This window comes from Castanea sativa, chromosome 11 (assembly GCF_040712315.1).
Source record: "Castanea sativa cultivar Marrone di Chiusa Pesio chromosome 11, ASM4071231v1".
In the NCBI taxonomy this organism is placed as follows: Eukaryota; Viridiplantae; Streptophyta; class Magnoliopsida; order Fagales; family Fagaceae; genus Castanea; species Castanea sativa.
In genome coordinates this window covers 5,912,163-5,984,251 of record NC_134023.1, presented here as the reverse complement: position 1 = coordinate 5,984,251, position 72,089 = coordinate 5,912,163, and the positions used below count along the sequence as shown (strand labels likewise).

Genomic DNA, 72,089 nt, shown 5'->3' with positions numbered 1-72,089 from the left:
AAATACTCTTCTTTTTAATACTTTCTACACGTGTTGCCCCAACTCCTCCCTTAGCCTAGATATTTCTTTTCTTAGTGCCTTTGAACAGTAACTAGAAGTTTCCCTTCCACTGTTCAAGTGTCACCTCCCCATTAATGCGGCCAGGGTGGTAGGTGCAGGGTCTTTAATGTGGAGGTAGCAGCCTTTATCTTTGACATTTCTTCAACACCGGTGCTTCTGGGGCATTCTAGGGTTTCCCCCTTTTAACCATTGGCCTTAACTGTGCCATCCCCTAACCTTTACTATGAAATCCCGAGTTCTTTGGTGCTCACCCGAGGGTAAGTTCACCCTCGGCTGGGTCCTCGGATTCTCGGCGCATGGGCCGACCCATAGTATTAACAACTTCTAAACCCAGGGTCAGGTCGGCCCTCCTTAACACGGCCCAAAAGGCCCATGTTCCCATCAGGATCTTTTTACCCCCCACAAGTTCTACTATGGATTTAGGAATTGGTTTATGTGGGAAAACAAATCATGCCATAGTAACACATGTTTATGAATTCTTTCCAACAACTTGTGAGAAGCCAATAACAAATATGGAAAAGACTTCCGGTTTGAATTCATTCAAACTTAGCTTGATTTGCCCCCATCTAAAACAAACTTTCGAACAAAGAATGCCTAAAATAACTAAAATGAGTAGTGCCATAGACAACATAAGCTATATATTGATAACTATCTTAAGCATTGCAAAGCTAATCAGTGCTTTGAATTTCAAAAACTTAGCAGTCTCAATTTTCCAAAGAGGGAAAGAAAAACTAATCAATCTAATGCCTCCGATAGGTGATTTGGCTAGTTGTTTATTTTTTTTCATTTTAAATTACTGTTGTGTTAGTTCTTGCTTGAATTAGATTGATTAGTTTTTTTTTTTTTTTTTTTTTTTTGTAAAGAAAAAAATCAGGCTAAAATATGCAAATCAAAGCCAATTCAAACACAAATACACCAAATGGACAAAAGACAAATATGAATTATGACATAAATAGAAGGGAAATCAAGCTATCCTAACCTGTAAGTTTCTTCTAGCAACTCTTCTTGAACAATTCAACATTTTTTTTTTCAGAACAATTCAAAAAAATTTAGATCCATGGATTACTATGTAAACCAAATAATCCCTCAATATGTGGTAACACTGTGTTTAACAAAGTCTTCACTCTAAACTTCAGATTTGGCTATTAAAATCAGTCTGTAAAGAAAAAACCAGGCTAAAACATGCAAGTTAGAGCCAATTCAAACACAAATACACTAAATGGACAAAATCTAATATGAAGCATGAGATAATAGAAGGGAAATCAAACTATCCTAACCTATCAATTTGTTCTAGCAACTCTTCTTGGAGATTACTCACGTGTTGTAATTGGCAAAGAACTCAACAAATCAGAATTAAGCTTTCAGATTTGACTATTAAAATCATGGGTGATACTCCCAATGTTGTCAAAACAGAAGACAAAGATGGTAAATTAGGTTTACAAATTAGGTATAAAAGATTAAATTATATGAAATAAAATTATTGGTAAATTAACTTAACGAAATAGAATAGACTGAAAATAACATAAGAGAAGGTAGATTTGGAATACAATTTGTCGTCATTTAAAAAGTAAAGACATTTTGGTTTTGAACTCCAATAGAATAACCTATTAATAATTTAACGAAATTGATTCCTGGAAGTCATTTTGATTTTACTACAAAAGAGACCAAAATATTAATCATAAAGCAATAAATTTGATCTATGTTTGCCAAGGTCTTAAAGGATATTACTTATAAAGCAATAACATTTGATCTATGTTTGCTAAAGTCTTAAAGGTCCTTATAGACACTCTATGCTAAAGGAATGAAAGAATTACCTTCTCTATAGGGCATTTGAAGCACTCAGAAGGTTCATTATCTTGTGAACCATCAAAAGACTTTTCAACAATAACATCAACTAAATTACATCATTTGATGTCAACTACAGAGTCATCAACACAATCAAGACTGTTTTTAGAACCTATATGAAGCAGCGAAATCAATATTAGCATCCAACTTCTTCTTCTTTTTTTGAAAAGTAATATCAACACCCAACTTTGAGGCATAAATGTGAATAAATTAATATGAAAAAAAGTAAAACATTTTTACATTATAACAATTTCTGTAAATTTACATTAGTCATAGTTTGGAACCTGATTTGGAATATATTAGCAAGAGGATTATAGTATCTTATGAATAAGGACTATCCTAACCATAAATATATAATCCCATCTGATGGAAGATTTGAAGCATTCTCATGCATTCGGTTGAGATTGGTGAAAGTTTAGTTGCATTTCAGTTTTCTTAATATCAATCAAAACACGGTGAGATTGGTCAAAGTTTTGCTTGAGGGAACTTGTATTTCAAAATTTGAAAATCAATCCATTTATGAAAGATCTTAAGCATTCTCACAAAATAATAACAATAAGGAAAATCATGTTTTTTTTGTTTAAAAAAAAATCCATAAATAGTTTGCATGATTCTAAAAGAAACAAATTTCTTCAATAATCAATTAATGCTCCATACTTAATAATATGGTAGTACCTGAATTGTAAGGAAGGTCTCAAGACCATCAACATTGCACAGAGGAGGCAGGGATCATTTATTTACTCCTACAAGACCATGCTCCTCATTTCCATTCCACCTCCATGTATTATGAGTTCTAAAATAAAACAAAAGATCGGTATTTTTTTCAAACAAATTGTGTATAAAAAATTAAGTTGTTCTATTAGCAGAATTAAAAAAATAATAATAAAAATATATATAAAAAAAAGATGTTAGCAATGAAAGATAAAGTAACTTACATAAAGTAACTAATTTGAAAATGGCAACAGATGGCTATCTTCAACAATCACAATCCTAATTCTTGGAAAGATCCAAATGAAACACCCCCCAAAAAAGAAATCAAAACCATCTAAATTTCAAACATTTCTTCAAATGTAACCACCACCAATGTAAAAATAGAGAAATATAAGAGAAAAGAGGTGTTACCTTCAAAAAAATAATTCATTACCACAATTGTTGCCAATATTATAATCTTAAACAAACCAAGACAAAAACCTTACGATTAAAAAATTTTGTTCTATTAGGACTCATAGCAAACTCATAGACAACTATAATCAAACACATTGTAGGCAAACTATTAAATGACTAAACAACATCAAGATGTAATATATACAAATAACAAATAAAACTGAAAATTAGCTCCACAAATTGAACCATATTTGATTACGAAAGAGAGAAGTAGATGTTCAGGACCAAAGTAATTGCAAAAGTATTTTAAAAACATAGCCAAGTTTGGGACAAAGACTTTCGAATACCTTGGTGTCATTGTTATTGTTGCTACTGTTGATGCTTGGATAGGTTATGGCGACAGCTCATGACCCATTGTAGTATCTAGACTCATATTAATCACAAACACAAACAAAAATATAATTTAAAAAACCAAACAGATGAACCACAATACTATGGGAAGTCAAACTCCCAAACTTTGATGGGGAATTTTACCAACGCAATGAAGGATTGCAATGTAAAACCAACAATCTCAAACTTTGTAATTCAAGAATAATATCAATACAAAGTAATTGAATTTCAATTTCATATTCACATTTTGTATAATAATTAAACAAATTATTAAATTTCAGAAAAGCAACTAAATAAAAGTACAGAATAAAAAGAAAGGCCTTACCCTTTGGTGCTCCTTCTTTCTGTAGTAGTACGTGCCTCCCCTCTCTTTAAGCCTCCATAATCCTCTTCTTTTATAGTGAAGAAACCCTAATTTCTTGTCTACCATTGACAAAGAGAGAAAGAGCTGTCAAGGATTTTAGAAAGAATCCACCTCATCTCTGTAGAGAAAGGAATTGATAGATATAAATCCAAAATACATGAAATCAAAAAATAGGAATTACCAGAAAATATTAAATAAAAATAGTCACAACTCTAAAGCATTCATCTTTGATCTTGAGAGATGCCTTTCAAATTTCATAGCATTCATTGAAAAAGAGGGGAGCTGTGTATTTCTAATTTGCGTTTGATTATTGTAGAATGGGAGGTGAACCTATACATAGGTGTGTCTGATATTTAAAGAAGAGCAGAAGGTTTTATTCAGCCAAAAAAAAAAAAAGGAGCACAACATTTAAATGTAAAATGCAGAATTCTAGAAGGGGAGCAAAATTGGACTTCAATTTTAGATTTGAATTGAACAATTAGAAAAATAATTATAACGTGGTCTCCACATAAATCTAGATACATGGAACAAAATTAGAACTATCTAATTTGGAATTCTAATTTGAATTTCTCTCAACTTCACCTATTATTATATATATATAGATATAGATATATAGATTGCATTTAAGTTTTCAAAAGTTTTTTAGAAATTTTACTCCTAAAAAAGATCTTAATTTTCAAAAGCTTGTAGGGAATATGTGTGTGAAAAAATAATTTATCTATTCTAAGGAAAATAGTACCCAATGAAGCATTAGTCACGTTTACACTATCCTAATATTAATTGGCCTAGAATATATTTGTTGTAAATTCAACACATGCTCTAGCAACATATTAATATTAGATTGGATATAATACCGTTTATTATAACCTAATTTTTTTTTTTTATAGAGTTTCACAAATTATGGCACCCGCTTCTAATAATTACGTTCTTTATCATCAGACCAAGACACCAATTGGTTTTTTGGTGTAGGTTGGAATTGTACCTCAGATTTATTATTCAACCATCAGAGATTTCACCAATTGAATTAACTGAAACCCACAATTATAACCTAATTAAGGATTAGTCACATCTTTACTACACCCAAAATGACTAATCAAACAATAATTAAGACACTAAAGGCCTTGTAGCTGAATTCGCACCTCCTTATGCAGAAAGTGCTTGGGGGTTTAGGGAGGAGAAAATTCAAGCTGTAGGGTTAGCAGCATATTGTAATTATCTCTAAAAAAACAATAATTAAGATTTTTTCTAATTGTTTATATAACCAAACTTGAGCTAACATACTGTGTAATTCAATAACATATTCAATCTAGTTGGGATTATCACATTTTCTTTATATACCTTTATTGTATAATTGTCAATAGTATGCGTTGTTTGCTTTTACTTGAGTTCCAAATTATATAAGAAGTGGCTTGTCTAATGAACTCTGAAGGTTGATGTAGTGCAACATTTGGGGAATTGGTTTGGAACTAGTACTCATAAGCATTGTACCTATTGAGATGCAGACATATGTTAAACACTTGTTATATGTCCACGTCTCAACGAGTTCAGTGCATAGAAGTACTAAACCCAATCCTTGCCCAGCATTGTCTAAAGTTAAGAATCCCAATATGATGAAAATAGTTACTTTTTTTTGTGTAGAATATCTCTGTATTTTATATTCATAGGTTCCTTTATTTATTTTTTTTTTTTTTAAAGATTCATATGCTTAATTTGTCATCTAATTATTGAGATAACTAGGGGCGGGGGGGGGGGGGGGGGGGTGCCAAAAGCTGATAAATCAAGTTGATAGGATATCCTAGCCTTTGAATTCGGCTTTAAGCTTGAAACAATTTTTAATTTGTTTTACGTTTTTTGAGATAATTAATTTGTTTTAATTAAATCTACACATTTGATTGCATTTAAGGGTAAAGTCCAAATTAGTGAAGGAATAGAATTAGGAAATCTTAGTAATAAATATCTTCGCCGTGAGAATCTTGTTTTGCGATAGGAAATATCATTCATTATGCCATTCAAAAATTTTTAATTCAAATGTGAAAATTTTTTCTTTTTTATTTTTTTCATATGTAATTGGACATTAACCCAAAGACGAGGTATCGACTCTAGACCGCCAGCAGACCAAATAGTCTCAATCAAATCAATTTTACCATATTTTCAATCACTTTAACACCTCACTTGGTTCACTTGGTTACTAATCTCGATGAAAAGATTCCCTATTCAACTATAGCAAAATTTGTATTTTGCTGCAGTGAGTGACGATCTTAAAGCAGAATAAAAAAACTTAAAAGGAGGGAAGATTATGAAATAAGAGAATATGAGTAGTACGTGCATGCTACAAATGATTTATTATAAGACATTGGGTTGTTGTTTGGGAAATGAAATGGTTTTGAGATGATAACAGAATGGTATATGATGGATCTGTTGGGTATGACGAGTGCCTTGATGATTTTTGGTGTAGGTTGCTCCCCTTATTTTATATTGGAGATTAGTTTGATTAGGTTGGAAATGGCTAAGATTCCAATACTGAGTAGTCAATATCTTGTCTTTGCAAAAGGTAAAGGGAGTGCACCATCTTCAAGGTTCGCTATACCTCTTTCACATCTTTGGGAGCAAAGTTTGGCAAAGTGATTTTAATTTAGCCATAAGGAAGAAGGGGTTAACCTTCCCATTACAGGGTGGCCCAATATAATTTGAGGTTTAAAGTGAAAATTTTATGAGGGATTTTTTATATGTAAACATTAATTAAATTAAATTATTTAATATAAATTAAATTAAGACTAATTTGATGTATTATATACAGAAATTGATGAATAATATTAACTAAACTAAGATTAATTTCATAAAGAGTATTAAATATCATAGTTGAAGTATAAATTTTAAGAAAAGAACTAATTTTTTTTTTAAAGAAACTTACTTTAACTTAGATACATGATTATGTATAGTTAACTAAAGTTATAACCTAAATTCTTTTATAAAATAAATAAAAAAAAGTTGTAACCTAAATTTTAATTTTATATCTTCCTTTAAGAGGAAGAGATAGATAGATATTATTTAATATGTAACTTTGTAGGTGATTAGCTTACAAAAATTAAAGTCTCAAACTATTAGGGAAGATCAGTCATCATTGATGATATAACACATTTGCAACATTTTTTTTTTTTTTACATTTTAAGGTTTCAATTGGGTTAAATTTCTATTGGTCTCTTACAAAATGTTAGTTATGAAAAAGAAAAATACTACAAAATATTCACAATATAATGTGATAATGATTGTAATTGATAAACTTCAACAACCTAATTGATAAGTGTTTGAATTGCTTTTTTAAGTAATTAGTGACATATCAGTTTGCAAATTTATAGTAAAATTTATGGTATCTTTGGTGTCACTCATTTTAAAATAAAGTGCTCAATCATTTAAAAATTTGTATATTTTTATAAAAATTTTATAAGGGAGAAAGATAACTCTATTATGCTGCGACACGTTTACACCAAACCCTTAATATTCTGCAGCTTAGTTACTCATAAATTTGAGTGATGTATGGTTAGTTGAGGTGTAATGAGAGTTTTTAATGCAAGACTTGATGAAAAGGTTTTATATATATAGCTTTGGAATTGGGACATCCATAGGGCCCAAATTTGAATAGGATTAGCTTATAATTCGTTGTTAAACCAAGGGTTAGCTTATGATTTGTTTTTGCTTAGGTAAAAAATAGAAACTGATTAAGTCATGGTTAAGGAAATATGCTGACTAAACTCAATTAGCTGAGCTTTCTATGCTAAATCATCACCTAGGGCAGCTGCTAAATGTGACTAAGCTCGTGATAAGTAAATAAATGAAGTAGCATGCATTTGTGGGCTAAACATGGGTTCAACCACGGATTTAGCAACATAGAGAAGAGTAGACATGGTTCCATTTACGTGAAAATGGTCAACACGTAACTTCTTCATGGATCCTCAAATTTTGCAAGTAGCCTAATTATACTAATCAAAATCCATGAAAAAGCCAAAATATGGATAACATTACCCTCCAAACTACACTCCCTTAAATCCCCACTAAGATTGCATGAACTTGCGCCACGTAGAGAAGAACATATATGTGCAATAGTCCCAGAAATAATTGGGCTTCACTTGCACTAAGCTTGTAGAATTTTTTGTCAAAATGGTCATCAACAAATATATTTAGAGATATGGATCCAGACATAAATCCTATTCCATAACTCTCTATTTTTTTTCACTACTCATTGGGTTATTCTACAACTAATAGAATTTATTTAGTAGGGCAAATTTGGTTTTTCAATTATGGGTTAATTTTAATTTAATCCTTAAACATTAATTATATTAATCTAAGTCCTAAAATTTAGACAATAATTCAATTTTAGTTTACCCAAAACAAATATCATATTTTATTAAATTTTTTCGTGGATTGTACAGATTACAAACTAATTTATTTATGAACCTTGAATACTATAAGAATACCATAAATTTTGTGATTTAATATTGCATGTTTATTGGGAAAAAAAAAAAAAAAAGGATGAAAAATTTTGTGGCTATATTTTAAATGACTTGTCGGTAACGTGTAGTGAATAGTGATGCAATTTGTGGCTATATTTCTTATATAGTTTTTTTTTTTTTATGGTTCTGATTTGTGGGCATATTTCTTCTAATCTCTTGTCGGCAATAGTTAGCAGAACAGTTTTTTCGGTGGAGCTTTGGGCTTTTAAAGTTGAGTTACAGAACCTATATTAAGTTCGTGGGCTTGCAAAGTAAAAGAAACAGAAAAAAGAATTCAAATTTCAATCCATTTTCACAATTATATGATGTGAAGTGAATGTGATTGATTATAAGTAAAAATAATAATAAAATAAAATAAAAAAGGACAGGTTTATAAGAAGTGACAAGTAATTCTTACATTAAAAAAAAGTGACATGTAATTAGTCACAATTTGTCAAATAAAATAAATGCAAAAATGGGTGTAAAATTAGTTGTAATCCTAGAATTACTCAAAGAAACATACATATTTTAGTGGAGTTGAAACAATTCTTATCTAGACACAAACTCACCTATACACTTCTTTCTTTTCTTTTTTCTTTTTTATGAACACTTACCTATACACTTTGACACAAATACTTAGGGTTATTACATAAGGAGCTTCAATAATTGAATGAAATTATATGCATTTTTTAATAAGCCTAACAAAATGACCACAACCCAATTGCCCAACCTAACCCAATTACTACGAGGTTCTATTGGGTTGGTTTAATTTTTAGAGTTATCATAGGTTGGGTTGGATTGAAGATTCATCAATCCAATGAAGTTGGATTGAATTAAAAAAAATAATAATTATAAATCAGAAAAAAAGGGGAAAAACACTAATCTAACCCAACTCAACTCATGCACATCCCTAATGCAAAGTTTGGCACCCTACCTAAAAGCAATTTTTTCAAGGAAAAGGCTATAATAGAAACTCCAACTTAACTATATCTCTAAATTCTTCTCCAATAATTATTTATGAGTCTTGTGGTTTAATGGTATTATTTCATTATTTTCATATTGAAATCTAGTTTCGAATTCACTTCCCTATTTCCTTGCTAATGAATAAAAATCTCACCAATAATAATAATAATAATAATAATAATAATAATAATAATAATAGTAGAAGAAGGTGGGAAATTTATTTAAATTCTCCCCCATAGAATAGAAGAGGTTCCACCAAACAACATGACTCATAACTGTGTGCATTACTTATTTGCCAAATGATTTTCAATTGAATGATTTCATCAATGCTTGCTTAATGGGATGCCTGAAAATACTACTTTATAATAGGTTGTACTGGCTCTTGACCATCAATCTTGTCTAGACCCCATTACATTGGAGCCATATCTTGGTGAGAGTCACATCAATTTGGAACCACAATTTCACATCACAAACTAACTTTGGGGCTAGTCTTTGTTATCACTTTCTTGCACCGTTTTGGTCTTAAATAGGACATCAAATCATTGAAGAAGTATGTTTCTTATCTTAAGCTAGTGTGGCCAGTGGTTCAACCGCACATCTATTGCATGAATTTTGGTGGAAGTTTCAACCACAATAGAGAAAATTCAGGAAGATTATTACACTGTTTAAAACTAAGTAATTCCTCATAACATGGTCTAGGTGAGAATTTGTTTGTGCATGTACAACTTTACAAGTTTTTAGTTATAAATTCAGTCCAATTATTTTCTTCTCTTTTTCTTCTAGTACAGACTAGGCCACCTGCAATGTCTCATTGCTTGTTGGCCGACTATGGGACTGAGAATGACTTGTGTGACAAACACATGGAACCAATAAAGAATTTGTACACAGATTGGTTGAGGTAACCGGCCAAAGATTTTGTCTTTAAGGCCGGCTGTTTTTACAGTTAAGACTTTCTAATCTTTTCATGTATAAAATAATGAATGTGAGAACAAATTGCAATTCTTTTTACCCACCTTCATGTAATTCTATATGATTCTTCAATAGTTTGATAATGCAGCACCAAAACATAGGACAAATGACCGCCTACTTTCCAAAAAGATGTATGAATCACAATCTTCTTGTTTTTAAGTCACAAAATTATAATCCTTTTTGGTGCATTACATTTGAAAGTTTGAGTAGTAATGTTAATTATGAATAAGAATACTGTCAATTTTTTTAAGATTTTCTCTCCTCTCTCCGTGTGTGTGATAAAATACTTAGTATTCTCAACAAAAAAAAAATTATGAACAAGAATGTATGACATTTGCCATACCTAATTAAAGCAACTATTGAAGATAGTCACAAGTATTATGGTCTTATTCCAAGAACTGTGACAATATTTACACCCTCTAAATTTGAAGTTACTTTTAAACCGATCCATTGATTATGAAAACTTAAAATTTACACCCTCAAGTTCTACAATAATGTCAATGTGTCCCTTCCAAAAATTTGTCATTAACTGACCTGAAAGCTACTTTGTTTTGAACAATAAATATGATGAACGGTTTTTTTTTTTAAATGACGTGTTGACATCATTATAATGGTCCATGATGTAAATTGAATGTTTTAAAAGTTGAAGAATAGGTTTAGAAACGACTTCAAACTCAAAAGGTTTAAAATAACATTTAATTATATAAAATGATATTGACCTTGGCTCAACTAGCACATTTAGAGTCCGTTTGGATAGAACTTATTTTGCTGAAACTGAAAACTGAAAACACTGTAACAAAATAATTTTTAAATGTGTGAATAGTACCGTGGGACCTATTTTTAATGAAAAAGTTGTTGAAAAGTAAAATTTGTAGGACCCATGAACAGTGCATTTGTGCACTGTTCATGACTGAAAAGTCAAACCTTGCGGCTGGGTTTTAAAAAAAAAAGAGGAAGCAAAACGCAGACGTGGACGTGTAAACTTGGATCCAAACGCCCTCTTAGTTCACCGAAAGTCAATGTCTTTTCATGGTGAACAATGTGCCGCGGTAAACATCACAACTAACCCTTCCCAATTCTTCCTTCACAAATTATGTTGCGGGCCACTTCTGTCTATGGCCCTTTCACTTCTAAACAAACTACCTAACCCTTTGCCATTAATTTATCAAGCAACATTGCCAATTCAAGAGCAAGATTTCAATATGAAATTCATGTGATTTGTCTTCAAATGGAGCTACTTCTAGATCACTATTAATATGAAAATTTTAGGAAAAAATTCAATAACTAGGTGCAATTTTCAAAAATAAATAATACATTGTCAATGATTTACTAGGTTTTTTTTTTTTTTTTTTTGACAAACGAAAGTGTCCAGACTTCTTTAAGTATCTGACTATTCCCTCGGATGTATGCAGTCTACTATCCCACACATACCAGGTTATTACTGGGAGGAATCCCATAGGAGTAGCCCCAAGATACTAGCAAGAGGTTTCAAATCCAGGATCTCATGAACATCATGAGGTTTTAGAAACCACTAAGCCAATCCTTGGAGTTTGATTTACTAGTTAATGATGCAAAAAATCAAGATAAAAGTTAAACAATAGAGTTTCAAATGCACCTTCTTTCTGTCCTTAATGAACTCTTCAATAAAATCTGTTTGCTTTTATAGTAATACATATGTCCCCCCCTGGAAACAAGGAGAATATTCTTACTCAATATACTAAATAAATGTATTAGCCAAAAATAAATATAAAATAGTGGATCTAAACACTATATAGTAAACACTTTTGTATTGTGACCAAGGCTCATAAGAGTTAAGTCTGAAACTCTTAGCCATATTTCATTCCTCCCCCCAAACAATGGCAGCCTTGAATGGTTGGTCGTCCTTCCCCTTGCATGAGAATCTCGACCATGATCTGGCCATTCGAAGGTTTTGTCCGGCACGAGTTGAGCAAGAACACGGAGAGTGTGAGTGGGAGGATGAACTACTGAATGAGCTTGAACTTTGTTCTCCCTCTAATACCACTACCATACCCTGTTTGCCAGCTCCAGAAGTAGATGAATTTGTTGATAGTTGTATTAACATGGATCATTATGATAAAGAATGTAGTAACTTGCAACACGATTTTGATCTGTTCCAAGAAGAGATGGAAACATTTTCTTTGGTGAATGATGTGTATGGTGATGCTTCAATGATGATAGAAGGAGATGGATTGGAAATGAGTGGCTCATTTGAGGATTTTGGAGTACCTGATCCTGAAATGGTGCCTAGTGTGCAAGAAGAGGTGAGCCATGGTGATTTGAACCAAGGGCTTCACTTGGTGCACTTGTTGTTGGCTTGTGCTGAGGCTGTTGGGTGCAGGGATACTCAACTTGCAGACTCAATACTCAACCAAATATGGGTTTCAGCAAGTCCTTGGGGTGATTCACTGCAAAGAGTCTCCTACTGCTTTGCAACAGGATTGAAGTCTAGGCTATCACTTCTCCACAATGTCAATGCAAACGGGACATTCACAAATGGTGCTAAGGAGAAGCCTTTGATCACAAGGGAGGAGAAATCAGAAGCCTTCCAACTCCTTTATCAAACAACTCCATACATTGCTTTTGGCTTTATGGCTGCTAATGAAGCTATATGTCAAGCAGCAAAAGGGAAGGATTCCTTGCACGTCATGGATATAGGAATGGAGAATACCCTTCAATGGCCTTCTTTAATTAGAACCCTTGCATCAAGGCCTGAGGGTCCTCCAAATCTCAGAATCACTGGATTAATCAGTGAGCACTATCTCTCAGAACTTGAGGTAAGCATGAAAATTCTTGTGGATGACGCTAGCACACTAGGACTAACACTAGAATTCAACATGATATCGGGGCCAGTGACACCATCAGTTCTAACCAAAGAGAACCTAAACTTGAGAGAAGGGGAAACACTATTTGTCAATAGCATCATGCACTTGCACGAGTTTGTTAAAGAGAGTAGAGGGTCTCTTAAAGCAATCCTACAAGCAATCAAGAAATTACGCCCGACTGTGCTTACAGTTGTAGAGCAAGATGCAAACCATAACGGACCCTTTTTTCTTGGGAGATTCCTTGAGTCTCTACACTATTATTCTGCAATTTTCGACTCCCTCGAGGCCAGCCTCCCACGAAATAGTGCACAGAGGATGAAGATAGAGTTTCTCTTTGCAGAGGAAATTCGCAACATTGTTGCTTTTGAAGGCACAAATAGGGTTGAAAGGCACGAAAGGATAGATCAATGGCGGAGACAATTAGGCCGAGCTGGGTTTCAGGTAATGGGAATGAAGTGCATGAGTCAAGCTAAGATGTTAATATCAGTTTATGGCTGTGATGACTATACCCTGTCTAGTGAGAAAGGTTGCCTTCTCCTTGGATGGAAAGGGAGGCCTATAATATTTGCATCTGCATGGCAAGTGCACAATGTTTTGTCCACCTAGTTTCCTGGAAAACATTGCATCTAATCTGGCTAGGCCATTAGTTAATTAGGAAATAATATGGTTAAGCATCTTGTGATCGAAGGTCTCCATATTCCTAATGATTGTTGGAAATTTAATAGTCCAAGATTCTTTAATAGAAAATGCTTTTCCTTAGGCTCCATATTTTTTCATTTTATACAACCAACAGTGTGTACATTGCCATGCAATATATTAAATAATTCATGCGTGAAAAGTAATTGATTTTTTTTTTTTTTTTGGGTATTAAACATTTAAATTTAAGTAGGCATAACAGTGCAAAAACACATCATTCATACGCTCATATATTGAGACCAATTGAAGCAAAGCTGAGCTTAATTTACAGGTTCCTTTTTGCAAATTATTAGGTTCACACTTCAAAGAGCAACGTTGATACTACTGATGATCATTCTTAACCCTTCAGCTTTGGATCATCAACAGAAAGTGAAACATAATCCCAAGACTAACAAAAAATGGGGGCACACTTTTTTCTTTTTTGATGAGAATGGGGCACACTTTGATGTATATGACTGCAACTTGTTTCACAATTGTCACAGTATTTGCAGGATGTAGTTTAGTTTCTTTTGACAACATTAGTCCAATTGTGCGGCCCTGCTATGAGCTATTGTACACTTCTGAAATTAATAGGTCCTAGTGATTTTGAAACCAAAAAGCTGATGGTAGGGAACATGATTGAATGCCATTATGTTAGCTCAAGAAAATTAATAGGTAAACATCTAATTAGTTATCTTGATCTAGATGTGACCTTTCATCATCCGCATAACAGCTGAGATGAATATTCAACAAGCCTAATCTCTTCAGTCAAACTCCCATAGTTCTTTTTTATTATTATTTTTTTTTTATGGGTTTTACTAGTGGCCCTAGGCCATTTAATAAACCATTTTAGAAAACTTTTAATGGAAATCATATTCTCACCCACCATCCCATGATGATGAGATAAGAAAGTGCTAGTTGACCTCATCCTCCATCAAACATTCTTGATAAAATCATTCTGTATCTCAGTTAGGTACCTCAAAAGCTAACCTTGACCAACCAAACTGTAGTGACCAGGGAGAAGGTGCTAGCTTACATCCCAAAGGACTAGTCAAGTTAGAATTAGGACTTACAATCACTTATATACCCAAGATTTTTTTTTTCACATGCTAAACACCTAATGTGATTTTCAATAAACAATCACGCAACACACTTATACAATGCAATCCAATCAAATCCACACAATTTGGGATATAACACAATGACACAAACACTGCTTTCCAGAAAATACAGAGACATTAACAACTAGTTGAGAAATGCCTGTCCAGCAACAGCAGAGAGAGATGGAAACTTTGCAATTCCATTAATGAACTGTAACATCTATTAAAAAAAAATTGTGAATTTTGTGGAAAACGAAAATGATTATAAGGGATTTCCTTGAAAAGAGAGGCTATTTTCCATATTGAGAAAAAAAAATATGGGAGCCAATTATTCCTGTGACTAATGTAATATACAATCTCTCTAGTGTGTAAAATTAAATTAATAAATTTATCGTATAATAGCTCACAGTGGAAATGGCATAAGAAGCCATTGAACCATTACTTAGATGACTTTTGACCGTGTGATTTGGCTTGGCTAGCTGCTGCAGACATGACGCGTAAACGACTAGTAATTTCTGTGAAGGATGGCCTGGTTGCAGGATTAGGGGCCCAACACTGCTCCATTAGCATTCTCCATTGAGGATCACAGTAACTTGGAATGGTTGGCCTCAACGTGTTACTCACAATACCTCCTACATGTACAGAATTTTCAAAATAAATTTAGCCTTGCAGTTTGGAATGACTTTGGGGGTAAGAGAGATGGGATAAATGATCTGTATGCATTGACAAGTGACAGCAAAGTTGATACTTGATGAACAAAATGTAAAGAAAAGGTGGATTACCATTTACGGTGGCTTACATACAACGATAAATTATATTAGTTAATAGAGGTAAAGGTTATCTGCTAATAATATGAACCATTGCTGTAGAAGTCCTAATCTGCATTATTTTTTTATTGGTTTGTTACACGTGTACCCCAGGGTCTTAAATCACAAACTCAATCTTGCTCTTACAAGGGAAACCTTTGAGCTCATTGGCTCCTAATCTGCATCTCAAATCCCATAGTTCTCAATAGAACACCACATACTTTAAGTTTTAACCCAGTGTATTTCTAGGATCCTCATCAACATAACCATAATAAATAATAGCGTAAGCCTAGAGTTACCATAGTTCAATATTACCTTGGTGAACCACATTCATGATCACATTAAAAAAAATGCATCTTTTTCTTCTGTTATCTGAACTTTTGAACGGCCAGTATTCTAGGCATAACTAAAATGCTCCTCCCCCATTCGTTGATGCAAGGAATCTGTCAGTTCTTAACATTGATGGAGGAGTAAGATCATTTAACCAACTGAAGGCACCCCCACCCAATGGAAACCATTGAATCTGAGCACAGAGATGAAACTTGAAAAATCCATCGGCATAGAAAACCAATCATGTCCAAGTAACTCACAAGGAAACTGAACAATAAAATCCCCTCCCGTGTACCATGGTGCCTCTCAGATATAAACAACTCCCACCAATTATTCCCATGATTTTCCCCCCTCTATTTTCTATGGGACCTTAAACTCCAAAGAGAGCCCAAATGAATCCAAGCTCTTGTGAAATTTACAATTTCTAGAGAAGTCCTCATTAGCTTCCTCTTCCTTACACAGCATTGACATTCCCATGTTCCACATCACTATAACACTCCTTACCAAGCCCAATGCTCACAAATGCACCCAATCCACAAATGGGCTTCCCATAAAGTTCTAACAATCCTCTTATTGATAAGCTCCATTTTAGTTTCCTGTATGCATACTATGTCAGACCTCCATTCATGCAACATATTCTTAAGTCTTGACCAGTGCTCTCTTCCTTTCATCTAAAATCCCCTAACATTCCAGGATAAAGTTCTAACTTCTAAGCTTAAATTGCGACCAGTCATCAGGCCACTCCCACTGCTACTTTAATTCCCCTTGCCAGGGCCTCTCCTACCATCATAATTTATGGAACAAGGTAACCCCTTTAACTTCCTACTACCCTTTTTTGATTAAACAGCCCACCATGCACTGGTGCAAGTGCAGCTTATGGCTAAATGGTTGTTATGGGAAATAAAATAACAAGTGCACTTATCAAGTTTTGCTATATGGGCTGCATTGTAAATTAAAACAAACAATAATCAATTTCAGTGTCTAAATCCATTAATTTATTTTGGCTTGATGGAACAATCATTAACTCTAGGATGCAAACAGACCAAACTGAGCCAAACTTCCAACTACTTGAGCTTTAAACCATTCAAATAGCAGATTCTGCCCAAGCATGACTCAAGCCTACACTAATTGCAGCTCAGCTAAGTGGGTGCTCAATGAGCTTAAAAGCAGTTCGTGAGCCATTCCAACCTTGACAGAGTACCACATGAGGGCGCTCATCTTCTAACAAAAAAAATTTAACTAAAGTACAGAGTTCCATATAAGGGTCTTTATCTGTGGAAATATAACTTCTGAATAAAATCGAATATCCTACCCCCCAGGGAGAAATCAATCCAACCAGCATGGGGGGACTTAGGAGTGTTCGCGGTGCAGTTCAGTGTGGTTTTGGGTCGTTTTAAGCACTGCACTTTGCAGTGCGGTTTGGCCAAAACCATAACCGCATCACACATTAATTTTGTAGTCACATGTGCGGTATGGTGCTATGTATAAGGTGCAATTTGGTCGGTTTTGGGATGGTATATTTTTCAAGATGTCATGACAAATTTCTAATTTACTATTAATAATAATGACAATATGACAGTATGTTTCTAATAATAAAAAAAATGACACTAAGTTTTTTTTTTTTTTAAATAAAACCATGAACTAAAAGTACCACAAATATATAGTTTAAACAAAAAAAAAATTATATTAAACTATTGGACTTTTGATTTTGTGAGAGTGAGAGTGTGAGATGGAGAAGTGAGTAAGGTTTTGAACTTTTGATTTTATATTTAACCAAATCGAAATCGTTTTTAACATGAAACTGGAATGCACTAACACTGAGTTGGTCACTTGCTTCATATAATATTAAAATTTTAATATATATTTAATATAAAATAAATAAATATATGTGGGTGCGGTGCAGTTTTGTGCCGTTTTCTTATCATAAAACCGCACTCCGCAACACACAATGTAGTGAGGTGTGGTTACTTCATTTTGTGGGTAGTTTTAGTCAGTTTGGGTGCCGTTGTGTGATTTGAGCAGTTTGGTGAACACCCCTAGGGGGACTGAGATCCAAAGAGAAGTGATTACCATATACCTACCCTTCAGTTTCCACTCAGTGGTCTATCCAAAGAGGCAGACCTCCACTCTCATATTTTGAATGCAATAAAATAGTCTTCTAAAGCTTACATTGCCATTGACATCATATTCATGATGAATGCAATCAATGGACAAAATGGCACCCACTTAGAAATAGTTAAGCTTTACATAGTCTTTATAACTATTTTTCCTCATTTGAGAATTGGAGTCATTTGCAGACCCTTATCAACCAGGGTAGGAGCCCCATGACACAAACCCAGGTTTGTCAGCTTCCTCATTGACTTTTTTTTTTTTTTTTTTTTTTCTGAGAGAAAGCTTGCTCATTTACTTAATGAGGCCTCAAACAGGTCTACTTGTTTGCAGAGCTCTAGTTGACTCAAGCAGAACCTTACAACTGACGTTTCTCTGTGTGGACAAACTGTCGTGGAATGGTGCCAATTTCTTATTGCCATTTTAGCATGCAGACTAACATGACCAAAAAGGTAGAGGTAGGAGCCCCATAACACAAACCCAGGTTTGTCAGCTTCCTCATTTACTTTTTTTTTTTTTTTTTTTGAGAGATAGCTTGCTCATTTACTTAATGAGGCCTCAAACAGGTCTACTTGTTTGCAGAGCTCTAGTTGACTCAAGCAGAACCTTATAACTGACATTTCTCTGTGTGGACAAACTGTTGTGGAATGGTGCCAATTTCTTATTGCTGTTTTAGCATGCAGACTAACATGACCAAAAAGGTGGAGGTGCAACAAAAAAAAGGTAAAGAACAAAAAAGTTAAGCTATACCTATGATTGCACCATAGTGCATGTTGGCATATGGCTCCTCGCCAGTGAGAATCTCCCATAAGACGATACCAAAGGAGAACACATCAACCTGTAATTCAACAAAATTAGAGAGCATTGCAAGGCACAAAAGTTGAAGAGGTAGAGATCAGGAAAAAGAAATAAAGAAGATAAAACCATAAACCAAGTTATGCTTCTTTTTTTAAGGAAAAGATGTACATATTAAAAACTCCTCAAAGTTATCTACTGTAAATGAAAGGATTTTGGTTTTGAGTTTCTCAATAAACTAGAAGAAGCAAAACATAGAGATTCAAAACATTTTTTTCTCCAGATAATAATGAAGAATGCTTCTGAAGTACCAAGAGAAAATCAGTAAGAGATTTCCATCACATCAGATACAGACTTCTGTAAATCTAAATGGGATAAACATTAGTGCAATTGTAAAAAAATTTCAGTTAAATTCTCTCATGCCATCGTAGAAATACCATCATTTGTATCTTACCTTCTCGGATACCTTATTGCTGCTGCCATTCAACAGCTCAGGGGCCATCCATGGTAAGGTTCCCCGTACACCACCAGAAACCAGCGTATTTCGCTTGATTTTTGACAGGCCAAAGTCACCAACCTGGGTAACAATACATTTCATAGAAACATTCACAGTTAGTATTAAGTCCATACTGGGATGAACTGTACCCTGAAATGTGTAAAGCCATAATTCTTACCTTGCAAATTGGTCGTAAAGGATCTTTCAAGTTCACTAGCAAGTTGTCACATTTTAAGTCAAAATGCACAATATTCTTTGAGTGTAAATATTCCATTCCAAATGCTGCATCCATAGCAATTATTAGCCGCTTGCGACGATCAAGATACCTGCAAGATAGATCATGTTAAAGAGGATGCAGGAAATTAATAAAGTAACTGCTTCAATTTGAAACAGCAAACATGAGAAGACGAACAAATGCCTAGCTTTTTTAACAAATGAAAAAACTCTAGATTCGTTTAGAGTAATCACCATTGCAAAAATTTAACCTACATTTCTCTTTGTCCTGTTTAGTGACAATACATGTAGAAATTTTAACACACAATTCATAATTGGGACATGACCCAGAAGATACCAAACTGAAATTCAGGAATTATACAAGTGGATGCATTACCTATCCTTGCGAAGTAAAACATGCCTAAGAGAACCATCAACCATGAACTCTGCCACAGTTGCTAATGTCCCCCCTGGTCCATCTTGCACTACACCATAGAATGCCACCACATTTGGATGGTGAAGCTTTGAGAGAATGTCAGCTTCTCGCCAAAACTCTGCAGTCTGAAAATAATGGTAAGAATTATCTAATATGTCACTATAGCAATACAGAGTGCTGGTTTTAATCTTATGATTTGCTTTATGATATATGCAAGGTTCATTACGATACAGAGAGAGAATAATTGACTAATACATCACAAAATTATGAACGTGAACATGTTCCACATATTAAACAAAAGTTACCAGTCTCTCTTGCTCTGATGATCGGCCCATGAAGCAACTCTTCTTTATTCTCTTAATAGCAACATCTGATCCTCTCCATTTGCCGTGATACACAGTCCCAAAGGTACCAGAACCCAGTTCCCTCAGCTCTTCAAGATCTTCGTTCTTTATGATCTATATGCATATCCAGAATAAATAATCAAACAGTAGTGGAAGGACAAATCAATGTTGCAAAAAACAGAGGTTGAGCAATCTCAAACTAAGAAAACCACAATATAAGGCAACTTTGCAGGCCAATGCATGTTAAGTTCTTTGCATATTTCTAGAAAAAGGAAAAAAGCACTAATGACTGGGAAGGCAAATGCTATTACAAATTTGAAAAAATTAAATCCAGTAAGGAAATCCAAATCTCAGCATCCATAAATTATAATTTATAAGTATGATCAATTAATTTTCTTTAATGACAAACATATCACTATATCAGTAGTTTCGGTACCAAATAGTACTAAACATGCCTATATTTTCTGATTAAAAAACTATGGCTCTCTTTGGTTGGAATTATGGAAAAGTGAAAGGATGGAAGACAACAAAAAAGTAGGATAGAAAACATTAGTTTTCCACCATGTATGTTTGGTTGGGAGGATGGAACAAAATATATATATAAATTTCCTTTGTTTGGTTGAGAAGAAAAATGAGAGATGGAAAATATAGTTTGTGTGAATTTACTAAAAAGGGGCTGGAATAGGAAAAAAATGATGGTGGGTAGGAGAAAAAAAACAAAGGCAGTGGAAGGGCAGTTAAGTCATTTTGATTTAACTACCCATTTTCACCCAAGTTTTCTCCCCAATTTGGGGGAAAACAATTTGGAGGGCCCGAGTGGAGAACGCCTAGGAACCACCATTTCTCCCCTTATTTAGTTATTTTCCCTTGTTAAACAAACAATGGAAATCTGAGCACCCACCCTCCCTTTTCTCACCTGGACCAAACAGAGCCTTAGAGAAGTCAGCTATCCGTAGGTTTTACTAGCTAGAGGCTAGTCCAAAGGGCTCTTCTTTAGAAAGGTTCCCTACGTTATCAAAATCAGAAACAAAAAAAAAAACCCAAACAAACACCAATGTGAAGGCCAGTCTTTAATTTTGTTTACAGAACTTTGTAGTACAGATTCATACATATTCCAAGATGGGGTAAAAACTAGCTTTTCTAAGAACATGAACATCTTCATTCCGCTTAACATTTTACAACACCCCATTAAATAGGTTTTTTTGGAGAGGGGAAGACTACAAAGGTTGGTTGTCCCAAAGAATAGAATTGTATACTGCCCAGGATATCCATTATTTGGTCTTGCATGCACCAACAAACCAAATACCAAAAAAAATTGGGGGCTAATTCCTCCCCAAGAGCAATTAATTAAGTTGAATTACCACTTCCAGCAGAACATTCATTTTTTCTTGGTTTCTCCAAACGATGCTTATTAAAAGATGAAACTCACAAAGAGAGAGATGTGATCTACCCTCTATTACTCTCATGTACACTAATTTTTCCTCCCTTTTTTTTTCTTTCTAGGGCAATTTTACCCTAAACCCTACCTTGACACCATCCAACCTACCCAGGTGGAGGAAATACCATTTGAGCTAGAGCTTATTAGCACAATATAAACAACTATTTAAAGTTGACGAAAAAAAAAAAAAACCTTCAATGGTAATCTTATTCGTCTTGCCATCATGAGAGAACCCAAAAAATTAAGTGCAATCAAGTTCTCTAGTTCAATCAGAAAAGAAGGATATTTGGCACATAGAGACAATAGTCCATTTTCTCATTGGAAACCTAGACTGTCCTAAACACACTATAAGAAAAGTATGAATTAATTACAAAAATTCTCAAATTTGTTAACAGTTCAAAATGGTGCCATGTGTATAGAGATGTTGCAAACAGTATTCAAAGATGCTCTCATGAGACATCAATAAATAATGCATACTAATTTACTGTTTAACTTGAATGCTCAAATGAAAAAAAAAAAAAAAAAAAAAAGCCCTTAACACACCATACAATACAAGATAACTAAACAGATAATTACTGGTGTATTTCAGTAGCAGGCATGCACCGTTTGAGGGTTATAGATATTTAAGTCTAGGTTTCATTGATTGGGTCAATCAACCAAGTACCTAACATTTATAAGATATCAATATGACAATAAAGTCACACCATGATCTATTTCCAATTTGTCTTGACAATAGTATAAATTAGTTAATATTTCTCAGGAAGTAGGTTAGTCCATAAATTTGCAATTTGAGACACCGTGACTTCAATGTTGAGGAAGATAGATGCTTCAGAAACAGCACCTCACTTTTCAGACAAAATCAAGGACTGATTTCTATGATACTAATTGAACCTCAAGTAAATCATTTACATCATTCAAGAAGGGCAGATCTTATGCAAATGTATTCATAACAAAACACATGTATATATTGCACATACACGAATCATACCTGCAAAGTGCTGATATCAAATTCTCCAAGTGAACGATTTAGAGGAGGTAGACCACTATTTCCAGATTCAAGCTTCCCCTCCTACATTAAAGTAATATGAATTCAGCATGAGAGTGTAGATGTTTAGAAGAAGGAATTCTCAACCAAATAACCATTCAAAAGAATACCTCATACTCTGACTCTGGTATTCTTAGGTTTTCCATCATAATACCAAACTGCCCACTTTCAGTCTCCTCTTGGGAATGATCATAATTTGGATGCAGAACATTGTTGTCAGCTCCAGGTATTCCAGGTAATTCTTTCTGATTGTCTTCACCAAAATTGTGCTGAGACTGGCTATCTAAAATTCCTTCCGCTTCTCTAACTGCAGATGAAAAAGCAAAATGATCCTGGCCTATAAGAGAAACATCTTTTTGAACAAATCCTTCTTGTGCCAATTTCTGAAAATAAGACCAACGCTTAGGTTCATGATTCTCCATGTTTATACTCAAGCCAGCTCCATCTTTATGCAGTGGACTGGTGCCAGAGGAATCTTCAGAAATAATTGCTTTGGAGAATATATCAGAAAGGAAATCACGAGAGAATCTGTCTTCAATATCAATAACAATCTCTCCATGTACTGGTGCGGAATCACCACCAGAGGCAAGTTCTTTAGAAACATCTTCAGTTGAGCTTCCCATCCAAGAAAATGGCTGTGCATATCCCTTTGCATCATCATTACTGGAACCCTTGCCACTGGCCTCACCCCAATGAGCCTCCAAAAGATTAGATGCCATATCCTCATCGTGCTTAAAGGTTACTGGTCTCACAGCAGGAAGTTCTGATCCAGCTTCTGCAGGTTCATCAGTCAAAGGTCTCTCATGCCCATCTTTAGAGAAGTTTGTAGCATGGTCAGACGTAAGAACCGAATTCTCACTCACAGCATCTTTATTATCCTTAAGTTTTGGCAATTCATGATTTGACTCATAATCCACATCTTGTGGAAGCTTTGAAGTCATCTGACAAAGTGCATCAGCAAACTCTTTGTACTTTTGAAGTTGGGCAAGTCCATCATCAATAGTATGAGTATCTGTAAACAATGGCTTTGATGTTGAAGTAGACTGTTCAATCTGGGGAGTAGACTGTTCAATTTGGGGAGCTGGATTTCTGTCACGCAATTTGTCAACGCATTCTGTAATAGAATCCTGCTGATCAATATTAGTACGTGACTGAGATATGAGAAACTGAGAACCATGTGAATCATCAGACTTTGACAATCGATTCAGCAACTCTGCCTGCTCCCTGGGAATTCTTTCTGAATAATAGAATCTCTGAGGAGGCATAGGCAGCTCAAGGTTATTCAGATCAATTGCACTGGACTCAGAATCAGCATAACCAGGAGCAAATGCACTACTTGATGTGGAATAATGGTCATCGTCACTAGATTTAGCCACCTGTGTGGAATTCACAGCATCAACGGATGAAGAGACATGTTCAACTTCCTGGTGCTTTCCCTCATTTTTTGAAGACAATAAAGGTAGATCTCCATCAGGTGCGGCAATGGTGGCCCCTGCTTCTTCAACAGAATGATTATCTATCAAGTTACCATCATAAGGCTGTGAAGGAACAGTATGATCTTTCTCCAATGAGCAAATTGTATTGGTGTCAATCTTTTGCTGAACAGAACCATCACATTTTGGTTTCACCTGCTTTCCTGCTAACTCTGAATTCAGTACCCGTAAGCCACCATATGGCAGCCCTTCAGTCAAACCTCCCTGTTGATTCATAAGCTCATGAAGAGGTACCAAAGTAGGAATTGCCCCAAAAGGGGAGTGATGAGCAGGATCCTGGCCATGGTGCAAAGGATACTGCCTAGATTCTACATGATGCATCATCTGGCCAGGGTAAACCTGTGGATAGGTTTCATAAGCATCTGAGGAACTCAGTAGAATTGGCTGTGAAGATGGAATAGTTGTTGATGAGACAATAGTACCAGTCAAAGGAAAAGTGCTAACCCCTATCAAGTCCGTCCCAAGCCTACTTATCCTCTCACTCTCCTGTCCGTCTAACATGGCTAAATTATTTGTTGAAGAGCTCACCAGACCATGCAGTGTAGAGTTGTTTCTAGATCCCACGTCCATACCATTGACAGCAACCACATACTGAACCTCAGAGTCACCATCCACACTGCCCAGACCAAACTGAGCATCATCCAAATCACTCATGGAGAACAGAAACATCCTAAGCTTCTGCGATCCTTCTCTATCCTCTAGTTCATTACACTCCTCCATCATATTCAGCAGATCCTCATCACCAGAAACAGAAACCAAGGCATCAAGATCTTCCCCAGGAAGCTGATATTTGATAACATGAGCTTGGCTATAAATTGATAAAGTTTTCCGCATAAGCGCCTGCCAAGAAATGTCCTTTCTTATACGGACAATGTGTGTTTCACCACCAACATACCTCAGCTTTCCATCACTTGGCCGGGGCAGGATTTTTCCACCAAAGCTGCAGAGAACCTTCATTTTCATTGATGAGCTATCTGAGGCTCCAGAAGAGGCATAGCCAAGAACTCCTCTACCACTTTCATAACCTGACAAAGGTGGTGGCACTGATTGAAATGATCCATAGTTACTTCTGTCTTCATATAAAGAAGAGTTATTTCTCTCAACCCCTTTTTGACCTTTTTCAACTGTGTTGAGCATTGAAATATCTGATCCACTTTCAGACCCTGTACGACTGATGCCTAAAATTCCTTTTAGTTCCATATAGCCTGTTGCATAATTGAGATCAATATTTGGAAGCAAAGGCTTCCTTGGATTCACCCGATCACGCATAAACTCAAGAGAAAACTCCTCACCTGTCTGTATGGAGTAATTAAGAACTGGTTTAAATTCTGATATGTTGAGCTCGGGTGATCTAATATTAGTGTGGATAGTACTCAGAGGGTCCTGCACAAATGATTGAGGTGCAGAATAGAATTCCTCATCTTGAGGATCCATGGAATTGTACTGAAACTGTTTTTGTGCACTTGATCGTTCCATCAAACCATTGTCTGGTTTTCTTTCCATTTAACTGAACTTTACTGTGATTAACCCCAATGCCAAAATACCACGAAGAACACTGTAAATAAATTTACAAACAACCCATCTAACATGCCAAGTTAAAATTCACTTACGGACTTGCTTATCAACTATAATTAGACTGCAGAGAAACCTGGAATTCTCAGAAACAGATACTGAAACAGGAATCAAGCTTCAGTTTGATTCCAGTTTCAGTTTCCCAACAGAGATCAGAAGCTTCACTAATCCTGAAAATAGTGGAAATGAAAAGTAACTTAAACCTTCTTCAATAACTTAGGGAGCTTTAAAGCAAATTATGCTGTGCACATAAAATTATTCAGGAAAGAAGTAAATCTAACATTTAAGTGAATCCAGAAACACAAACTTTAAAGCAACCTGAAAGACTGAAAGCAAATTTAAAATTTGAGCCTTAGAAAAATAACATTATGAAAACTAAAAATGAAATTCAAACCCAATAAATAAATGGGAAATAAATGAGGCACTTCCAATATTCAGCAAAAAGTAAACAGAGTCACATTTAGGCCCTTTTTTGATAGTCAAAACCTTGTCATTAATACCTATCAAAAAAAACCTTGACATTAACTCATGCAGAAATAAAAGATACACCAGGCTAAATTACATATATCCTCATTACTTACTACTTAGCAAGATGCAATCAACATTGCCCCAGGAAATGAAAATTTAGCATTCAATGTTTAGCTGTTCTTTCATAGTTTCCATTATATTCTAGAACACAAGAGCAGGTGAATTGCCCCATTATGGACCACATCATTTTTTGAAATGTAATAAAATTTATATAAAAATAGCTTACTTCATGCTCACATTGATGTGCACTCCGTAACCAAAAAGAATTACAAAAAATTATGCACAAAATAGAAGTGATTCAGTGAAATTTAGATGAGTGTTAAAATTTGTAAGACCCTAGACACAAGACCAATCAAACAGAGTTCTAATTAACAACTCTTCCAACTGACTCTTTGTTTTGTTGGAATCTTCAAAAGGTGCGCTTATTTCTCTTCTTCCACAATATCCACATCACACATAACAGTACCACATTCCAAATCCCTGAAGAGTGCCTCCCAAACCAATTCTTCCACCTGAACAAATGGTTCACCACCCTTCTCAATAACACCTATACCAAAAGTTATAAAACTCAAGCTCCATAAATCGTAGTGTGAGAGACCTCGCCAAAAGTGCCTCTCAAAAAAGAGAGATTTTTGTGGAGTGCTTTTTAGGGCACGTAGTCTACATCACAATGTATCTAGAAATGATCGATTGTCTCTCCATTACATTGGCACATGCAACACCATCCTACTAAGGTAAATCATCACTTGATAAGATTATCACAAGTAAGATCTTCCCCCAAGCCGCTTTCCAAACAAAGAACGAGACCTCTTAGGAGCCTTGGCACTCCAAACACTTACAGGGGGAAAGAGTTAGCCGGTCCACCACGGATAGGATCATAATAAGATCGAACGGTAAAGATGCCACCCCCTTTGAATTTCCATATCATCCTTTCACATCCCTCTATCCTAGGGTTATTGGGGGGTTGGTTGTGTTGTGTTTCAAACTTATTTTAATTTCTTTAAAGAAGATCGTCTCCAATGTCAAATTAGTGTTTAAATGGGCAAACAATTTTCCAAAATGAAAATATTTCCCTCTTCTTTAACGTTAATAATTTTTTTGTTTTTTTACTTTAGTTTGTTATTATTGTTGTTACATATTTGTGATATATCTATGAAAGCCTTTAGCCTGTGCATGTCATATTATTACAGCATGATTTCTTGGTAGGTTAGTTATCATCTCTTTTGTTACTCAAATCCGAAAGATTTCAGCATTGATTTTGATGGTGTATCCACAAGAAAAAAATTGGATTCTTCAAGTGAAACTTCAGCTCAATCAAGGTCTAACAGAAAAAAGGGGTCATGCTAGTGTGAAGGAAGATGCCACTTATAAGGAATTGTCTAACCAAACTGAAAGAGTCGTAGCAGAATTGATAAGATTTACTAAAAATCCAAAAAAAAATTTAGGATAGGTACAACTTAATTGGAGTAATCAATATGAAGAAGTCACGAAGATTGAAGGGTTTAATGAGACTGTGCTTGTATCTACATTTGACCATCAAATACAGGATGAACAAATAGTTGACTCAATCATGTTGAAGAAGACTAGATTTTCATAGATAATGATTAGAGAGTTTCTTCAACCAAAATTGTTGAAATTAATGGCATATTTGTACTAGGATATGAAGACATTGTATTATTAGGTTGAACTATTTTGACCAAGTGGATTGTTTGATTTGTTGAATTTGGGTTTGAAACAATTGGAAATGTTGACATGTTAAACTATTTTGAATGGGTAGATGATTAAAATTTTGAATTATTTGGATGGTAATATCCTGAATTGCGTTGGCTGGTTGATTTTAGTACTTTTTTTTATAATGGTTGTGAACTAAATTGATTTTGTACTTGGTCTACTTTATTCATGTTATGAATAAAAGTTTTGATTCATGAGTCATGTCACACCAAAGCTACTAATTTAGCTAATTCAATGGAAGAATACATACACAATGAAATCCCAAATCAACCCGAAATTAGGCTCATATATTTTCACCTTTAAACTAGCCTTCATCAACTTACATCTTCAAAGTCATCCCTCTATGAAAATTAACAAGTAGTTACCTAAGCAATAAAAATACATTCTTGATATTTTATTTTATTTAAAAAAAAAAAAAAACCATTTGAAAACAAATTGAATTGAGCACAAAACAAGTACCAATATCTATCTTGAGCTACTTGATGTTTCTATATCCTCTCATTCCCATAATCTAGCATCACATTCAAATATCACATACATAAACACATACCCACATGCATACATACATAGATGCATGTTACAAGAACCCTAGCTTGACAAAAAAAAAAAAATCACACACAGGTCAAAAATCAGAAAAAGTACAACACTTTACAAAAACAATTAGATTAAAATAAAAAGTGGAATCTAAAAAATACCTTATAAAAAAAAGAGAGTAAAGCAATGCTTTTGTTTCACTTGTTCTCAGCTCAGCTCTTGACTTCAAGAGGGTTTGAGTGAAGCAGCCATTACTGTATCAGAAAAAGCATCTCTGTCAAAGCTCAAAGAACCCATCTTTCTTCTTTCTATGTTTCAAAAATTTTCCTTCACTTTCTCTCACTTTCTTTTGGTTTCTATTTCCAAAAAAAAAAAACACCAATAGAAAAGGAAACAAGCTCAGTATTGAGTCTACTTCAAAACGGTCTTTGAAACAGAGCAAAACGACGACGAGTCTCAGACATCTCTCTCTCTCTCTCTTTCGGAAAAAGCTTTTGTTTATGTTTTGTTGAGAGAGAGAGACAGAGTCAAAGGAGAAGGCGACAACTACTGTTCCGACATTGGCCTTCATATGTTGTTCTTATTACTAAAATGCCATGATGTTTAAATTTACTCGTTGACTATTATAATAATTGTGTGAAATTCCTTTTTGTGTTTTATTGTTAGGAAAGAGGAAGCAATATTGACATGAGGTTGTGTTTATTTTGTCTTGCCATGAGCTCTCTTTTTCTTTTTATCACATGATTTGAGATCAAGAAGTCATACACGTTTTTTCTTTTTCTTTTTTTTTAAGATGGATTAAATATAAAAAACTCAACTAGTGTAAATATAGTTTTTGGCTAAATGAGATGTAAAAATGTTATGAAAATCTAGCCAAGCAAATCATCTAACTTGATAATATATACACACAATATTTAAGAGGCTTTCTCTCTTTGAGATGGACAATTATGTGGTTTTAAAAATACCCCACATCCTAATTTTAAGCAAAGACAAAACTTGAGGACAACCTAGTAAAAATACATCGTTAACTCCGCATAAAACAGTGCCTAAAAAATAGGACCACATTGTATTCAGGGATTTGAACAGAAAAGAGATTTGAAAAAATAAAAACAAAGACAACAGAAAAAAAGTGAGATTAGGGGGTAAGGAAATCACAAATTCGAAAAATAAAATTAAATTAAATAAACACTTAACTCTTGATAAAGGGGAAAAAACACTCCTACTATAAATTTAGGCATTACCACATACCTTTATTCTTTCAAAACTACAACCCAATTGCCTAAACAAAGCATAAATAAATTTCTTCTCTTCTCCTTCCTCTCTTTCTCTCTAAGGCATAAGTAGAGGTAATTTTCTTAATACTCAATATTTTTTTTCTTTTCTTGCACACATATTTGTATGTTTATCTTTATTTTACACAAGATTATAATTCCGAAAAGATTTTCTTTAACTTTCTTTAGGTGTTTAAACTTGAAACACTCTTCTACACTAAAATGGTGTATATTTCAAATGGTCCTTTTGTACATAAAAATATAAAGAAAGATGCAATATAGAAATAAAAAAATTTAATTAAAAAAATCCTTGAACACACAGGTATCGCATATTCAGAGGCTAGTATGTGTATATATTCCATCCTTCTATTTTGATTTTAAAAACATTTTCTAAATTCATCAAATCTATGAGTAGTAATCTAGATTTTTTGATAACTTTAGGCAACCATCCCCTTCAGGGAGGAAACTAATTTTAATGCCTGCTAGTGTTTGTCCCCATGATTACTATAGAAAAAGGGGTCCACCCAAGACTTTTGGAAATTTTTATTACATTTAGTGTTATTGAATTAACCTTTTTATAGCTAAAGTATAATGTATGCTTTTAAATTAAAGTATATACTTGTCCAAATTATTTTTACAATTTCAAAATGAATAAATTTAGGTACACAATATTTTTTACAATTCTTAAATACTAATTTATTGTAATTATTGCATAGTGAAATTAGTATTAATAACAAATTAAAACGAAAGTAATATTGCTCAAATCATAATAGACTATATCAACAATTGTGAGAAAACAATAAAAAAAAATATTGTATTTCTAGCATTACTCAAATTGCTTCTATTAGAGTATAGCGAGTTAGAAAATCTTCCCAACACCAACCCGCTCAAAAATTCAAATTCTAATCCCTACTTAGGTAAATTTTGTATCCATTGATTACTAACTAACTATTTATTAAGTGATGATAGGATGCCACATGGCATTTAATTGCTGTGAGGCATAGGATAATCTCTCAGTACATATAGTACACTATTTTTCCTCATTATTCACTTTTTTTTAAGGAAGATTCTCATTGTTCATTTTATATGAGATATGGCCATCTGGAAATCGTGTAATAAATGTTGCCAAGAAAGAGATGCAAATAGCTTGCAATGATAACAAGTGCTAACCCATAAAGTAAGCTTACTTTGAAGTGTGGGATTCATTAATAAAATATAATGAACCCTCAGCCACACCATACACATGGCTGAACAAGAACCATCTCCTTTGCCTCTAATTATTCTATTGGATAGAGTCATCAATATTTTTCTTGACTGAGTGATAACCTTCTAATTTACTATTCGTTTTATTTGAGACTAAAATTCTATAATAAGAAACATGCTTATTTGTAAAGTTATGGGAACAATCCCCATCTCTTTATCTTGCCAAGATCTGTTTTGGATATGCTTGGGAAGCAGATGAGACTAGTTCTCTTTTTCTGTTCATATGTTTCTAATCCCCCCCCCCCCCCCCCCCCGCGGCGCCCATCCAAAAATAAAAAAATAAAAAAAAAAACAAAAAACAAAAGAGTGAGAAGGTTTATAATAGGTAACATCAACCATGATTGCAAGAATAACCCAACCCATTTTTTTCCAAAGAAAAAGAGATAATCACCATTTAGTTTTGAAATTTTATGTTCACAACATTTTTACAATACTTTCACCGCAAATTCTATGTTGCAGGTTGTTATTGATGGGGCAAAAAAGTAATTTCAGTAATAGGATCAAATTAAAACCAATAACAACTAACCATCTATAATTTGATGTGAAAGAATTATAAAAATATTGTGAACGTAGCACTTCTCTTTAGTTTTAAAATAGGAGAGGATTTATTTGAAGCTGAAGGTTTAATATCTCAATAATTTAAAAGTGAAGATGATATTAAGCCATTCAAAATCAGTTATTAAATAAGGGTTTGGCTTACCTCAAGTATTTTTTTTAAACTGGAATCTCTTTTTATTTTAATGAAAATCTATCACATCACCCACTAACTAAATAAAATGTGAAGATTAAAATTCATTACCTTTTGTCATTGTCATTTAAAACAAAAGGAGATGTTCAGTTAAAAAAAGTATTAGAAGTAAGCCAAACCCATTAAATAAAATGGAAGGGGATTTTAAATTGTTTGATATAATGTAACTCTAAGTTCATTAAAAAATAAACAAATAAATTGTCACCATTTCAAAGCAAATAAATAGGATCCTGAAAAAGAAATATTTAAGATAGACTTGATTGATTGAATGCTGATAATCAACCACAATAAAGAGATAAAATTATGCAAGTGAAAAGAAAAATTAAAATCTCTATGTAAAATTATACTATGTTTTTGAAAAGTTGTAAGTTTTAAAAAAAAAATTCCCTTTGGTAAATAGGAGAAAAATACATGAGATTCACATCCTAGACGCCAAATACCACAAAGACATGTTAAACTATGAAAAAATATAAGATCATATAAATTGGCACAACTTATGCTACAATTGTTCGCGTGGGAAATTGTGAATAGTAAAAAAAAGTGGTGAATTCATGTGAAAGTAATAGGCATATATCCAATCACAATCTGACACATAAAATAATTGTGATAAAAATTGTGACATTTTATATAGTACTAAAACTACTTTAACTAAATGTCCGTGTATCCATTTCATCTTCCGTTCTCATTGGCTGCAATCTACGAGTTACATTTTCTTAAAACACATAAGCATTTATCAACCACATAATCAGAGAAAATTATTAAAAAAATACTTTTTTCTTTAATAATTGAATTATACTTTCTAAGAGAAGCAATAAAGGGGGTGTTTGGCAGAATAGTTTTAACACATTTTAAACAACATTGCACACATTTTCACTCACTTTTTCACCCACATGTATATCAAAAACACCTAAACAATATAACTTAAACTATTCTCCCAAACACCCCCAAAGTATTGAAAACAAGAGTAGTAAGGGAATCCACAATTGAATGAAGATGAGGACTTATTTATTTATTTATTTGGAAAATGAAGATAAAGACATTTGTTTGACCTTGCTATAATTTTTTTTTTTAATTTTGTTATAAGATCAATCTTATCTAATAAGAAATATGGTCATTCTTGCAAATCAATCAATCATACATATTCTAGAATTATGAAGCTTTTGAAAAGGCCAAATATGGCCGGTGAAAGTGGCTTAAGAAAGCAAAATCATTTTGCAAAATCCAACCAACCAATAAAGTCATTGAATTATCAACCAAAATAAATAAATAAAGTCAATTTCCATATGAACCCCAATAAGAAAAATTCGGTCGGTTCCGCTCCTTAGATAGTGACAATAGTCTTTTTGTTGAATAGGTTGGTGGAATTGCCACATCATTTTTCTTTCTGTCTTTTTTTCCCTCTGTTTTTTAATATTTTGGATAAAAAAAAAAAAATTCCCTAAGACGTGCATCCAAAACAGAATGTCATTTTAAATGAAAATTTGATATGGAATTTCCATTTCCAATGGAATAATTTGAACTGTGGGAAGGAAATGCTTCTTGAACACTCGGGAATGAGCTAGTTGAAAGTTTTTATGACAATTATGATTCATTCTCTTATCACGTTTGTAAGGGAATGACCTTTGTTTATGTCACATTTTGCACATATTTGTACATGTGAAAAAACTTCCTTAAAAAGTAGACAAAACCCAAAGCCTATATTAGGGTTTTTATTTTTTTTCTTTTTGTCATGCTCAATAATGATTCTTATCCCCTTTCTATAGGGGGGGTGGGGGGGGGGGGGGGTGGTGTTCTTTTAGAAAAAGCTATCAAATCCTTTGTAGACTTATCTGTTATCTAGCTAATATAAGACTTCAATTCCTACATTTTGGGGGATAACAAGTACATTACTTTTTTTTGACAAAATAAGGGATATTAATTTTTTTTTTTTTAAGAAATATAGTTTCCTTCCACACTACGGAATTACTCTTCTTCCGTACCAAGAAATCCAAAATTAACAACATTAATTTTACTTCTTTATTAAGAAAACCCCAAATAATTAACCAATTCATAATAGGAATTTTAGGCAATTTTTTTAAAAAAAAAAGTATCCACCTTAACTAAAATTCCATCAAGTACAGTCTTCTTTCATTTCTTGTGATAATTCCACCTTAATCAAAACAAACTTTCCATAAATATGATAATCAATGTTTCCACCGTTAAGGTCATACTCTCGTGCACTTCAATAAAACTAATTATAAATTTTACCAAGTATAATCTTTTCTCAAACTCCACAAATTTAATCATCTTTCTCAAATATCATTCATGTTAATTCACTCAATAAAACACCTGCTAAATCAACTAAACTTGCTAGCCATAATCTATTTTTGACATAATTAAGGAAATTAAACAAAGAATTTCTCCTTGAAGGGAAATCCCTCAAAGATGGACTCAATTTAGTTGTTAGCTTGAGTATGGGGGTGGGGGGAAACATTATAGATGTAATTGTCAAATCTCAAGTGCTAACTTGGTTTATATGTCTCAATCAAATAATGGTTTAATTTTTGGTCGTACATCACTCCCCCAATGTTTTGAGGTGATGCGCCTTTATATACATCGAAAATAGGGTCTGTTTAGATACCACTTATTATTGAAAACTGAAAACATTGTTGCAAAATAATTTTTAAATGTGTGAATAGTGCCGTAGACCCAGTTTTAAAGTTATATTTGCTAAATTCCGTGCTTGCGGGTTCTATGAACAGTGCACTGGCCCAAAGAAAAACGCCAAACGCTGAAAATTGAAAGTTTTCAGCAACATCCAAACTCACACTTATTGTGTCAATCATGGTTTATAGTTGTTAGTATCATACTATACATATCATATTAAGTGAAAAAAGTATTGTATCATAGATATGTACACATTGAAGATGCTCATGAATTGTATTTAATTTAAGTCTAACAAGTTATTAGACTTGTTTTTAACATAAAATTATTAGGCTACTTGATTGAGCTCATAAATAACACAATCATGAGTTTCTTTTTTAATACAAAATTTGGACTACGCACTTGACACTTCACTTGCACTTAACACAGTCATATATGCAAAATTATTTTTATACTATGAATAAGGTATCAACCGACAATATAATTACTCTTTATTTGTGTTATTATCTTGTTATTGCTATAAGTTTAAGAAGCTAGAATGCCAAGAAGAAATATATATATATATATATATATATATATATATATATATATATATATAAATATATATATATAAAGAAAAAATGGTAAGAAAGAAAGAAAAGAAGAATAGATAACAAATTAATGTTGATGATAAGGAAGAAAATGTCAATGAATAAATAATTTTGGAAGTTATTATTATATTGGCTCATATGTTATAATTACTTGACTTTTTTTTTAGAAATAATTACAACATGTTACCAATCTCGTAACTCGAATATTTTCCTCCTAAACCTCCAAGTACTTTGTGCATGGGGAGGTGCCAATTCAGCTACATGACTTAGATCTTTTGATTTAACCAATTTGAACTTGGATCGTATAAACACATGTTAATTTGATTTATTTAATAAGTTTTATTTCTATATATTAAGAGGATTCAAAAAATTAGTTATGGCTTCAAAAAATGTCAAAAATGCCCTTAATCTAATTAGATAATTCATATTCTTAAAAAATAAAAACAAGGTTAAAATTTTACTTCAACAAAATTAAAATAAAAAAAAAACTACCAGAAAAACATTTTTCCTAAAAATTAGCGCACTTTCTATTTGAACATATCTCACGTACATTTGATACTTTTTTTTTTCTAAAAATTATTACACGCTAAACCTAGCAGTTTATTCTATTTTAAATTCTAAATTTTAGTTTTATAAAAATCTTTTCCTATGTAACCTCACTGACAATAGATAAATTCAAATTGAAAAATTATATTAAATTCAAAATAAAAAAATAATCTCATCGCATGTGCGGAGCGCATGTGAGGCTAGTTAAGTATTATTACATAAGTGATTATCAAATTAGTTAGTTGAATATATTTTAAATTTATATTGAATAAATTATATATATATATATATATATATATATATATATATATATATATATATATTAGGCTATACACTGAAAATTAAAATTTATTTGATATATGGGTTGTTAGTTGTTGTGAATTTCTATCTTGTAAAAAATTCAAAAAAAATTATTGTTACACACGTAGCATAGGCTATACTTAATTTAAATCTCCATTCCACCCAAAAAAAATGGAAAAAGGAAAAAAAAAATGAAGATGAAAACAGGGTGAAAGAATATACAAAGCAGTACACAAATTTTTTTAGTGAAAATTCAACAGTTACTTTCTTCGCTAGTTTCCACCTGTAACAATTCTTTCCTTCTCTCACTCATTCTTTTTGACCTCTCTCAGTTTACACTTTACAATGAGAAAAAAAAAAAAAAAAGGTGTGATTTTGAAAGATGGTCTGCGCTAGGACACAGCTTGAAGGAAACCAAACCAGGTATACTCTATACTGTACAGCCTTTTTCTTCTTTCATCTTTTTGTTTTTCTTGTGAAAAATCTCATTTCAGATTAGACAAAACCATCCATAAGATTATATGCATGCATGGGATTGCCATGTCTGGCCATTGGTTTCATAGGGTTCTTGCTGAAATGAATCAAACCAAATTCAGGGACGGAACCAGGATTCAAACTTGGAAGGCCAAAGTTCTTTATTCAAGAATTTTAAAAGTTGGAATATTAGAACCCATTTGGATAGGCTGTTATGAAATCCTAAACACACTTTTTATCAAAATTGTCAATACATGCGTGTTTAGTAGTATGATTTTACAAGAAATTGCATTATTTTAAACATCAAATATTGCGTTTTGAAACTGAGGTACGAGATATCTTTTTGAAAAACTTCATTGAAATCACAAATCACTCTATACATTTTATAGTTAGAATACCCAAAACACCCTCAAGTTTTTGCTAAATGACAAAAACACTAGCTAGCAAATAACCTCACTGGTCACCCTTAAGCTTGCTCTTTGTCTAGTGGCAAAGCCACATTGAGGGCGAGGGGACCATGTCCCTCCCCCCAAAAAAAAAAAAAAACTTCAAGCTTAATGTAATTTTAGCAACTTACCTAATCTGCACCACCATATAGTTGCAGATAGCACTAGCATTCGCTGGCAGATGCATATGGGTAGGGACTTGCTAAATAAGCTGTATTCACACTTTTCTTAGCTCATCTCTTTTAAATCTCCAGCATCCTAACTCTTCTACCTTTTTTCTTCCAGTTCTTCTTTCTTTACTTCTTTTCTTCCATCATTGTTATGAAGTAGAGAGAGTGACTTTTTGATTTTACCAAGCAACATTTATGGTTGAAAGAAGCTGTTTGGTACATGTGTTTAAACACATGTTTTTAGTTTTTAAATAACATTACAAGCATTTTCACACACTTTTTCCCCACACGTACTTTTTATAAAAAAAACTAAAAACTATTGTTTAAACACACGTACCAAATGAGCCCAGAATTCTCAAAATTTAGAGTCCCAGGTGGTCAAGTAATGGTATGGGTCATAAACTCTTTTATGACTTTTCTTTTTCACCTTTATTTGTTAAATGGATATAACAAACTATTATTATTCCTAATAAAAATATACAACAATACATCATGTAGTTGGTTGTATTTAATTATATTTTTTTATATATTGAAATTGGGATAATGGTTTGTCTACTATTTAGTAGACAAACTAAATACTGTACAAACCAAATGCTAAGTCCTTTTAGGTAATTTGCACCGAAACAACAATTTTAGATTAATACTATTCACAAAGTTTGCCAAATATGTTATTGTGATTTTCAAAATTGTGTTTTCAAAATGCTTATTTTAAAAACACTATATTTGAAAACGCACTTTTTCAAACAGCTTATCCAAACAGACCCTTAATACTAGAGGTTGACAGTGGTGTATTATTAGCATTAATTTTTTTTAATTATTTCTTTTTTTAAATAAATCAATAATAAATATTTATAACCAAGAGTTCTATAAGTCAATTGGCACATTTTGATATTTTCAAGGTCTGACTGAGGTTAAACCAATTCTTTATTTTATCCACATTATAAATGTTTTTTAAAAAATTTATTTATTCTTTTCACATAATTCTATACCTAATAACTTCATAATGCTATATATAAAAGATTCTTAAAAAAAAAATTACAAAAAACTATAGTTAAAAGTTCAAATCCATGTCTAGTATTACTTTAATAAAACAACTAAAATAATGGTTAATTAACATCATGCACTAATATTCAACGAACAAAAGGATGAGACAATTATTGGTGTCTTAGTTAAGGATTTGTTTTTTAATAATTATTTGGTTAAGGTTGAGGTAGCATAAAGATGTGAGATCTTTTCCTTTAAAAAATTGCCATTTTGAAAAAGTAGTGAAAACAAAAAAGAAAAAGAGATCTGTTAAACAATTACATGATAATGAACAGTTACTTTGAGTCTTCAACTATGTAAATAATATAGCTTTTCCTGTCACTACATTAATTTAGTTAAGGCACAAAGTTTATTATCAATAAATTAAACTAATCACACACATGTTTTGGTGGCAGTTTAGGTAAGGTACAAAATAACAGATTGTTGTTGTTTCACACGTGTATTACATGTTGTGCATGCATGCCAAGTGTATCCCAAAGTTAATAAAATATTAAAAATTAATAAAATTCTCTCATTCAAAAAAAATAAAAACTTTCCATGGGTTAAAAACTCTTTTAAAAAAATAAATATATTTCATGGATTAATTTAAATACACCAACTGATCTAAGTTGCTAGTGACACTAATTGGTTTGTGGATGGAGTGATTAGCAGCATAGGAGTTGTCTCTGTAACTATGGGGTGAAGTTATTTGAGAGGGACAAAGAGCTCTCAAATGAAAGGTAGAAATTGGGTAAAGATTATTGAGTTTTTGTGATTTGTTTTGTTATGATTTAAAAAAATTTTGTTATAATTTTTTTTTTTTTTTACTTAGACCATGTCCAAAGATTTTTTTTATTATTTGAATATGTGAATTGTTTTGTAGATTTTCCTTATTGTTTGGAGTTGTAGATTGTCCAAATATTTAGCTAAATGTTTTTCTTGATATTCTTGAGACAACTAGACAAGGGATAATTTGATAAAAAAAAATTTCTTTTTTAGTTTCATGGGTCAGCTTATAAATTGTTTGGGAGAGGGGGCTAAGTATATTTATTTTAGAGCCAAAAGTATATTCTTTGTAATAATATATATACTAGAGAATTTTTTTTCAAAGGCTAGGTGGCCATGGCCCTCTGAGCCCCAAGGTAGTTCCGTTCCTTAACCAAACCCGACTGCTTGCAGAGTTCTTTTTTTTTTTTTTTTGGGCATCCACTACGTCCCTTAAGTTATTGGTTTTCTTGATTTTAGGGAATGATTCTTCTATGAGAGAGAGAGAGAGAGACTATAGTTTAACCTATCGCGGAGTGTGATCGTGAATGTGGTTACATTAACTTGGATGATAAACCGAGTGCATGTTTTAATACCTGTGAAGTCATTGGTTTGAATAGTTCAGAACTGCTAGTTTATTAGTCTTTATTAGGAGAAGCAAGTATCAATTGGTTCAGCATACGTTAGTGTGGCTCTCACAAATTATTAGAAGTAAATAGCGAGGAGAATCAATTGGTTCAGCATATTCATACACTTATATTCATGTTTGGTTTTTAGGCGTTTTGTTCTATATTGCATTTGCGGAATGGACTTCTTAAGTAGTGCAAAGGGGACATTGTTAGAGTGACCTGAGGCCATGGCCAACCGGCCATTGGGCCAATCTTGTAGAGGACGTTGGAAATTTTTTTTGAGAATGCACAAAATCTTGGCAAAGAAACAATATTAATCCAAAAATCAACAGGAGGAGAAACTTAAACCAAAAGTTTAGGACCAATCTCACCATCATGTTAGATGTAGATCCACGCACCAAGCTACAAGACCAACTTTCCATGAGTCTTATCTTTTAAGATAGATAATCAAGTAATTTGTTCTTATTTGAGAGAGAGAGATGAGCAATCTATGTGGGAGAGAAGCTAAATTTAAATGGGACTAGTCGAGAGAGAAAAAGTTGAAGAGTTATGTTGGTCTAGTGGTGTTAAGTAGGCCACTGACTTGGTAAAAACAAAATAAAATAATGGAAAAGTTTATTTTTAAAGGAAACTTTTTCTAACCCACTGTTAAAAAGACCATTCACATGTATTTATAGTGATATAACCTTTTTAATGACTTATGTGATTTGTTTAAATAATAGACATTGATAGTTTTATAAATTGTTACACAGTGGGTTGGAAATGATTTAAATTAGGTCCAAAACCAAGTTAGGTCGCATATCTTAAGATACAAAGGGAAGTTTCATGATAGCCTATTAACTCAAATAGAATCACCATCCTAATCAATGTAGGAATTTAAAAAGGCCAGGTTTTTGGGACACACACCAACAGAAGAGCAAAGAGCGAGATTGAGAGTTTAATACAGTAAAATATAATGTCTCTTGTGCAGTGGACATGAACGATTCTGTTGAACCTTTCGTACAATGTTAACTATGTGTCTCTTGTGCAATTGTGTTTACTATCTTTGCTTTAACCATCCTATTTCAAATTTCAGTAGCAATATCTGATCTTCCTTGCACAATGAATCTTCATAGACAATCTCTTATAACCACCTAAATTTTCTTATGCTTGCTATATTTTTTAGTTGTTTGTGTGTGTGTGTGCGCTTCCACAGCACATTTGATTAATTATAATGACCTTGTCAAACATTGTTGTATTGTTGAAGGGGTTTGTCATGAAGTATCAAGCTATGACTAATACTATATGCTGAGTATGACCATAATTGTAACGTTGCTTTCTGGTACAATCTGCAACAAAACTTCTAATAGCATCAATTATGAATTTTAGGCGATTGTTAAGATTGAGGTTGCACCCTGATGAGTATTTGGTTCAACTTTCGTGGCCTTTCACTGAAGGTACTTGAAATTTCTCCCCCTTTTAATTCCAAATGTGAATTTGCTCCTCTACTCATGATATAAATTATGGAGAGTTAACTATCCACATAAAATGGATTTAGACCAATTGCTTATCGTTATGTAATTTTAGTTAAAAGATACATCTGCTTACTAACTATTATTTGTTGATGCAGGTTAAGATTCTCCTGAATACTCTCGTTGCAGGTTATGAGTCTCGGGAATAACATAATGGGGATGATAAAAGGTGAGAAAATCTTAATGTATTTTAATTCCAAATTAACAACAACATCAGGAAACTATTCCATTATCTTTATGTTTTTGTTTTTGTTTTTTTTGGAGATTATGTACTCTTGGATTTGTAATAGAAGAAATCTGAGATGGAATGTATGAAGTGATAGCAACTTGTTCAATGACTCTATTGACAGAGAAGAGAATCAAGATGGAGAAAGCAATGCAGGTATTTGAGGCCAAAGAAGAGTACTTCATCCGCAATGGAGCAATCTTACTAGAGAAGCAAATCTCCTGCAACCAAGGTATAGATATAGAGACGATCAGGGTTTTCTCTGCCAAGGACATCCTACAAGCTACAAATAACTATGATCCTGATCTAATACTCGGTACTGAAATTGCAACTGTCTACAAAGGAAAACTAGATGATAGGCAAGTTGCTATTAAAGTTAAAGGTCCTCTTAACCTTTGGTCCTTTGAGAAGACAATAAATTCTTCTTAAATCAAGTTGCAATAAAACAATTGATCAGTCACAAGAATGTTTTGAGACTCAATGGTTGCTGCCTGGAAACTGAAATTCCCATGCTGGTGTTTGAGCTCATCTCCAACAGCACTCTTTTTGATAATCTCCATGGTAAAGGCAAATGGGTTCCTCGCCTGATCTCATGGCTTGACCGTGTGAGAATTGCCATGGCATCCTATGCTATTTGTTACATGCATTGTGGCAGGTCAAGACCAATAGTACATTTGGATATCAAATCTTCAAGTATATTTTTGGATGAGTCTTTCTCTGCCAAACTATCCAAGTTTGGTTTTGCGGTTTCAATTGCACCTGGAGAAGACTTTTTCAAGGTAATTCAGTAGAGGGAACCTTTGGATATGTTGACCCTGAACTGAATATCAAGAGACATTGCATGTTACCGAAAAGTGTGATGTTTATAGTTTTGGAGTTGTACTTGTGGAAGTCTTAACTGATCGAAAACCCTCAGAAATGTTAATAAGGCGTATGAATTTGGTTGATGACTTTGTTTCGTCAATGGAAGAGAACTGTGTATTGCAAATTGTTGATGATGTGGTGCTAAGCCAAGGAAGCAATGAAGAAATTCAAGCATTCTCAGAGCTTGCGTTGAGATGTGCCAAGAATCAGGGGGATAAGAGGCTGACCATAAAAGAAGTAACACTAAAGCTTATGGAGTTCAAATCTTCTATCTCACCCTTCTTGCTCCACTACATACTCCACAAATAAATATATGCCATATGACAATATATATATATATATATATATATATATATATATATATATATATATATATATAATTAAATGCTAAATTTATGTCTTCTATTATTTCAATTACCTAAATTAACCTCTTAAACACCACATCAAGCAATTAATCTTCGATTGCCTCAATGAACCTCTTAAACACCACATCAAGCAATTAATCACAAGAAGAATAACTTGATTAAGACATTCACCAAAGAAAAAATAGCACCAAAGAAGAAAACCAACATGTGTGGCTCTCCTCTATTGATCATACCTACTACGGATCTTCTTCTTAGAGTGGGTAGAGAAGATTTAAGGCCTGTTTGGTTTAGTATTTCAAACTCACATTTTTACATTTTAAACAACATTACATACATTTCTACACACTTTTTCACCCACATGTATTTCAAAAAATTACAAAAATCTCATCTCAAACTACTCTACCAAACACCCCCTTAAAGTTTGAAATTAGATATGGGTACACTTGCATTAGATTATCTCATGAAGCTCTTGGTTATTTATCTCTGACACCTTGAACTTCATCCACAAAATCATGTCTCCATGCCTCCACAGTTGAGCTTCAACTTGAAGCTCATTCCAAAAAAATCATATCGCTAGCTGTCAACTGATTTCTTAAAGATATGGAGGGAGAGAGAATACTTTATTGTAATAAAATTGTAAATTAACACAATTGTACACGAATTGATGTAGGATATTTTTAGGCAAAGCCATATAACATCCTAGGTGGTAGAAAATGATTTTTTTTTTTTAATTTTTTATTTTGGCTGTTAACTAGCACTTTTCATCCAACACTACAAAGATTGTTTTGACACAGAACTAAACTGATAAACGTTACAAATCAAATTGACATAATATAAATGTTAGGGATCAAAATTGTAATTTACTTGTTACGATTTAATTTTTTGGATATAATTCAATGTCATTGAAAATCTTATAATGATGAGACACTATGCACTTTAGATTTGTAAAATTTTTAATTTAAATCATAAAATTGATCAATTTCAAATGCTTTTTTTTACTTAGGTAATAGCGCACTGTATAATTTAAAATACTCTTTCTCATCACATTCATAATCATTCATCATGTCCAACTAATACAAATCTTTTGTCTCACCTTTTGTATTTCGCTTTGTGTTCCACAAATCACAACTTGCCATATGTTTTATTATTTTTCATTTTTTAATTTGTTTATTTTATAAGGAAAGTAAAAAAAAATACATTGGCAAGTTGTGAATGGTAGAGCATAAAATGAAATACAAAATATCTCCAAAATACAAATCCATGTTACTATCATCATTGTGATCTCGCAAAATTCCAACTAACAGGCTATATTGGCAGTTGTTGCACTCACCAAGATCACGCACAATCTCATATATTTGTACAAACACAGTAAATTTACATGTTTATACATTGGATGATACACACTTAATCAACAATTCAATACGATTCATATGATACACACATGTACAATAACTCATCCGAAAATTCCATACTTCCATACAAGATGACGTATCATCTTATACTAAAAACTAGAATCCTAAATCAATGCCTATTTCCTTGAAATTGCAATAAGACGTAAGCAAATACACCATAAACATAGAAAAAATATTCAAACTACCCTTTTCCAGATGGTATCCCTTCTTTTCTTTTCTTTTTTATCTTTTCGCCGCCTTTTTTTGCTATTTCATGTCAAAAAAATGATCACAACGTAAGAAATGATCCCATATCAATCTCAAGTGGTCTTTAAGCATCTCAGAAACCAAACTAACCTCAACTTCCTGTTCCTGCAACTTGAAACAGTTCATAACACATAATGAGGAAATAAAGGAAAGATAAAAAGGTACTCATCACAATTTGGATCCATATGCTGTAGTAAGCAACAAAAAACCAGAAGCATAAGCATTATTGAAGTGTAGATGATTGCCCAAATTTAACAAAAAAGATGCACAGCATAGGCAGTCTTTACCAGCAAATTAAATCATCACATTAGGTGGTAGTAAAATCATATGTACATTAATCTGTCCAGATTAAATCCCATATTATGACACTATAAGCAATAGTCAATATGTAAATGCCAATAATCCTTTGATGTACAGAAAGTGATAACATTGTCCAGCTATTTTTATTGTTTATATATTTGTATATATATTTTGGAGAAATGAAAACTATTTACAAAGCCATTTAATTCCAATTAATGTCATTGCAAATGCAAGGATAGATGCCCAAGCGAAATAAAGTCTTCATCATTTGAGTCTAAACAGGAGACCCCATTTTTTTTTATTTAGCAAAAAATAAAAGTCTTCATTAACTTTAAATTGGTTAGGGTTTGATGAGGGTTATTATTATTATTATTTTTATTTTATATAATTATTTTGTAGATAAACTATGTTGGGGTTTATGGTTTCGATATGGGGTTGTAAGGAAGAAGGAAGAAAAGAGAAATATATGTTGCCTAGTTCCTGTGTCAACAGTATCCATGAAAGTAATACGAGACATAGAAGAACGAAAAAAGGAGAAGGGGAGGGGGGTTGGGGGAGGTGGCGAATAACAATAAGCCAATGTGCCTTAGTACTTAATAATAATAATGATGATGATAATTATAATAATAAATAAATCATTCAATAATTTTATTAATCAAGTCCATGTATTCTTCAAGTATATTGAGCATAAATATATATAAGGGGCTCTTTCTTGTACCAATAGAATTAGGACTCCTAGTTTGACTAGTAAACTAAAAATCTAATAAGATGATAACTAATAAAACACTAACTTGGAGTCAAAGAAAATAAAACCTTAAATGCTTAGGATCTCCTATAAAATGCTAGTAAACTTAACTAAATCACAAAAAACATTAAATGTATGAATTTATGGATTTGATAGCAAATGACATTTGAGTCATGAAATAGAACACGTAATCTAATGATGTTATGGATTAGTCCTTACAGGAAAGAATGTAACAAATATAATTAGACATTTGTTACTCAATTAGATTACATGGACTAAGTTCCTTATTCACTTATAATAAGCATCCAATTATATACTTTACTTACCTGTAATAATGAGACAATGTTTTTCAGCTTCAGATTTATCTCCCTTGTAACTTTCCCAATTGAAGTTCTAAAATCATATCGATCAACATGTCTCACTTTCAGCCTCAATGATGAACTTTTATAATCTTTAGCTGTTGTGTGCCAAACCCCCACCACACAATATCTACCTCCGGAAGATGTCCCCCCCAAGGGCCATCTCAACCCACCCTTCACATTCGGATCTAGAATTGCAGAATTAATAAGACTTCTAATGCTTTGCATCTCATCATCCTGGAGAACACATAAATTAGTTTGGTCACAAATTTCAGTCTTAGACTCTTGGGAGAAAGAAATACCATGCTAAAACTATCTCATATGATAGTTTTAAGCCTTTTATAGACAACAAATATAGACAAGAAACTTACCGTGAGAGTTGTTAAGATCCTCTTGGTGGATAGCATCAGCCTTAGGTCTAAGTTTTTATCAAGGCACGATATGTCTACGACCATATGACGCACTTGTTGTAGTTCAATCTACAGTAACAACGTGACATTTGAACATAAATCTCAAATCACACATAATAAACAATTGGAAGGAAAGTCGCATACCTAGAAAAAAGAATCCCCCCCCCCCCCCCTCTCTCTCTCTCTCTCCATAATGAATCAAATCCCAAACCTTAAATAGTAAGAAAAATTCCATTTGTCCAAAACAAAAAAGGCAGCAACTAGGAGATACAAACCTCATCATCTTTTTTACTCTATACTTTTCACGTTAAATTGATGTATTTGTCAAGTAAAATTAAAAAAACAGGAAGAAAAAAAATCATCAGCACCCCAGGTAACAAGTTCAGACCTAAGCATGATTTGAATGCAATGTGCATCAATATTAAGCAGAAAACTTGCCTTATGAAGCTGAAGCCTTTTATCTTCTTTTATCACATTGCATTTGCAAGAAATATTTAAATCTGGTAGTGTGGCATCACACAACTATACAAAATGAGAAAGTAAATTGAGGAAGTCAATGGCCAACTAAATCAAAAGGCATAATTGTGAATATAATAAGCAGAGGTATTCAGCAAAAGAAATACCTTTACATGGTATAAATCTTTCTCCTCTTCAAAATCAAATTTGATCTTTTGGGCAACTTCTCCCTTAATGTTTTCCATATATGAATTCGGAATATTCGTGTAAAATGATCTCCTCAATTGACTCAATGTAGCTTCTGCAGCCAATCCTAATCTCGTAGTTTTTTTGCTGATTGAAGGGCTCCTACATGAGAAAGTTGTATCTACTTAACTCTTCCAAGTAAATTAAGGGGTTCTCTTATTACAAATCTGATATTTGAAATCTTCGAAGTTACAAAAAATCAATTTCAATACATTCATTACTTTAAAGAATTTAGTACATTTTATTAAATGGGATATGAAATGATCAGGATGTTGTTGCCAAAACAAATGAATCATTTCATCAGTCAATCCAGTGACACTCAGATGGAGGTAATTTGCCGGCTAGCATGCATTTGGAAGACAATAGCGTTAGTTAGCATGCGTTAGAAACGATTTAGTAAAGTAGCATCTCGAGTTTTATTGGCTCGAGTTCAATATAAACTCGAGTCTCAAAGACTCGAGTTCCACTTGCTGATCTGGGGGTTTTTTGCCACATAGATCTCGAGTCTTAAAGACTCAAGTTTGTAAAAAGTAAACCCAAGTCTATAGGACTTGATTTCTATAGAGGAACAGATCAGATCAGAGGAACAGTGGACCAGATTAGATCCAGAACAGAGGAACAGATTAGAAGGAAGAAGAAGAGGAGAGGAAGAAGAACAGAGGACCAGATTGGGTAGGAAGAAGAAGAATCAGATCTGGAAAGAAGAAGAAGAAAGAGGTATGTTTGTGGGATGTGGAGGATGGGGAACTCGAGTTTCAAATACTCGATTTCCACATGAATTTTTTTCCACATCAGATTGTCATCACATGCAATTCGAGTCTTAAAAACTCGAGTTCAACCTTTGAACTTGAGTTTTAGAGTCTCGAGATGCTAGTTTACTACATAGTTTTGTAAACATGACAACTATTTAAAATATTTCAAAAATGATGTTAAATGCAAAAAAAATTCCACTCAGATGTGACATTGGATTAATTTGTGCAAGCACATGGATTCTAGTCGAAGGCTGAAACCAAAGGGCTCAAATTTCTACTTTGCCAAACTCTAGGGCATCAAATCTATTAGAGAATTTGCCAATGAGCTCTGGCTTAGATGCTCTTGCCATAAGAATCGGGTGAAGACACAAGTTCATGGGTTCAAGATCCATTAAGTGCTCATGTTCACTTACCAATAAGAAACCAAAAAACAAATAAAGGAAGTCAATACGCCTATTTATCACTAAATACAAATAAAGGAAGTCAATATGCCTATTTATCACTTAGATGTGACATTGGATTAATTTGTGCAAACACATGGATTCTAGTAGAAGGCTGAAACCAAAGGGCTCAAATTGCTACTTAGCCAAAATCTAGGGCATCAAATCTATTAGAGAAGTTGCTAATGAGCTCTGGCTTAGATGCTCTTGTGATAAGAATCGGGTGAAGGGACAGGTTCATGGGTTCAAGATCCATTAAGTGCTTATGTTCACTTACCAATAAGAAACCAAAAAACAAATAAAGGAAGTCAATATGCCTATTTATCACTAACTGCTAGCAAATACACCTACTAAATAATGACATTTACAAATCACTAGCATTGCATTTATCACTATCATTTACAAATCACTAGAGATAAAGCTCTAGGCCAGGATGCCTTCACTATGGCATATTTCCAAGATTTTGGGGAATTGTGGAGAAGGAAGGATTTTTTAGATTTTTTCTAGGAAGTTCATGCCTGTTTACTGTTTTGAAAAACCTTTCAATGCTAAAACTCAAGCACCAAAGAAAACGGGATTTAGATGTATAAGAGATTCTCATTGAAATGGTTTGCTCGATCATACGCATAAACTTTTGGCAAATGTATTTTGCCAATACAATAAAAACAGCATTGGGAAACCTCTCAATGCTAAAACTCTAATGCCGAAGAATATGGGAGTTAGAAGTATAAGATTTTTTCAACCAATTAATTTGATCAGTAGTATTTACAAAATTTTGGCAAAGGTATTAGCCAATAGATTAAAACTATTGTTAGGAAAAATAATGCCCAAGTACCAAATTGCTTTTGTGGAAGGGAGATAAAGATTAGACTCAATCCTCATAGCCAATGAATGTCTTCATATTGAAAAAGCCTATGATCATGTGAATTAGAATTGTCTTCTATACATACTGGACCATTTTGGTTATCTTGAGAAATGGAAGAAATGAATAGCTATCTGTATCACCACTGTTAGATTTTTAGTGCTGCCTACAAGCCTCTTTGACAAATCTAGGGGGTTGAGACAAGGGGTTCTAATTTCTTCATTGTTATTTACCAAATTATAAAGGTTCTTAGTCATATGCTATTGACAACTATGGAGGAATGTTTTCATTTCTTTACTTTCTCTTTGACTGCTTTTAGAGTGGTGGAAGGCTCTAATGAAACTCTTAACAATTTCATCTCTCTTATTTGTTGAGGAAGGCTCTATCTTGATTTGTAAATATTTCGTCAACAATTTTGTGTTTTAAAGTAACCTGGGGGTTAAAGCGCAACTTGAGTAAGAGTAAGTTAGCCCCAATGGGGGTCTTTGAAGATTTGGAGTTGGCTACTTTGTTGTTTAGTAAGGTAGGTAACTCTACCTATGAACTATCATGCTATGCCAATGGGTTGTCCTCATAAAGCTACTATAGCATGGAATTGTTTTAGGAAGGATGAGAAACAATTGACTTGATCGAAAAATCTGTATTTATCAATGGGTTGCAATGACAAGTGCCCTCTGTTTAAGTGATGTGTCAAGGGTTGGAATCAGGGAATTAGCCTCACCAAAATTGGAGGTAAGGCTATCTACCAATTACCTCTCAAACCTAGTAAAAGCGGGGTTCTTTTATCAAAGGGTGGTTGCTTTACTTAAAAGTACGTTACGCATATGGCTACTGAAATGAACACCCAGGTAATTCTTTGTATGGGGTGAGTTCAATTTAAGTTCCATTTTGGTTGATTGCAACTTGGTGTGCATCCCTACAGAATTATGGTGAATTAGGAGCAAGGAAATTGACTAGGGGTGTCAATTTGGGTTGGCGTGTCGGGTTCGTGTCGTGTCGAGGTAGGGGTATTCGACTAAATGGCTCAACCCTAACCCAACCCATTTAATAATCGTGTCATGATCCTTCAATCCTAACCCGATTGGTTAATTAGGCGGGTTGACCTGACCCAACTCATTTGACACGCTTAATAAACGAGTTGTGTTGGGTTGGCACGAATGTAACACAACCCATTTAAACCTGCATAATATTAAATATAACATCCATTTAAAAATAATTTTTTTTACATCCCAAAAGTAGTGCATACACTTCAAGTCTTTAACCCACATTCAAAATAATATAGTTCAACGAAAATATAACATTCATCTAGAAATAAGTTCTTTACATTCCAAAAGAAGTACATACACTTTAGAGAGAGAGATAACCGGTTTGAGAGTTGACACTTTGAGTTTGAGAATTGGGCTTGAGGAGAGTAGGATGGCTGGAAAAAAAAAAAAAAAAAAGAATAGAAAAAACAAATAAGATTTAGGGTTTGTAAAGTTTCAATTTCCAATTATATCATTTGTAAATTTTTCTAATTACTTACTTTTCTTTTTAAATTTAAAATATATGTTGGATACAAAAGGTATTTGACAAATTTAAAATAAAATGAATATTTATTTGTTATACGAGTTAAACGGGTTGTATTAAGTGAGTCATTTCGGGTTGACACAAATAAATTAACGTGTCAAACGTGTCTATTGCGAGTTACATGGGTTGACCCGTTTATGACACGTTTCTTATTGTGTCGCTTTCGGGTCGACCCGCTTATGACCCAAACCCATTAAGGCCCAACCCTAACCCCAAAAAACTCGTGTCGGGTTCGTGTCATGATCGCGGGTTAGGTCGAACATTGACACCCCTAAAATTGACCATATTTAACCAAGCTCTGTTCGGGTAAGTGCTATGACTGCTTCATAAGAAGCATGACCATTTTTGGAGACTTTTATGGGTGCAAATTAGGGGATGCATAGGGTGACTAGGTGCAGACTTTAGGGCTGCATAGGGTGACTGGATTTCTGGATTTGTGTGTCGTCTTTAGAAATCTTTGAGGATCATATTTTGGCATGATGGGTGTAGGAGAAATTTCTGCTTATAAATCCTTTATAGTAAGGGATGGTTCGAGACTCAGATTTTGGCATGATGTGGGTGTGGTGAACAGGCCTCAAAAGAATTGTTTTCATTTTGTATTTGATTGCATAGAACAAAGATATATCTGTTCTCTCTTTGTTGAGGTCAAGAGAGAAAAATAGGCAGGCCTCATTAATGGAATCTAAGTTTCATTTAAGATTTCACGATTGGAATCCTTAAGCCTATGCAACGTTAGAATTAGTACTGAACACCAATCATAACCCCACTGTAATTCAAACATGGAGGGCATTTTAAATGATATGGTAAGACTAGAAACCTCATGTCTATTTAGGCTCGAAAGGTAAAACCAGAAATCTTAGGTCTATTAATTTAGAAAAGCCTTAACCTGAAGTTCTGAACCACTAGGATCAGATATGAGAAACCCAGGATAATATATGTTTGTAAAAAGCACACCAGGGGAAAGAAGCAACCACTAGGCAGAGAACCAGATAGAAAGAGTAGACTATAATTGATAAATAATGGTGAAGGGCACATATTTACAAAAGCAAGTTTGCTGCACAATTGCATTAGCAACAAATTGCCCGTGTTTTATTGACAACTTCCCTATGTGACCTTGTGCTTTTGCAGTAATAACTTTATATGACAAGATTTAGTAATGTTGAGATAAATATCTAGTAGTAAATGACACTAGACAGACCTTTCTTTTTTTATTTATTTGAAATTACATTGGCATCCAATATGTCTTAAACCCATGACCTCACCCTTTACTTAAAACTAGTAGAGCTTAGTAGCAACACCAGCAATAGACTTCACATCATATTGTTACTCTATATGACTGAGTGTATCATTAAAGTTTTGGATTAATGAAGTTTAAGTTATTTTCTTGGTCAGAAGAAAAGGATATATTGACAGTTGACAACCTTGCTTAGGTTTGAGTTAGTAAAGTACATAACAAATAAGTGTCATCCTAATTCTCATGCTTTTGGATTTATCTCACTCACTTCTTCGTGCCAACCTCATAATTTCACATTTTTTTCATTATACTGAATTAAATTTTCATAGGGTGTCCCCCAAAAAAAAAAAAAAAAAAACAATTAACCAAAAACAATGACTCATAGAGTAGAATAGAAGCATGACTTACTCATGAAAAAGAATTTTCCCAAATCTAGCAACCAACTTTGGCTTGACATCTTCCAAGTCCAACTTTTCATTCCTGACATTCTCGAAAGAAGAAAGCAAGTTTGACACAACATTTTCTGCTATATACACCCATGGACTCCTCATTTGCTCAACTAGCCAAAACCAGCAAACCCATTATTAATAATTAGTTACAAACAAAAAATCCGAGACAAAAAATAGTAACATTTACCTGGATGATTGTTGTTGTTGTTGAACAAAACTAGTGGACTTGTTCCTGTTGTTCTCTCAAAAAGCTGCAAGGGAACTGAGTCAACATGTACAGAAGATGGAAACAGGTGATTGTGATCCAAACCAACAGGAAACCATGTGTAAATAGCCTGCTCTGCATAATTACAAACGATCTGTCCACTTCTTTGTGAAAAGGGTTTGGGTGGCAACCTCAAATTAAGGTTTCTCCTGAATTGAGGAACAAGGGATTGTGGGATTGGTGAGGGTCTATTATGCGTATCACTAGATTCACTACTGCCAGCAGCTTCGTATGAGTGACGCTTGTGTGGAGGAATGTAAGCCATCAATACCTATGGACTTCTACTACTACTACTACTACTACTACAAACAAATGGTCACTTCAATATTAGTACAATACATGCTTCTTTTATATATGATGAAGACCAATGTAAGCCATGGAGATAAACTTGTTTGTTAAGTTCCAACTTTTTTTTTCCTGAAGCTGAAGTAAGCCATGGAGATAAACTTGTTTGTTAAGTTCCCAAATTTTGTTTTCTAACCTTTTATCCCCAAAAAAAAAAACATTTTTTTATGATCATTCATGGGAGTTACTTTTTGTTTTATAGTCCCGAATTTAGCCAATCAATGGCTTGTAGTTTAAGACTTCTCCATTAAGAGATCATTCACAGAGGAGAGAGAAAGTGAGTGAATAAAATAACGTTCAATTTCCGTTTGAATTTAATTATACCTGGGTTTTTTGCGTTTTCCTGTTCTATATCTGAATTTCTCCTCTTGTAGCTAGAAGTTGTGATTGTCAAATAAATTATTTTTCACTTTTAATACTATTATTATGTGAAAAGTAAAAAAAAAAAAAAAGTGTTTGGGCACCTGTAACTTCTTTCTTGATTTCTACGTGGTAATCATAATTTTTAGAGAGTGGGTTTTTGAAAGACTTAATAAAATTCCAAACTTTCTATTCTGTTTCTTTTCTTTTGAAAGACTCCAAATTAATTGTTTTTTTTCCTATAGATTATTAGTACAAGAACGTTGCTAAACCTTACGATGTAGTATCTCCTAATAATCTGAGTTGCGTGTTTGATCAAGTCCCACAGCCAATCTTACAATCCCATTATTATCTCTAATTGTTTTGTTAATAATCCCATTATACATGTTAAAGAGGCATAGTTGTTATTACGAACTTTCTCTTTCTTCTCTTTTATTTTGTTAATATAGCACTAATTAAGTACATCCCATGTAATGTAACCGTTTAAAGAAACCTAAAAAGCAAAGTCAAGAGACTATTTTCTGTGTACATACCTGGTTTGACATTTGTACAAAAGGTCAAAGATTAATGCAGTTGTGTTCACTTTTTAATTCATAATCTAGAAGTTTAGCTCTAAAGATTGAGAAATCAACTAATGGTTAGGGTTGAGGAGTTGAAAGATTCGGAATCATAAACTTATTACTAAAATTCCAAACTTTCAATTCTGTTTCTATATAAAAATTATAATTGATAAAGAGGCATAATTGTTAATTTGAATTGGTAAAAACATAGTATAATTGATGTCAAAAAAAGGTTTTCTATAAATATGCCTTTCTCTTAGCTATCATTTTCAGTGATTTTCTTAGAAAATGCCAGGAAGAGAGAGATGATCATTTACATACCTATCTTACTTTGTTTCACCGAAATAAATAAAAAAAAAAAAAAAAAATTGGGTCTTTGTTCTTTCCTTAATTTTTTTTTCTTATAAATAAATTTGATAATATCCCATCTTACTTTTGAGTTTTGAGTTAAAAAAAAAAGATTTGTTGACCCATAACAGTTATATATATATATATATATATATATATATATATATATATATATATATATATATATATATATATATATATATATTTATTACAGTTAAAATGTTTATTCATATATATATATATATATATATATATATATATTTATTACAGTTAAAATGTTTATTCATATTAATGGACTGAGAATCTGATTCTGTCTGGCTGAACCCATGAGTTCCTAACTTTAGACTTCCTTGCTGTCTCTAGAACTGGTCGGTTTGGTTTCTGACTTTCTGGTAATGGACCAAGAACTTGAAGGCTGCATCTTCAAGTTCAACCTAAAGATAGTAGAATTTAGCTAAAAGTGAACGTTTAACTGCATGGAAGTATTAGAAGAGATGGCAGTTGAGAGAAAGGGATTCAGAGTGTCATTGTGCTGATGGAGAATAAAAACTTGTTGCAAAAGCTTCTCAAAGATGATTGCATATTCTGGAGACTGGAACCTGTCCTTGAAGATATAAGGGTATTATTAAGGAGGGATTTTGGTAATGTACTTAAATACGGACGTAGATAGAGAATATTGGAATGGATAGTTACATAAGCTTTGAGAATATTGTTGTTACCTTACTCCCCAATTACCCAACATGTCCTAGATTTTCCACCCAACATGTCCTAGTTATATAAGTTTTTCAAGATAGCTTAGACTAAATGTTAGCTAATTGATGACTCTGTTCCTCAACTAAATGTTGAAATCTGTCCAAACCTCTAAATTTCTTCTTATATTTCCTCGACGGATCATAAGCTCGCTGGACCAGTATTTTTAGATGTGCACAGTGAACAACAAACTCAATTACACCGAACAATTACAAATTTGAATTCTTAAAAAACAATGAAACTTTTTATTACAAAGAAACTTCTATCTTGGAATTTGGTCAACATAAAAAATTAAAAATCATAATAGATTGCTTAAGGTTTTTTATTTTATTTTTATAATTTTTGTGTGTGTTCGTGGGCTAATCATGGCCTTCGGCAGAATTGGGTGGGTTATAAGAGAATGGGTTTTGGTTAACATATTGTTTTTACCGTGGTCTGAGAAGGCAAAATGAAAAAATTCCAATAAAACCAATCTCTTGGGTAGTTCTATGATAGCCCATAATATAGGCAAGCACAAAAAGTTGTCTAACTCTCAATGTTGAGAGATGGACTTCTAAACTTAAGAGCCCAGGAGTTAGATGAGTTCACTTAGGACACAGTGTTTTTACACTTGCTTTTTAGGACACAAAGTGATGATGAACTACAATATAATGGAAAAACTGATATATATTAAACTGATATATATTTTATGCTTATTAGACGTAGCAAATTTTACTAGCAATGTTTGACATGATTAATTTAAGGCACCCAAAATATAACATTCAATTTTGGAATAATCATTTTTAAATAAATGACTCCGATTCTATGAGGAAAATGAACAAAACTGTACGTCATCAAAGTGTATTTGTCTTGACGTTGTTTCTTTTTTTTCTTGGTTATCAGAAATGAATATGGAGAGATGGAAAGATTTCTTAAAGAGCATTGATTACTTTTTAAATTTTTTTTCCCTTTTCCTTTTTTGTTTTATTATTGTTTTTTAGTACAAGAGATGGTAAAATTTCTTAAAGCACATAGATTCCTTCTTCTTTTTTCTTTTGCTTTTTTATTTTTTATTTCTTAATTTTTTTCAACTACAACAAATAAAAAAATTAAAAGAAAAAAGAAATTTTACCAATCAACTTTATGAAAGAGAATCACAAAGAGAATCAACTTTCCTTTTCTTTAAGAGAATCAAATTTTACCAATCATTTTATGAAAGAGAATCATGATAGCGAAACCAATCAACTTTCCTTTTGTTTTCTATGTTAATCTAATCAATCGAATATTTATCACAAAGAAAGAAATGAAAAGATGAAAACAAAAGCAAAAGGGGGGGGGGGGTGGAGGAACTCAAGTACCATTCCTCTTGCCTTTGAAGTATTACTCAACAAAGTCCCGATAATTTTGAAGCAAAAGTGATTAAAATAATAAAATGTTCAAGTGGCCAATTAACTACAGCTACGAATCTAAGTGTTTGCATGAAAATAGTTAAATTAACTAATAACAATTTTTATCAACATTTATGAATTATTGATATAAAAGATAATAAGAGAAAGTCAATTAATTATATCATATCTCCTAAGTAAAAAAGCACAACATAATCACTAATAAAATTATGTGAATTTTTTTATTGAATATATGACATAATTAAATTGATCTATGATTTGCTCAGTTACTATCTTACCACTAGCTTTCTTTTAAGAGACCACTAAACATTAGTGTACTAGTGAACCCCAGAAATAGAACAATGTTTTTTAGAGGAAATAAATTAATCTTGCACTTGAGGCCCATGATAAATAGAACCAACAAAAATTATGTTGTGTTATCTGTTGCATCATATGCTAATTAAAAAAATTGCTAAAAAGACATATATAAAATGTATAAAGAAATCTAATAAATGAATGAGAAAATAAATTTTTAGAAAAGGAAAAGAAAATGATATGTTAGTATGAAGAAAAAAGGTTAGATGAAAGAGAGAGAAAAATATATAAATCTAAGTTGGCAATCAAGCATAAATCTCTTGCTTACTTGCTTATTTTGTTCTTTCTTTGTTATGTTTTTTTTTAGTTGGAAATTTTTTTTTTTTTTTTTTGGCACAATGATCTGCCAATCCAATTCCACATGGACTTATGTATAACTTAGGAGCTTTCTCTAGGTGTGTTTTAATGTCAAAACTTGGAATCTTTTTGCTGTAAGTATTGATAATTGCTTCTGTAAATTTGTTCATATGTATGTGTGTTTTTCTATTACTAATCTTAAATGCCAGCTTGCTTAAAAATTTTCATATAGATGTTAAATGCAGTAATATTTTAGGCATATTATTGTGAGATTAATATTGTTATTAAATGGGTTTGGTTTATAATTTTATACACAATTTCATAACAATCGGTTGCCATTTATTGTTAAATGTATGAGATATTTGTTTAGTGTATTTAAGAATTAGAAAAACTATAAGAGCTCTTCAAAGATCAATGAGTTTTTCATGCCTAAAATTACCTTGATATTCGGAAAGAATGATAATTCACATTAATATTTGGTAAGTGCAATAGATGTAGTAATTAGGAAACCACCTACGGGAGAAAAAAACCCTCAAGGGCCTCAACTATGGATGGCCCGTTTATAAAGAGCCTCACCTGCACATGTTATTCGAACAACCTAACCTTCCCATACCACTTTGATATCCTTGTTAGAAAAACAATATAATATAATGATGTAATTAGGTTACTTTACCATCAAATGAGGTTTCTCCTGTATCCTTTCAAATATAATACGGGTTGTGTTAACTGGCATTATAAGGTACCTATTAAGAAATCACTTTATGTCATATTTAAGAAATTCTTTTCAAATATAATCTTTGGTACAGTGAATCATCTACAAAGGTGGGAGGAAATTGGTCCTCTAGGAAGAAAAGGGGGAAAAAAAGGAAAAAAAAAAAAAAAGAAAGAAAGAAAGAAAGAAAGAAGAACGTGGGAAAGGAAAAAAGAAAGAGATTGTTGTGGGTAAGTGAGGAATTTAGTAATAAAAAAATCTATTCTTGTTACTCGTTAGTTTAAGTCCATTGCTTTTGGTTTGGAAATGTGAATTGAACTAGTGTTTTTGTTCTTTAAAAAAAAAAAAAAAAAAACTACTGTTTGTGTTGTCTTGCCTTTGTGAAAAGTTAACTCTTCTTTTTTTTTGGTAAAATGGCGGAAAATGTGTTAAAGGCAATTTGGTCCAAAGAGTAAAAACATTCAACTTTTGAGTTTCTCTTTTTACTTCAATCAAAATTTTCAATCCCTCCCATTTATTCCTGTCATCTTTTATTAACCAGATCCCTTATTAACTTATTCTTAAAAATCTTGTTAAGATTTTCCATATAATATATATAATGGAAAACTGATATTTATTAGATAGTATTTTATTAGCAATGTTTGCCTTGATTAAGGCAGAAAATATTACAGTCAACTTTGGGATAATCAAATTTTGAAAATGATTGAATAAATTCTACACAAAGAAAAAGAAGTTACTTTTTCAAAGTTATCTTGATTTCATTTCTTATTTATTTGTTTTTAGAAAAAGATCGGAAGAGATGATAAGAATTCTTATAGAGCATCGTTTCCTCCCTTTCTCTTTCTTTTTTCTTTTTGTTTTCAATACAAAAATAATGTTCTTATTATAATTTTATGAAAGAGCATCATGATAGATAGTAATTCTAAGTCACACACTTTGCCACAACTATTCTATATATTAAATTGCGACTGATTGCCTGTCAATTTCACATGAATCTACCACTTTTTCTTACCACTTATAGTTAACCACATAAGAGAATTGTTGCAAGTGTGTGACAAAAGTTGTGTTACTAGAATTTTGGATAGAGAAACTAGTCCCTTTCCTTTTTTTTTTCTACATCAATCTAACTTTTTTTTTTATTTGATAAACACACACACACACACATAGAAGAATGAGGATAAGATAAGGAAATACACTAACACACCAATACCAAAACTATATACAGCATTTAGTGTTGCGGAGCAAGTGATAAACCCATTTTCAATATCACACTTTAAGTCAATCTAACTTTAAAAATAAAAATAAAAACCATAAAATGATTCTGGTGTTTTACAGCATACCACACCAAGCCACTTCTTTCATAGAGTTCTTGAACCACAGAACCAGACCTCATGGCTTGTAGTGGTTTTTTTATAATGGGTTTTCTTGGTTTTAGGGAAAGATTTTTTAGAGCAACTACATCAGTTCGTGCAAATTTTCAATCTATTTTGCAAGAAAAAACCTATTTTTTCTATTTTACATATTCACTTTTACAATACACCCACATCAATTTATCTATTCTACACATTTTTCAATAAAATATTCATTTTTTATTTCATTTTTTATTATTTTCTTCCCTCTCCTCTCTGGAACCCTTTCACAGACCCAACACAAATCCAAAATCACCCACACCCAGCCACCGTTTTCTCCGTCGAGCTACAGACCCAACACAAACCCAAAATCACCCACACCCGCACCTGCACCCACACCCAACCGCCAACCACCATCTTCTCCATCGAGCTACAGACCCAAAAGAAACCCAAAATCACCCACACCCAACCACTAGCCACCATCAACGATCAAATAGAACAAAATCACCCAGCCAGCCACCGTTTTCTCGACGAGGAACTCGAAGCTCTACCACAGATTCTCAACACGGATCAAGCCCTTGGATACCCCCACCCAATCGACCGCGGTTCGACACAGAACAAAATAACCCATACCCAGCCGCAGATTGCTCCCGTTCGATCAATTCTTCGTCACTATCTTCATTCGATCAATTCTTCGTCACCCACATCGGCATTCCCAACTCACTTGCTGCCCAAACTTGCCGATCGGACTTAGTTTGTGGCGCGTGAGATCTCCGCCGAGCTATCGTTGTCTTCGTCTTCGAAGCCTGAGATTTTGAAGAAGAAGGAGAAGCTGATCGGCTTTGCAAAGTTGAGATAAGAGAAAGAGAGAGTTGCGATGAAATCAGAAAGAGAGAGTTGAGATGAGAGTTAGACGTAGGAGAGAGAAAAAAAATATCAAATACACAAGCTACAGTAACTGTGCAGATATACACGGTTACTGTAGCATTTGTATATTTATGCACAATTTTACACCCATTGATGTGAGTGTTTTTTTTTGCCAAAATGTATAAAATGAAGGAATTTTTGCATTTTAGAAGATTGTACACCCATTGATGTGGATGCTCTTATACATATATCATATATGATTAACAAAGACTATAGTTTAGCCGCCCATCACAGGGTGTGAAGATGAGCCCATATTTAAATACCAGTGAAGTCATTGGTTTTGAGCCGAGTTCATGTCCATGATGGCTCAGTATATGTTTGTAGCTTCCGAATGACAATTTAGCGGAGCAAGGATTTGACTTAACTGTATTCACCTTAGTAACTCCACTTCAAATGTAAAGTCTGCCACAATAGACATAGTCAATCTCTTCTAACCACCTAATTAAATTTGACTTTCCATAATTATCTACTTAAGTAAGTTGTGCCATATGTCCACTTAAGTTTTTTAATCTTTGTGCCAAGTAAGTTAATGAGTGTAAAGTACTAAGAATTTAATATTAATGAACTAGAATTTTTTTTTTAAACAAGCATATATACTCAAGAAAAATTACTACACAACAAAGATCACCACAAGTTCTATCTTATTAAAAATTAGAAAAAAAAATTATCATAAGTATTAAAATTAGGTAAGAATTTTAATGTGTAACCGATTATGTTTACTTTAAAAAAAATAATTTGACTAAATATTTATATATTTATTATAAAAATTGTGTTTAATTTTAAATGCATCCATGTATTTGCATGAGTTACACGCTAGTTTTATAATTGTAATGACCATGTCAACTTTAGTAGTGTTATATATTGGGGTTTGTCACGAAGTATCAATATTGCAACTTATATTTAGAGTATGACCAAAAAAAATATTGTAACTTTACTTTCTAGTACAAGTAGAAACGAAACTGCCAATAATGTGGTTATGCATACATAGTAAAAGTTTGATATAAGGGAAAATTTAAAGAACTTAAAGTACTTATAGGTACCCGGCGTGAACAGTGATTATTCTCTAGTTGAAACCTTTGAGGAAACACTATAGAAAACCAAAAAAAAAAGGTACTTAAAGGTGTCGCTTGTCTTTATTTTATGGTAATTTGGACTTGTAAGAACAAGGCACGAGAGATCCTTTCCCTGCCATTAATGGGGTCATGCATAGTATAAGTTTGATTTCTATGTGCAATGTAGCTAACAGTTAATAACAAAAGGAAAGCCTCAACAGTGGCAAAATAAGCAAATTCCAAACATTTATAGTCTTCCAATTGGCAACCAATCTTGCTAGAGGAGAGCAGCAAGGGTAAAAGAACGAAATGGAGGAGATTCATTCAGTTTTGATTGTAAAAATAAAGATGGGTCCATGGTTGGTTCTTTGAGCTGGACTAGAGAGGCTGGAATAGATGTAACAAAGAGGTGGCAGATAGAGCGGATGAAATGTTGAGTTTAAACGCAAAAGTGAAGTCTCACATTGAATAATGATGAAAAGAATAAGTAGTTAATATAACATAATTAAGCACATATCCAATGAGTTTAGACTTTTTAGATTAAAGTGTCTTTATATGTTATATTAATTATTAAAAAAAGCTCCCAAGATGTTTGTCTCCCAACATAAAGGACATTCAGATGTTTAGGAACCAGAAGATGTCATGTGACAGAGCCTCAATCTCTAGCAACCATTGCTCCGGTCTAACTTCTTTATGAACTTTAGCTTCGATAACACAAAGTGGACTCCTAATCTTGAACATTTTTATTCTAATGCTGTTTTTGTTCCTTTGTATCAATGTATCATGATGCAATTCCATTACTGAAGCCTTAATTTTTCATAGAACAAAATAGAAATCTATAGAATTCTAAGATTGCATTTGCTTTTTAGAGAGAAATTCCTTATTGTATATGTTGATGACGTCCACAAACATAGTTGAATAGTTTTTTTTGGTTTAAACAATGAGTTGTTGACCGAGGATATTAAAGCTTGCATGTGACTATGTCTCTTTGATTTTAATACCCAATATTCAAACTTAAATTTAACAAGCAATTCTTTAGTAAAAGGCGAAAGAATAGTTCACTCTGTTAAAGAATAAAAACTTTCTTCGTTCTTTATTCTTTCCTTTTTTTTATATAAATAAATTTGACTTCCTCTAATCTTACTTTTGAGTGAAAAAAAAAATGATATATTGACTTGACTCATAACAGCTAAACCATCAACTAATTACTTGGGGAAGGGTTTATCCTCTCTCTCTCTCTCTCTCTCTCTCTCTCTCTATATATATATATACACACACACACACACACACACATATAATCATTACAATTAAAAATAATTTCCATTCAATATTGAAATTCTTTGTCATCTCCCGTGGATGTAGGCTATTGCCGAACCACGTAATTCTTAGTGTTTTGTGTACATTTTTCTTTTGATTTATTTTCTTCATTCCAATTGTTACTTTGGAGATATTTCTTAAGTCTAAAATATTTTCACAATCAATCTTGATAATTTTTGAGCTTCCGCTATTTTACAAATGGACACACTTAAGTTGGGTTGTTCAAAATTTTCAAGAAAAAAAAAAGGTATTTGGAGACTAATCCCCTTTTGCTTCATCTGATTCCTACAGTTAAAGAGGCATAGTTGTTAGTTTGAATTGATAAATACATTGTATAATTGATTTCAAAAAGAGACTTTCTACGAATGTTCTTTTCTACCAACTCTCATTTTAAGTGGTTTTTCTAGAAGATGCCAGGAAGAGAGATATGTCCACTTGCATACCTACTCTGTTAAAAAATAAAAACTTTCTTGGTTCTTTGGGGAAAGGTTTATCCTCTCTCTCTCTCTCTCTCTCTCTCTCTCTCTCTCTATATATATATATATATATATATATATATATATATATATAATCATTACAACTAAAAAAAATTTCAGTCAACATTGAAATTCTTTGTCGTCGCCCGCGGATGTAAGCTATTGCCGAACCTCGTAATTCTTAATGTTTTGTGTACATTTTTCTTTTGATTTATTTTCTTCGTTCCTATTGTTTGTTTGGAGATATTTCTTAGGTCCAAAATATTTTCACAATCAATCTTGATAATTTTTGAGCTTCCACTATTTTACAACTGGACACACGTAAGTTGGTTGGTTCAAAATTTTCAAGAAAAAAAAAGTGTATTTGGAGTGTAAGGCCATTGGGCCTGGGAATATATCTAGGTTGGCTCAGAGAGTATTCTTCGGGCTAAAAGCCCAATCCGAGAACATCAAGTGATCTATGAGTGTGTGAATATTAAACTCATAAAGAAAATAATAGGTAAAAAAGTGATAATGTTTGAATAAATATGTCCGAGAAAGATTCTGTCATCGGATAGTGAAGCCGAGGTAATAGAAGGATTGTTTGATATCCCCAAACTATGTTATAGAAATTCCTATGGTTTAGAAATTACTTGGGGAAGGGTTTATCCTCTCTCTCTCTCTCTCTCTCTCTCTCTCTCTCTCTCTCTCTCTCTCTCTCTATATATATATATATATATATATATAAAATCATTACAACTAAAAAAAATTTCAGTCAACATTGAAATTCGTGGATGTAGGCTATTGTGGAACCTCGTAATTCTTAGTGTTTTGTGTATATTTTTCTTTTGACTTATTTTCTTCGTTCCTATTGTTTGTTTGGAGATATCTCTTAGGTCCAAAATATTTTCACAATCAATCTTGATAATTTTTGAGCTTCCACTATTTTACAACTGGACACACTTAAGTTGGCTTCTTCAAAATTTTCGAGAAAAAAAAGTGTGTTTGGAGATTGATCCCCTTTTGATTCATCTGATTCCTATAGTTAAAGAGGCATAGTTGTTAGTTTAAATTAATAAAAATATTGTATAATTAATTTCAAAATGAGGCTTTCTATGAATGTTCTTTTCTACCAGCTCTCATTTTCAGTGGTTTTTTTTTTTTTTTCCTAGAAGATGCTAGGAAAAGAGAGATAGTCACTTGCATACCTACTTTGTTAAAGAATAAAAACTTTCTTGGCTCTTTATTTTTTCCTTTTTTTTATAAATAAATTTGATTACCTCCAATCTTACTTTTGAGTGAAAAAAATGATTTATTGACTTGACTCATAACAGTTAAACAACCAATTATTTGGGGAAGGGTTTATCCTCTCTCTCTCTCTCTCTCTCTCTCTATATATATATATATATAAAATCATTACAACTAAAAAAAATTTCAGTCAATATTGAAATTCGTGGATATAGGCTATTGCCAAACCTCGTAATTCTTAGTGTTTTGTGTATATTTTTCTTTTGATTTATTTTCTTCGTTCCTATTGTTTGTTTAGAGATATTTCTTAGGTTCAAAATATTTTCACAATCAATCTTGATAATTTTTGAGCTTCCACAATTTTACAACTGGACACACTTAAGTTGACTTGTTCAAAATTTTCGAGGAAAAAAAGTGTGTTTGGAGATTGATCCCCTTTTGATTCATTTGATTCCTATAGTTAAAGAGGCATAATTAGTTTGAATTAATACTCTCATTTTCATTGGTTTTTATTTTATTTTTTTTTCTAGAAGATACCAGGAAGAGAAAGATAGTCACTTGCATACCTACTCTATTAAAGAATAAAAACTTTCTTGGCTCTTTATTTCTTCCTCGTTTTTATAAATAAATTTGATTACCTCCAATCTTACTTTTGAGTGAAAAAACTGATTTATTGACTTGACTCATAACAGTTAAACAACCAATTATTTGAGGAAGGGTTTATTCTCTCTCTCTCTCTCTCTCTCTCTCTCTCTCTCTCTCTCTCTCTCTCTCTCTATATATATATATATATATATATATATAAAATCATTACAACTATAAAAAATTTCAGTCAACATTGAAATTCGTGGATGTAGGCTATTGCCAAACCTCGTAATTCTTAGTGTTTTGTGTATATTTTTCTTTTGATTTATTTTCTTCGTTCCTATTATTTGTTTGGAGATATTTCTTAGGTCCAAAATATTTTCACAATCAATCTTGATAATTTTTGAGCTTCCACTATTTTACAACTGGACGCACTTAAGTTGGCTTGTTCAAAATTTTCAAGAAAAAAAAGTGTGTTTGGAGATTGATCCCCTTTTGTTCATCTGATTCCTATAGTTAAAGAGGCATAGTTGTTAGTTTGAATTAATAAAAACATTGTATAATTGATTTCAAAATGAGGCTTTCTATGAATGTTCTTTTCTACCAGCTTTGATTTTCAACGGTTTTTTTTTTTTTTCTAGAAGACACCAGGAAGAGAGAGATAGTCATTTGCATACCTACTTTGTTAAAGAATAAAAACTTTCTTGACTCTTTATTTTTTTCCTTTTTTCTATAAATAAATTTGATTACCTCCAATCTTACTTTTAAGTGAAAAAAATGATTTATTGACTTGACTTATAACAGTTAAACAACCAATTATTTGGGGAAGGGTTTATCCTCTCTCTCTCTCTCTCTCTCTCTCTCTCTCTCTCTCTCTCTCTCTCTCTCTCTCTATATATATATATATAATCATTACAACTAAAAGAAATTTCAATCAACATTGAAATTCGTGGATGTAGGCTATTGCCGAACCTCGTAATTCTTAGTGTTTTGTGTATATTTTTCTTTTTATTTATTTTCTTCGTTCCTATTGTTTGTTTGGAGATATTTCTTAGGTCCAAAATATTTTCACGATCAATCTTGATAATTTTTGAGTTTCCACTATTTTACAACGGGACACACTTAAGTTGGCTTGTTCAAAATTTTCAAGAAAAAAAGTATGTTTGGAGATTGATCCCCTTTTGCTTCATCTGATTCCTATAGTTAAAGAGGCATTGTTTTTAGTATGAATTGATAAAAACATTGTATAATTGAGTTCAAAAAGAGGCTTTCTATGAATGTTCTTTTCTACCAGCTCACATTTTCAGTTGTTTTTTTATAAAAGATACTAGGAAGAGAGAGATGACCACTTGCATACCTACGTTATTAAAGAATAAAAACTTTATCAGTTCTTTATTCTTTCCTTTTTTTTATATATAAATTAATTTGATTACCTCTGATCTTACTTTTGAGTGAAAAAAATGATTTATTGAATTGACTCATAACAGTTAAACAACCAATTACTTGGGGAAGGGTTTATCCTCTCTCTCTCTCTCTCTCTCTCTCTCTCTCTCTCTCTATATATATATATATATATGTATATAATCATTACAACTAAAAAAAATTTCAGTCAACATTGAAATTCGTGGATGTAGGCTATTGTCGAACCTCGTAATTCTTAGTGTTTTGTGTATATTTTTCTTTTGATTTATTTTCTTCGTTCCTATTGTTTGTTTGGAGATATTTCTTAGGTCCAAAATATTTTCACAATCAATCTTGATAATTTTTGAGCTTCCACTATTTTACAACTGGACACACTTAAGTTGGCTTCTTCAAAATTTTCGAGAAAAAAAAGTGTGTTTGGAGATTGATCCCCTTTTGATTCATCTGATTCCTATAGTTAAAGAGGCATAGTTGTTAGTTTAAATTAATAAAAACATTGTATAATTAATTTTAAAATGAGGCTTTCTATGAATGTTCTTTTCTACCAGCTCTCATTTTCAGTGGTTTTTTTTTTTTTTTTCTAGAAGATGCCAAGAAGAGAGAGATAGCCACTTGCTTACCTACTCTGTTAAAGAATAAAAACTTGCATACCTACTCTTTATTTTTTCCTTTTTTTTTATAAATAAATTTGATTACCTCCAATCTTACTTTTGAGTGAAAAAAATGATTTATTGACGTGACTCATAACAGTTAAACAACCAATTATTTGGGGAAAGGTTTATCCTCTCTCTCTCTCTCTCTCTCTCTCTCTCTCTCTCTCTCTCTCTATATATATATATATATATATAAAATCATTACAACTAAAAAAAATTTTAGTCAACATTGAAATTCGTGGATGTAGGCTATTGCCGCCCCTCGTAATTCTTAGTGTTTTGTGTATATTTTTCTTTTAATTTATTTTCTTCGTTCCTATTGTTTGTTTGGAGATATTTTTTAGGTTCAAAATATTTTCACAATCAATCTTGATAATTTTTGAGCTTCCACCATTTTACAACTGGACACACTTAAGTTGACTTGTTCAAAATTTTCGAGAAAAAAAAGTGTGTTTGGAGATTGATCCCCTTTTGATTCATCTGATTCCTTTAGTTAAAGAGGCATAGTTGTTAGTTTGAATTAATACTCTCATTTTTATTGGTTTTTTTTTTTTTTTTTTTAGAAGGTACCAGGAAGAGAAAGATAATCACTTGCATACCTACTCTGTTAAATAATAAAAACTTACTTGGGTCTTTATTTTTTCCTCGTTTTTATAAATAAATTTGATTTCCTCCAATCTTACTTTTGAGTGAAAAAAATGATTTATTGACTTGACTCATAACAGTTAAACAACCAATTATTTGGGGAAGGGTTTATTCTCTCTCTCTCTCTCTCTCTCTCTCTCTCTCTCTATATATATATATATATATATATATATATATATAATCATTACAACTAAAAAAAATTTCAGTCAACATTGAAATTCGTGGATGTAGGCTATTGCCAAATCTCGTAATTCTTAGTGTTTTGTGTATATTTTCTTTTGATTTATTTTCTTTGTTCCTATTGTTTGTTTGGAGATATTTCTTAGGTCCAAAATATTTTCACAATCAATCTTGATAATTTTTGAGCTTCAACTATTTTACAACTAGACGCACTTTAGTTGGCTTGTTCAAAATTTTCAAGAAAAAAAAGTGTGTTTGAAGATTGATCCCCTTTTGTTCATCTGATTCCTATAGTTAAAGAGGCATAGTTGTTAGTTTGAATTAATAAAAACATTGTATAATTGATTTCAAAATGAGGCTTTCTATGAATGTTCTTTTCTACCAGCTTTGATTTTCAGTGGTTTTTTTTTTCTAGAAGATGCCGGGAAGAGAGAGATAGTCATTTGCATACCTACTCTGTTAAATAATAAAAACTTTCTTGGCTCTTTATTTTTTCCTTTTTTTTATAAATAAATTTGATTACCTCCAATCTTACTTTTAAGTGAAAAAAATGATTTATTGACTTGACTCATAACAGTTAAACAACCAATTATTTGGGGAAGTGTTTATCCTCTCTCTCTCTCTCTCTCTCTCTCTCTCTCTCTCTCTCTCTCTCTCTCTATATATATATATATATATATATATATATATATATATAATCATTACAACTAAAAAAAATTTCAGTCAACATTGAAATTCGTGGATGTAGGCTATTGCCGAACCTCGTAATTCTTAGTGTTTTGTATATATTTTTCTTTTGATTTATTTTCTTCGTTCCTATTGTTTGTTTGGAGATATTTCTTAGGTCCAAAATAATTTCACAATCAATCCTAATAATTTTTGAGTTTCCACTATTTTACAACGGGACACACTTAAGTTGGCTTGTTCAAAATTTTCAAGAAAAAAAAGTGTGTTTGGAGATTGATCCCCTTTTGCTTCATCTGATTTGTATAGTTAAAGAGGCATTGTTTTTAGTATGAATTGATAAAAACATTGTATAATAGAGTTCAAAAAGAGGCTTTCTATGAATGTTCTTTTCTACCAGCTCACATTTTCAGTTGTTTTTTTATAAAAGATGCCAGGAAGAGAGAGATGACCACTTGCATACCTACGTTGTTAAAGAATAAAAACTTTATTAGTTCTTTATTTTTTCCTTTTTTTTAATATAAATTAATTTGATTACCTCCAATCTTACTTTTGAGTGAAAAAAATGATTTATTGAATTGACTCATAACAGTTAAACAACCAATTACTTGGGGAAGGGTTTATCCTCTCTCTCTCTCTCTCTCTCTCTCTCTCTATATATATATATATATATATATATATATATATATATATTTATATATAATCATTACAATTAAAAAAAAAATCAGTCAACATTTAAATTTTTTGTCTTCGCCCGTGGATGTAGGCTATTGCCAAACCTTGTAATTCTAAATTTTTTGTGTATATTTTTCTTTTGATATATTTTCTTCGATCCTATTGTTTGTTTGGAGATATTTCTTAGGTCCAAAATATTTTAACAATCAATCTTAATAATTTTTGAGCTTCCACTATTTTACAACTTGACACACTTAAGTTGGCTCGTTCAAAATTTTCAAGAAAGAAAGGGTGTTTGGAGATTGATCCTCTTTTGCTTCATCTGATTCCTATAGTTAAAGAGGCATAGTTGTTAGTTTGAATTGATAAAAACATTGTTTAATTGATTTCAAATAGAGGCTTCTATGAATGTTTTTTTCTACTAGCTCTCATTTTCAGTGGTATTTCTAAAAGATGCTAGGAAGAGAGAGATAACCATTTGCATACATACACTGTTAAAAAATAAAAACTTTCTTAGTTCTTTATTCTTTCCGTTTTTTTTATATAAATAAATTTGATTAATTCCAATCTTACTTTTGAGTGAAAAAAAAAATGATTTATTGACTTGACTCATAACAGTTAAACAACCAATTACTTGGAGAAGGGTTTATCCTCTACACACACACACACATATATATATATAATCATTATAATTAAAAATAATTTTCAGTCAATATTTATACTGGACGATTCCTGGGAGAGTGTTATAGAATACTAGATTATCTTCTTTTCTTAGTGGAAAATTAACTTGTGGGAGGAAGCCCAAGTTGTTTCAAGTAGCTTTTGTGCTTTACCACCACTGCTGCCAGTATGTTTCGTCAGCTTTTGGGCATATGGTTAAAAAAATGAATTTACAATAGAGGAATTGGTCGGGCAAGCAATACCACATGTACAGGGAATTGCTAGTGCTAGAAAATGTAAATTCTTACCAAAATAGGAGGGACTCTTATTCTATAGACTCATTGATGGATAAGTAAAGTGTTGCATGACTTGCTTAGATTATTTGTTTTTAATGAATTATGGCCTTGAGTCAAACTCGTATAATGTTGAGTTTTGTCCGAACTTGTAAAAAAAATTTTATATTAGCTCGACCGATCATTTGACCAAAATTTGTGTGTACAGTAAAATTGAGTGAACGGCAAACTTTTGTCTTCATCCTCTGTTACACTGAACAAACGATTACAAATAAAAGTTCTTAAACAAATATTTTCAACGAATCTTTTCATTTCAAAGAAATTTCTATCTTGGAATTCGGCCTTCACAAAAGTCCACACAGATTGGACCTCCTACTAGTTCACTTGTTGGGTAATTATCATGTTCTGCTTTGCTTAAATAATTAAGATAAGAAGAAGTTTCGTAATTGGACCATCTACTAGTCCACTAATTGTCATGTTCACAGCTTTGCTTTAAATACTATCTCTCTAGGCTCTAGCAACTCCACTCTTACAATTATATCAACATTTTATACTCTCCACAATTTCTCTTCTATTCTCTGTTTTCCTCTTCAACAGACTCTCTCTCTCTCTCTCTCTCTCTTCATCTCATCGACCTTGTCAACTTGATCCATCAGCATCCTCAAGGTCCTCTCTTTTCTCTTATTCAATACTCTCTGTGAATTCTCTGTTTTTTTATTTATTTATTAAATTTATATTTGGTTTGTGTTCAATTTCTATTAGAGTGGTGGGAAAACAGTGGAAAAGGAGGAGAAACGTAAATTTTATTTCTGGGTTTTTTGTGTTTTCCCGTTTTATATCTGAAATTTTCCTCTTGTAGCAGTTGTGAGATTGTCAAATAAAAACTGTTTCCCTTACTATTATAATGTGAAAAGTGAAATAAAAAATAATGTTTGGGTTGCAGTAGCTTCGTTCTTGATTTCTGTCTGACAATCATAGTTTTTAGAGACCAGCTTTTTGAAAGACTAACGAAAATTCCAAAATTTCAATTCTATTTATTTCTTAATTATTAATCTTTTCTTTTTCTTTTTCCAATAGATAATTTGTACATGAACGTTACTAAACCTTATGCCCCCCAATCACAACTTCATATCTCTTAATAATCTCAATTGCATGTTTGATCAAGTTCCACAGCCAATCTTGCAATCCCATTACCTCTAAGGGTATGATTGGATACCGCTTATTTTTCTTAAAACTGAAAACTTATTACTGAAAATACTGTAGCAAAATAATTTTCAAAAGTGTGAATAGTACCATGGGACCCAGAATGCATGGTTATGAGTGTTTTTGCGTTTTTAGCTGGGTCGTGAACAGTGCCATAAGACCTAGCCAAAAACGCAAAACGCAAAATAATTTGCACACAAATGCATGCTAATTGTTTTTTTAATAATCTCATTATTCATGTTAAAGAGGCAAAGTTGTTATTTTTGAAAGGAAATACTGGTCACTACGGACTTTCTCTTTCTTCTTTTTTATTTTGTTAATATTACACTAATTAAGTTCATCCCATGTAACATGTTTAAAGAAGCCAAAAAAGCAAATTCAAGAGTCTATTTGCTGTATACGTACTTGGTTTGGCATTTGTACAAAAGGTTAAAGATTAATGCAGTTGTGTTGTGTACATACTTTGAAAAGAATCAAATTCAATACAATCCTATTGTTTCATTTTTTTAATTCATAAAAAATATAGAAATTTTTAGCTCTAAAGATTGAGAAATCAACTAATAATCACGGGTGAAGAATTGGAAGATTCAGAATCATAAACTTATTACTTTTGAATATGCTGGACATACTTTAGTTGGCTTGTTCAATTTTTTTAAGAACAATAGGGTGTTTGGAGAATGATCCCCTTTTCCTTGATCTGATTACTACAGTTAAAGAGGCATAGTTGTTAGTTTGAATTTGTAAAAACATTGTATTAATTGATTTCAAAAGGTGCCTTTCTATGAATTTTCTTTTCTTCCAGATCTCATTTTTAGTGGTTTCTCCAAGAAGCAGCCACTTGCATACCTACTTTGTTTTGTCGGAAGAATAAAAAATTTCTTGGATCTTTGTTCTTTCCTTTTTTTTTTCTCTTTTTTCTTTTTTAAAAAATTTGATAATTTCTTGGTTTGGCATTTGTACATACTTAGAAAAGAACCAAATCCAATACAATCCTACCTATTCACTTTTTAATTTGTAAAAAAATCTAGAAAATTAGCTCTAAAGATTGAGAAATCAACTAATGATCAGTGGCAAAGAATTGGAAAGATTTGGAATCATAAACTTATTACATATTGAGAAGGTAAGGTACCAATTAAGTTGGAATTACAGAAGTCTATTTGTTAGACATTCTTAAGTTGGCTTGTTCAAAATTTTCAAGAACAAAAGGGTGTTTGGAGACTGATCCCCTTTTGCTTGATCTATTCCTACAATTAAAGAGGCATAGTTGTTACTTATCAATATATATATATATATATATATATAATTGATGTCAAAAAATGGCTTTTTATGAATGTTCTTTTCTTTAAACTCTCACTTTCAGCAGTTTTTCCTAGAAGATGCC

At 32.5% G+C, this 72,089-nt stretch overlaps 4 protein-coding genes and 1 pseudogene across 5 annotated transcripts; 3 read left to right on the top strand and 2 right to left on the bottom strand.

Moving 5' to 3' along the window:
* The first annotated feature begins 11,990 nt into the window (after nt 1-11,990).
* LOC142617671 (GRAS family protein RAD1-like) lies at nt 11,991-13,774 on the top strand. The gene has a single exon (XM_075790623.1). It carries the CDS (start codon nt 12,039-12,041, stop codon nt 13,629-13,631), a length of 1,593 nt encoding a protein of 530 aa, XP_075646738.1. The 5' UTR covers nt 11,991-12,038; the 3' UTR covers nt 13,632-13,774.
* A 1,267-nt stretch (nt 13,775-15,041) lies between these two features.
* On the bottom strand, nt 15,042-29,177 carry LOC142615775 (RAF-like serine/threonine-protein kinase 20). The gene is made up of 9 exons (XM_075788603.1): nt 28,832-29,177; nt 22,923-26,047; nt 22,756-22,836; nt 20,291-20,443; nt 19,947-20,110; nt 19,515-19,662; nt 19,295-19,417; nt 18,796-18,883; nt 15,042-15,432 (listed from the first exon to the last, which is right to left on the bottom strand). The coding sequence occupies exons 2-9, from the start codon at nt 25,806-25,808 to the stop codon at nt 15,239-15,241; spliced, it is 3,837 nt and encodes a 1,278-aa protein (XP_075644718.1). The 5' UTR covers nt 25,809-26,047; nt 28,832-29,177; the 3' UTR covers nt 15,042-15,238.
* An 11,718-nt stretch (nt 29,178-40,895) lies between these two features.
* Nucleotides 40,896-42,448, top strand: LOC142615951 (wall-associated receptor kinase-like 1). The gene is made up of 4 exons (XM_075788850.1): nt 40,896-40,974; nt 41,400-41,634; nt 41,733-42,054; nt 42,131-42,448. The coding sequence occupies exons 1-4, from the start codon at nt 40,896-40,898 to the stop codon at nt 42,446-42,448; spliced, it is 954 nt and encodes a 317-aa protein (XP_075644965.1).
* Nucleotides 42,449-44,121: 1,673 nt separating this feature from the next.
* LOC142617497 (uncharacterized) lies at nt 44,122-52,565 on the bottom strand. Of its 2 annotated transcripts, none has more exons than XM_075790384.1 (7): nt 52,172-52,565; nt 51,944-52,094; nt 46,600-46,780; nt 46,415-46,498; nt 45,938-46,045; nt 45,534-45,803; nt 44,122-44,273 (listed from the first exon to the last, which is right to left on the bottom strand). In XM_075790384.1, exons 1-7 carry the CDS (start codon nt 52,512-52,514, stop codon nt 44,163-44,165), a joined length of 1,248 nt encoding a protein of 415 aa, XP_075646499.1. In that variant the 5' UTR covers nt 52,515-52,565; the 3' UTR covers nt 44,122-44,162. The 2 variants fall into 2 exon arrangements, with proteins under 2 accessions (XP_075646499.1, XP_075646500.1); XM_075790385.1 differs by having other exon boundaries at nt 44,122-44,267; nt 52,172-52,558.
* A 17,538-nt stretch (nt 52,566-70,103) lies between these two features.
* LOC142615720 (TMV resistance protein N-like) overlaps nt 70,104-72,089 on the top strand; it is an 18,180-nt pseudogene continuing 16,194 nt past the window's right edge.

What these genes read in the sequence shown, in the direction of transcription:
- LOC142617671 (XM_075790623.1), top strand. Translation starts at nt 12,039, where the DNA reads ATGGCAGCCTTGAATGGTTGGTCGTCCTTCCCCTTGCATGAGAATCTC.
- LOC142615775 (XM_075788603.1), bottom strand. Translation starts at nt 25,808, where the DNA reads ATGGAAAGAAAACCAGACAATGGTTTGATGGAACGATCAAGTGCACAA. An exon ending in TTGATATCAGCACTTTGCAG is followed by an intron (nt 20,444 to 22,755) that starts GTATGATTCGTG and finishes ATATGCATATAG; the next exon opens with ATCATAAAGAACGAAGATCT. An exon ending in CATCAGAGCAAGAGAGACTG is followed by an intron (nt 20,111 to 20,290) that starts GTAACTTTTGTT and finishes CATTATTTTCAG; the next exon opens with ACTGCAGAGTTTTGGCGAGA.
- LOC142615951 (XM_075788850.1), top strand. Translation starts at nt 40,896, where the DNA reads ATGAATTTTAGGCGATTGTTAAGATTGAGGTTGCACCCTGATGAGTAT. An exon ending in TTCGTGGCCTTTCACTGAAG is followed by an intron (nt 40,975 to 41,399) that starts GTACTTGAAATT and finishes CTCTATTGACAG; the next exon opens with AGAAGAGAATCAAGATGGAG. An exon ending in AAAGGAAAACTAGATGATAG is followed by an intron (nt 41,635 to 41,732) that starts GCAAGTTGCTAT and finishes ACAATTGATCAG; the next exon opens with TCACAAGAATGTTTTGAGAC.
- LOC142617497 (XM_075790384.1), bottom strand. Translation starts at nt 52,514, where the DNA reads ATGGCTTACATTCCTCCACACAAGCGTCACTCATACGAAGCTGCTGGC. An exon ending in GGGAAAATTCTTTTTCATGA is followed by an intron (nt 46,781 to 51,943) that starts GTAAGTCATGCT and finishes TTTCTCATGTAG; the next exon opens with GAGCCCTTCAATCAGCAAAA. An exon ending in GGATCTTAACAACTCTCACG is followed by an intron (nt 45,804 to 45,937) that starts GTAAGTTTCTTG and finishes TGTGTTCTCCAG; the next exon opens with GATGATGAGATGCAAAGCAT.